Here is a 66,292-nt window from a genome sequence, read left to right as displayed (position 1 = left end):
GACATAGTGAGAAGTCAGCCATCTGGAAGCCTGGAATAAAGCTTTTACCAGGAACTGAATCTTGCTGGTTCCTTGATCTTGGACTTTCCAGCCCCCAGAACTGTGAGAAAATAAATTTCTGTTGTTTAAGCCACCCAGTCTGTGGTATCCCAAGATGACTAATACAGCAGGTGTGAGTTGTTATCAATCAATACAGTTGGGGTGTGTGCACACCAATAGATTCTCGGCAGTCCACCCCTTGTACCAGTCATCTCCGATCTCTTCTCACATTAAATTCACTCCATCTAGGCATGGCTGCTCCAGGATCCTGACTGGCCACAATTTTTGATAAGACTTGCAAGAGAAGGGTTAGGGGAATGAACTTTGGCCCCTGTTGTTGCATTTGGTTCATTAGCTGTAACTGATGCTCATCATCTCCTTCTGCTACTACCCATTTTAGATTTCCTTCCCTTTTGGCTTGCCTGGTGAGTTGACCCATACTGTCATTTCTTTTCTCCCCAGCTTTATTGAGATATAATTGACATATAACATCATGTAAGTTTAAGGTGCACAATGTGATGATCTGATATATATTTACACTCTTATTTCTTTTTTAACATGTTTTATTTTATTATGTTTTTTTAAGAGAGAGAGAGAATACGTGTGCATATGCACACTAGTGGGTGGGAGAGGGGCAGAGAGGGAAAGAGAATCCTCAAGCAGACTCCATGCTGAACACAGAGCCTGACATGGGGCTCAATCCGCGGACCTTGAGATCATAACCTGAGCTGAAATCAACAGTCAGCCACTTAACCAACCGACCCACCTAGGTGCTCCACTCTTATTTCTAAGGAGTAAGTCCTCCTGGTCACCAGACACTTTTCAGGCTATGGTGGCTGTAATTGCACATTTACAATTCAACTGAGCATAAGTGTATCAAAAGATGCCCCAGTGGATCACCTGAGGGCCAAAAACATTCCTCTATGCCTTTGTTATGTAGCAGCAGTCCTAGCTCCTCATAATGATTAGGATTAATTACCTCTGACAGATTGTGCAGTTTACTTGTACTCTCTGGATTTGCTCAGACTTGATTCTAAATGTACCACTTCAGGGCGCCTGGTTGGCTCGGTCGTTAAGTGTCTGCCTTCGGCTCAGGTCATGATCCCAGCGTCCTGGGATCGAGCCCTGCGGCTGGCTCTCTGCTCCGCAGGGGGCCTGCTTCCCCCTCTCCCACTCCCCCACTGCTTGTGTTCCTGCTCTCGCTGTCTCTCTCTCTGTCAAATAAATAAATAAAATCTTTTAAAAAAAAATAAATGTACCACTTCTTTATTTATTTGAGAGAGAGAGAAAGCACAAACGGCGGGGGGGGGGGGGGTAGGAGCAGAGGGAGAAGGGGAGAGAGAAGCAGGCTCCCCTGCTGAGCAGGGAGTCCCATGCGGGGCTCGATCTTGGAACTTCAGGATCATGACCTGAGCTGAAGGCAGACGCTTAACCTACTGAACTACCCAGACACCCCAATTTTGTACCACTTCTATTTTATGATATATTACTGCTGAGCCCACATGACCTTATAACCTGTTGGGTTTGACAGAACCCAGCTTATAATGGGAGGTTCAAGCTATATGGTCATCTGATAACCTATGGTCAGACACTAATTTTCTACCAAGACGGTATGCCCCTGTTATAGATTTCTAGAGATCTGAGTTACAGCTCTTCCACTGTGGATTACCAGAAGATCCATATGGCATATTCCTTAACCAAAGACACCTCAGTAACATGCAATCAGCTGGGTCGAATGGCCCAAGTGGCAGGGATGCATATATTGTAGCCTAATGCTCTTCCAGAGTCCTTTCTTGTTCTTGGCCCACTCACCACTTCCATATGTCAATAGATGAGACCACCATTCAATATCTAAAACCAAAAATACAAAGCTTAGTTATTGCTTACTTAAATATAGACTGACCAGGAACAGTTTCTCTAAGAGGAGCAGACTGCTGATCTTGAGTTTTGGGAAAGCATAAAATGCAAAGATTGGTAGTTTTTTCAGAAGTATGAATGGGTTGACATAATCTTCAGAAGTCTGGTTATTTGGGTGGACTGTTCATTGGTTAGCATTCAGAAGTATGTTCGTTAGATTAAATCCAATCTTGGCTGATTACTAGAAACAAGGTGTTGTCGGATTGCAAAAGCATGTTCACTGATGTAATTGATTGATTATATCAATCAATGTTGATTGGTTAAAAGGGTTTAAAGGGGCACCTGGGTGGCTCAGTCAGTTAAGTGTCTAACTCTTGATCTCAGCTCAGGTCTTCATCTCAGGGTCGTGAGTTCAAGCCCTGAGCTCCATGTTGGGCGTGGAGCCTACTTTTGAAAAAAGGGTTTAAAACCCATTCTGATGATTATTTGTTACCAAGGGTATAGAACTCTTAATTATTGATTAGACAGGTTTAAAACATATTCTTTCTTGATACAATGGCTGCAGAAAACAGTCAATCTTTTCATAAGAATATGAGAACTTCAAAATTCTGTTTTCCCTTTTAGTCTTCACTCAGTCAAAACTACAGGAGAGACCAACAAGATTTATCTAGCTATTTACCATGATGGTTGATTTTCCTTGAAGATGAAGCTTCATTTGGGAGGGACCAATTTTTTAGTTTAAGTGTTAATCAACATGACTTTATCCTGTTTTGTCTTTGAGTTGTATACTAAATATATTGAATTGGGGCAGTGGCTGTGTAGATGCATTTAAGACCCTAAACAACAGCTATCAAGCAACTGTGAGAAAAATAAGAATAACTGGAAATATAAAAAGAGTCTGGAAGGCACTCTGGAAATGTAACTCAGGATTTCTCAGGCCTGACCAAGAAAATACATTCAGATAACTCTTTGAGTATACTTCAGATCACTAGGTTGTGTATTCTTTTTTTTAAAATTTTTATTGTTATGTTAATCACTATACATTACATCATTAGTTTTTGATGTAGTTTTCCATGATTCGTTGTGCATAACACCCAGTGCTCCATGCAGAACGTGCCCTATTTAATACCCATCACTAGGCTAACCCATTCCCCCACCTCCTTCCCCTCTAGAACCCTCAGTTTGTTTTTCAGAGTCCATCGTCTCTCATGGTTCGTCTCCTCCTCTGATTTACTCCCCTTCATTCTTCCCCTCCTGCTATCTTCTTCTTCTTCTTCTTTTTTTTCTTAACATATATTGCATTCTTTGTTTCAGCGGTACAGATCTGTGATTCAACAGTCTTGCACAATTCACAGCGCTCACCATAGCACATACCCTCCCCAGTGTCTATCACCCAGCCACCCATAGGTTGTGTATTCTTTTAGCTTAGATGTAAATTGGTCCATTTCCCTGTGGTGCTAATTGATATAAAATATGAAGTTGAGGGCCAGATTTTTGTGTACCTTATGATGTAATCTTTGAACCTCTCCATGAATGTGTTTTTTTTTTAAGATTTTATTTATTTATTTATTTGAGAGAGATAGATAGAATGAGATAGAGAGAGCATGAGAGGGGGGAGGGTCAGAGGGAGAAGCAGACTCCCTACTCAGCAGGGAGCCCAATGCGGGACTCAATCCCGGGACTCCAGGATCATGACCTGAGCCGAAGGCAGTCGTTTAACCAACTGAGCCACCCAGGCACCCTCCATGAATGTGTTTTTCTTTTCTACAAGTGGTTATTGCCTTTAGACACAGCAGTTTGTTAGCATGAAGATCTGCTGAAGATTTCCCTTTTGCTTCTGTAATACCTCTTTCACTGTGGCTCTCTCTCTTCTTTCATGACAGAGATTTCTTTGGGTAGCACCAAGGCATTAGTCATATTACCTATCAGTGCATATATTAACTCTTTTATTTTTAGCAGTTTGACAAGCATAGAGATGATCGCATTTTTGTCATTTGAGTTGATTTGGCTTCTAGTCAAGAAATTGGAATCTAAAAGAGACTTGTCTTTTGAGTTGATTTGGCTTCTAGTCAAGAAATTGGAATCTATAAGAGACTTGTCATTTGGGTTGATTTGGCTTCTAGTCAAGAAATTGGAATCTATAAGAGACTTGTCATTTGGGTTGATTTGGCTTCTAGTCAAGAAATTGGAATCTATAAGAGACTTGTCATTTGGGTTGATTTGGCTTCTAGTCAAGAAATTGGAATCTATAAGAATCTAGTCAAGAAATTGGAATCTATAAGAGACTGTAAGCTCAATACTGTAAGAGACTGAGCTAGTGTAGGAGAAGGAATATAACCCAAAGACAATACTATGAATGTTATTTCATGTAAATGCAAATTGCTTTTGAGTCTCCTTCTTGAATGATATGGAAAGAATCCATAGCTGCAAACCATGCACCCAAAGTTGTATTATTCTGCTCTAGTAAAGTTACCAAATCCAACACAGCAGAAGCAATGAAAGCTATTACTTGGTTAAGTATGTAGTGATCCACTCTCATCTGTGGTAGTCCCTCCAGTCTTTGCAAGAGCCAGATTGGCGAATTAAATAGAGTTATGATGAGATGACCACCACAGCATCAGTGAAATATTTGAGGGTCACACCAACTTCTGCCACACATAATAATATTTTAGAATAGCTTTCTCAAGATATAATTACCATATATTAAAACGAACAAACAGGGGCGCCTGGCTGGCTTGGTCGGTGGAGTGTGCGACTCTTGATCTTGGGGTTGTGGGTTCAAGCCCCATATTGGGTATAGAGATTACTTAAAAATATAATCTTTTAAAAAAATAAAATAAAAGGCGCATACTATCTAATGAGTTTTGACATATGTATACACCTGTGAAACTCTAGTTTTACCACATTTTATTGTACTTCGCTTGATGGTGCTTTGCAGATTATTTCATTTTTTTACAAACTGAAGGGTCGTTGGTGGCAACCCTGTGTCAGGCAAGTCTATCGGCGCCATTTTCTTTTCTTTTTTAATATTTTATTTATTTATTTGATAGGGAGAGAGCACAAGTGGGGGGAGGGACAGAGAGAGAGGGAGAAGAAGACCCCCCCCACCCCGCTGAGCTGGGAGCCCTAAGCAGGGCTCCACTCAGGCCTTGATCCCAGCACACCAGGATCATGACCTGAGCTGAAGGCGGACGCTTAACTGACTGAGCCACCCAGGCGCCCCTTTCAGCAGCATTTTCTAACAGCATTTGCTCACTTCGTGTCTCTCTGTCACATTTTGGTAATTCTCCTAATATTTCGAACATCTCATTATTATTGTATTGGTTATGGTGGTCTGTGATCAATGATTACAATTCACTGAAAGCTTAGATGATAGGTTTTTTAGCGGTATTTTTAAAAAAGATTTATTTATTTATGTTAGAGCGAGAGAGAGAGAGAGAGAGACAGAAAGAGTGGGGGGAGAGGCAGGGAGAGAATCTTAAAGTAGACTCCATGCCAAGTGCAGAGCCTGTTGTAGGGCTCAATCTCAGGACCCTGAGATCAGGACCTGAGCTAAAGCCGAGAGTCCATGGCTTAACAGACTGCACCACCCAGGTGCCCCTTAGCAACAAAGTATTTTTTTTAAAGATTTTATTATTTTATTTATTTATTTGAGAGAGAGAGAGGCGGCAGGTGGGAGGAGCAGAGGGAGAAGGACAAGGAGAGTCCATGCTGAGCGCTGAGCCAGACGTGGGGCTCGAGCTCACAGCCCCAGTATCATGACTTGAGCCGAAACCAAGACTTGGATGCTTAACAAATTGAGCCATCCAGGCACTCCAGCAACTAAGTATTTTTAAATTAAAGCATGTACATCGGGATGCCTGGGTGGCTCAGTTAGTTAAGCATCTGATTTCAGCTCAGGTCATGATCCCAGAGTCCTGGAATCGAGCCCCGCATCAAGCTCCTTGCTCAGCAGGGAGCCTGCTTCTCCATCTGCTTGTGCTCTCTCTCTCTCTGACAAATAAGTAAATTCTTTTTAAAAAAGTGTGTACATCAATTTTTAGAGATAATACTATTGCACACTTAATAAACTATAGTATAGTGTAAACATAACTCTTAATGCACTGGGAAACCAAACAATTCATTTGACTTGCTTTATTGTGACTTTCGCTTTACTGCAGTGGTCTAGAACTGAACCCTCAATATCTCTGCTGTATGCTTGCATAACCACAATCAAGATAATTACCATATCCATAACCCTCTAAAATTTTCTCATACCCATTGCACACCTTCATCCCATCCCTCCCTAGCCTCTCCATCTCCAGGCAACCACATATAGCTTTTCTGTCACTATCAGTTAGTTTGTGTTTCTGGAACTTTATATAAATGAAATCATAGTGTGTACTCTTTTTGTCTGTCTTTTTCCCCACTCAGCATAATTCTTTTGAGGTTTTTCTATGTTGTTGTGTGCATCAACAGTTCATTTTTTTTCCTGAGTAGTATTCCACTGTATGGATAGACAACATGTTACTCATTCATCTGTTGATGAGCATGACTCCCTCCAGCTTTTCCAGTTTTGGGCTATTACAAATAAACCTGTTATGAGCATTCATGTACAAGTCTTTGTGTGTCTTTAAATTTAAAGTGGGTGGGGTGCCTGGCTGCCTCAGTTGGTAGAGCATGTGACTCTTAATCTTTGGGTTGTAAGTTTGAGCCCCACACTGGGTGTAGAGATTACTTGAAAATAAAATCTTTAAAAAAATTTAAGTGGGCATTTGTAGACAGCATATAGTTGGGTCTTGCTTTATCTAATCTGACAATTCTGGCTTTCATTTGGAGTTTTTGGATCATTATATTTACATGATAATTTATATCATCAGATTTGAATCTACCATCTTGCTATTTGTTTTCTGTTTATCCCATATGCTTTTTGTTGCTTTTTTATTTTTTTTAAAGATTTATTTATTTATTTATTTATTTATTTATTTGACAGAGAGAGACACAGCGAGAGAAGGAACACAAGCAGGGGGAATGGGAGAAGGAGAAGCAGGCCTCCTGCTGAGCAGGGAGCCCGATACAGGGCTTGATCCCAAGACCAGTGGGATCATGACCTGAGCTGAAGGCAGATGCTTAATGACTGAGCCACCCATATGCCCCGTTTTTGTTCCTTTTTTCTTATTCTATTTTGTCTCCTTTTTTGATTGAGTATTTTATTCCATTTTATGTCTTTTGTTGACTTATTAACTATAACCCTGTCTTATTTTAGTGTTTGTTTGGGGTTTATTGCATACATCTTTTACTTATCATTGTCTAACTTCAAGCAATATACTACCTTGTGTATAATATAAGAACCTTAGGGCAATACATTCCAATTTCCTCTCTCCTGGCTTTTGTGCTTTTTTCTTTTCTTTTTTTTTTTTTGCCCTACATTTTACCTCCAAATATGCCACAAACCCCATAATATATTGTTATATTTTTCCTTTAAATAGTGAATTATTTCTTTATTTTTATTTTATTTTATTTTTTAGAGAGGGAGGAGGGGTAGGGGCAGAGGGAGAGAGAAAATCCCAAGCCGACTCCACGCCCAGCACTGAGACCGATGCGAAGCTCAATCTCACAACCCTGAGATCATGACCTGAGCTGAGATCAAGAGTCAGACGCTTAACTGACTGAGCCACCCAGGCGTCCCAACAGATGATTCTTTTTCTTTCTTTCTTTCTTTTTCTTTCTTCTTTCTTTCTCTTTCTTTCCCTTTCTTTCTTTCTTTCTTTTTCTTTCTTTCTTTCTTTCTTTCTTTCTTTCTTTCTTTCTTTCTTTCTTTCTTTCTTTCTTTCTTTCTTTCTTTCTTTCTTTCTTTCTTCCTTCCTTCCTTCCTTCCTTCCTTCCTTCCTTCCTTCCTTCCTTCCTTCCTTCCTTCCTTCCTTCCTTCCTTCCTTCCTTCTTCCTTCCTTCCTTCCTTCCTTTCTTTCTCTTTCTTTCTTCCTTTCAACTTAATTTATTTGGGATACCTGGGTGGCTAGTTGGTTAAGCAACAGCCTTTGGTTCAGGTCATGATCCCAGGATCCTGGATCGAACCCCGCATCAGGCTCCTTGCTCAGCGGGAAGCCTGCTTCTCCCTCTGCCTGCTACTCCCCCTGCTTGTGCTCTCTCTCTGTCAAATAAATAAATAAAATGTTTGCTGCTTCTGCTGCTTGTGCTCTCTCTTTCTCTCTGTCAAATAAATAAAATCTCTTTAAAAAATATTTTAATTTAGTTTTACTTTTTAAAGATTTATTTATTTGAGAGAGAGAGAGAGAAAGAGAGAGAGCACACACAGCACAGAGGGGCAGAGGGAGAGGGAGAAATAATCTTAGGCAGACTCCGGGCCCAGTGCAGAGCTCGACACAAGGCTCCATTTCACCACCCTGAGATCACCACCTGAGCAGAGATCAAGACTTGGATGCCTAACCAGCTGAGCCCCCCAGGCACCCACCATCAATTATTTCTTAAAGACATTTAAATCATAAGAAACAAAGCCTTTTAATTTGTCCACAGAGTTACCATTTCTAGAGCTCTTCATTCCTTAGTGGAGATCTGGGTTTTTTCCTGGTATAATCTCATTTTCACTTGAAGGACTGCCTTTAATATTTCTTGTAATGCAGGTCTTCTGGTGATGGATTTTTCCAGCTTGTCTATGACTGAAAATATCTTTGACATAGCCCATTCCACTTCAACACAGGTGAAAGTCTTAGGAATTGCAGAGTTACAGGTTTGAGACTGAATATGCCTTCTACCACCACCATTGGTGTCCTCATTGTCATCTACCTGGTGAGTGTTCTTACTCCAGAACCCCTTGGAGACTGCTTTCTAGGATCACTTTTGGCACCAAATATTTTAGTTTGAATTCCTAGACACAGAACCAGAGTGAGGATGTTTATTCAAGTCATTTATTGGGAAACTGCTCTCAGGAGGAAGGAAGTAACAGAGGCAAGACAGGGCTGGGGCAGGGTGGTGGGGAACCTCAGCAAGAATGTGGTCTTGACTGGAGATTAGCTTTAGACTGATCCATGGGGGAACTGTGGGGACAAACTATATCCCACTTTCATTTATTTTTTTAAAAAAGGTTTTATTTATTTGACAGAGAGACACAGCGAGAGAGGGAATACAAGCAGGGGGAGAGGGAGAAGAGGGCTTCCCGCGGAGCAGGGAGCCCGATGTGGGGCTCGATCCCAGGACCCTGGGATCATGACCTGAGCCGAAGGCCGACACTTAATGACTGAGCCACGCAGGCACCCCAAACTATATCCCACTTTTAGTTAAGAGAATTGACTTATTCTCCTTGTGTCCGTCAGTCATTAGCCAGGGGGTGAGTATGGGTGCATAGCCTCCCAGGCAAGGATGCCTCCCATATGGCTGAGGGAAATCTCTGAAGAAAGGGACAGTTGTTGAGTTGTTATGAACATTTATAGCAGCTGAGGAGTAGCAGCTACCACAGGTAGGCAAAAGGGAGATGGGTGGGGCATCAACAGCATTAAATACTTTAACATTCCTGAATATTTAGGGTTAGGCCCCTGATCTCCAGTCTACCATTGTCCCAACTCTATCGTCTAAGCTCACAAGGTCTTTTGAGTGTGGGCTTCCACATCAAACTTGGACTTGGGATTGCTGCAAAACTGGTAGCCTCCCATATTACAGTCATGTTCTCTAGGTACACTGCAGTCATTCCTCTTTAAGGTGCTGCCAGACTCCCCAGGCTTCATGAAGGGACCAGATATAGTTCCTTATACTCATGGAACCAACCAAACCTGCATCTCCTTCTCATCTCAAGAGAAATACAAAGCAAATCTCTCTTCTAATTGTCCCTTTATAAATAGGGAAATTGAGGCTCAATGAATTTTGCAGCAAAGTCTGAAGATGTAGAGCTGGGGCCAAGTCAGGGGTCGATTTATAAGCCACTCACTACATCAGGGGTCTGTAAACTATAGCCCATGGGCCAATCCACTTCTCCCCCTCCCCCTCATCTTTTTCTTTTTTTTTGCTAAATAAAGTTTTATTGGATTATAACCATGTTTGCTCATTTATGTATTGGCTATGGCTGCTTTCTCACTACAATGGCATCATTGAGTAGTTGTGACAGATACAATTTCACCTACAAATTCAAAAATATTTACTGTCTGGCCCTTTATAGAAAGAGTTGGCCACATCATGCTTTTTCTGGAACTTCCACAGACACTTTTGCTAAGACTCAGTTATTCTAAGACTTATTTTTTTTAAGATTCTTATTTATTATTTATTGGAGAGAGTGAGAGAGTACAAGCAGGGGGAGCTGCAGAGGGAGACGGACAAGCAGGCTCCTCGTTGAGCAGGGTTCCCTGCTGAGCAGGGAGCCTGACTTGGGGCTCCATCCCAGGACCCTGGGATCATGACCTGAGCCAAAGGCAGAGGCTTAACTGACTGAGCCATCCAGGCGTTCCTAGTCTAAGACTTTATTTTTTTCTTTTAAGATTTTTATTTATTTATTTGACAGAGAGAGAGACCGCGAGAGAGGGAACACAAGCAGGGGGAGTGTGAGAAGGAGAAGCGGGCTTCCCATTGAGCAGGGAGCCTGATGTGGGGCTTGATCCCCGGACCCCGGGACTATGACCTGAGCTGAAGGCAGACACTTAACGACTGAGCCACCCAGGCGCCCCTATTTTAAGACTTCAAGTAGAGAAAGGATTCTCCCTGATTCTTGGTGAGATAGCACAAGCTAGGTCTTGAAAATCTACATTCTTTTACACTAACAAGAAGTTAGAGAATCTCTAGTATTACTTAACTAGAGGGGATTTCCTGGGAGGAAGAGGGAAGATACAGCTTAAAAGATCCTTGGGTCTTTTTTGGGGGGAGGAGGGGAAGAGGGTCCATTTTTAAAATTGGATTTTCCAATTCAGAATGCTGCAGCTTTTGTGAATTAATGAATATTGGTATGTACAAAGGAAAAAAAAAGTTCTGGAAGGATAGAGATATCTGATGGGTAGTTACTGCTGGTGGGAGGAGGAGAGATATTTAACTCTGTATGATTTGTGTGTATAGTACAACTATGTGCTTTTTGCAATTAAAAAATATACAAACACACACAAAGAGAGAGGGAGGTGGGAAAGAGACTCAAGAGACTTCCTCCACAGTGGCATTTAAGAAAAGAATCTTTCTAGGATGATGGATGTATCTGTGTTCTTAGTGGTATGGTTGACTTAATGACCTCACTTGCCCCTGGCATCCATCCTATGATAGATGGGCTGCCCCTAACTCCTCAGGCTCTATATTCCTTCACAGGCAGAAAGCTGTTAGAAACATTCTGAAGGGAGTGAGGACTACAGATTTCTGCAGAAGCAAATGAATTGCACAGTTGTGTTGGAAATAGAATTGCAACTGTACTGCCATTTCTCAGGAAGCTAGCATGTAAGTAAGGCTGGCATGAAGACCAAATTGTGAATGTCAGAAACTAATCATGTAATATTTTGGATTTTTCGAGAATGGCTGCAAGATATAGAGATGGCCAAGCTTGTTCCTCTTTAAAAGAAATGGGTAATACATGAGCATTGCAAAACATTCAAACAATACAGATGTGTATAAAATAAAAAGTGAGAGTCCTCCCTTCAAGTCGCTCTTACCAGAAGTAACAATTGAATATAATTTAAAATTGGAACACCTATAGAGATCTTTTATAATTAGTCTTCATGCTTAGATCTTTAACTCAACCATATTTTATTTTTGTGAAACATGTAAATAGGGCTCCCGTCAAGTCTATTTTTCTGTAATCTGGCTTTCAAGGGAGTTTCTGGAGATACTTTACCGAGCAAAAGGAAACAGCCATTTAGGAACGTGCACGCCTTTTCGGCACCAGCACGTGCTCGGCACTTTATATGTAGTGTGTCATTTTACCCCCACGCGAGTTTTAAACTCAATTTATAAGTAAAGAAACCGGGCGTTACCTAAGGAATATAGCTTGCAAACCAGACTTGCAGGAGACCCGGGAGGGAAAAAGGCGGGCGTAAGGCTCACGACACCCAAAGCCTCGCCCACTTTCCAACCTCTCGCGACAATTGTGCGTCATCCGAAAGCGCCGGTGGCCCGGACGGTCGCGCGGCCCGTGTCGCGCGAAATCTTCGCTCGGCGGTGCTGTCTCACCGGTGAGGCCGTGAAGCCGGCGAGTCCCACACTCTGTCCTCTCGGCCTCCCGCCACAATGGAATACCTCATCGGCATCCAGGGCCCCGATTATGTCCTTGTCGCCTCCGACCAGGTGGCCGCTAGCAGTATTGTCCAGATGAAGGACGGTGAGAGGAAGCAGGGGAGGCCCGGCCGGGCCTGGGTGTAAGGGCAGTCGGACGGAGTTCGGGATGGGGGCGGGGGGGTGGGTGAGAACCGGGGAGGTCTGAGAGGTGGAATCCCGCGTGTCCTGCTCTGCACTTGCTTATTTTTTGGAACGAGGAGACGGGCAGCCTAGCTTAGGGCCTTGGCATTCGCTCCTCCTAGGGCTCCGAGCTCAGGGCTCTACTCTGGCCTTCGCTAAATGCTTCCTAGGCGCGAGTTGCCTGTGGAAATTCAGTTTTTAAGTGTTTAAGCGCCTGCCGGGCACCAAGCTCCCTAGATCCCCAAATCTTTGATTAAGTTTTCCTGTTGTTGTCGCTACTAATGAGGTAAGTTTGCTGGCGGTGTAGGATGGCATTCTGGGGAGACTGAGACTGTGGGACTAGAAACTTGGCATTTCCCTTCCGCTGCCTGTACTTTCCCCTTTCTCAGCTCTGATCCTCCTTTTCCAGTTTTCCGGGACACTGGTTGCCAAGTGTTCCTTGTATTTAAGTAGTTAGTGGAGTTCTCAAATTGGAGCCTTAGGACTTATTTGCTTTGTGACTTTGTACAAGTTATTTCACAGTGGCCAGATTTGCTCATCTGTTAAGTCAGGTTACTAATACCAACCTCACAAGCTTGTTGGGAGGATGGAGTGAAAAAGTTTGGTGCAAATGCTTAGTGCAGTGACAAATAGGCAGTAGTAATAATACTAAGGACTTATGTAACAGGTGCTGTTTTAAGCGATTTACATTATTTCATTTAACCTTTTAAGATAGGCATTATCATATTGCCATTTTACAGATGTTAGTTCTGGGGCCTAGAGTTAAGAAACTTGCCTAAGACTACAAGAGACAGAACCCAGGTTCAAACCCATGCAGTTTGACTCCGATCTTTTGCCCATAACTGCTATACTATACTGGCTCCCCATAGTCAGTACTTAATAATTTTTTAAAGATTTTGCTTGTTGATCTGTGGAATCTAAGACTGTGTTTTCATGATTGATCATAGACATGCTACTGTTGAAAAAGTATTATGCTTTGGCTCAGATGGCTTCATGTTTATTTGACAAGATAGGTTTTGAGCACCTGTGTTGCCCATTATAGTGCTAGGTTCTGAAGGGATGCAAGAGTAAGATGTGGCCTGCATCTTCCGAGATCAGATGAGATCGGGCGTGCTCAGGGTGGGATGGCCGTAGATTGATGTGGCCTGTATCTTAAAAGAAGTTACAGTTTGATGTAGACTCAGATGTGTGTACAAATAATTATAGTACAAGTTAGAAAATTATGACACATATAAAAAAAACTCAGGTAATGCAGAGGAAGAAGAGATTATTTTTGGGTAATTCAGAGGAAGAAAAGATTCTTTCTGGTTGTAGAGATTAGGGAACGCTTTGAAGGCAGGTTATAGTTCATCTCTGGTTTAAGGAAAGAAAAATTATTGAATCTGGGATTTTCTGAAGTTAAGCGATAGGCATCTGATTGTCAGGCGACATCACTTAGAGAGATGGAAAGAACTCTGAGGGACTTTGCTTGAGTTCTTTCTTTTCTTTCTTTTCTTTCTTTCTTTCTTTCTTTCTTTCTTTCTTTCTTTCTTTCTTTCTTTCTTTCTCTCTTTCTCTCTTTCTCTCTTTCTCTCTTTCTCTCTTTCTTTTTGAAGATTTTATTTATTTATTTGAGATAGAGCGAGCAAGAGAGCAGGAGTGGGGGGGAGCAGAGGGAGAGGGAGAAGCAGGCTTCCCGCTGAGCATGGAGCCCAATGTGGTGCTTAATCCCAGGACCCTGGGATCATGACCTGAGCCGAAGGCAGCCACTTAACTAACTGAGCCACCCAGGTGCCCCTAGAAGTTTTATTTGTAAATCATGCTTTCCAAAGGAGTCAGTTTGTTTTGAGGGTAAATCTGTCCTTTATTTTGAATACTAAGACCTTTGATATACAGGTGATTTTAGCATGAAGTCTGGGTAGAACAAACCAAGTCAATACCTTTACAGGTACTCTGTATAATCCACACAGGGGTGTAAGACATTAAGAAAACAAGGAAATAAGTACTACAAGATGATTTTGTATGACAAAAGAAGTATCACTTGTCAGTATTAGTTTTTATTTTTATTTTTTTTTAAGATTTTATTTATTTATTCATGAGAGACAGAGAGAGGCAGAGGGAGAAGCAGGCTCCCTACTGAGCAGGGAGCCTGATGCGGGACTCGATCCCAGGACCCTGGGATCATGACCTGAGCCGAAGGCAGATGCTTAACCATCTGAGCCACCCAGGCGCCCCAGTATTAGTTTTTAAATTAATGATTTCGGGAGTAAAGCCTAAGGGTATTCAGAGAAAAGAAAGATCACTGTGGTATGGAAAGAAGATGAATTTGAGTTAGTTCTTGAAAAATGGTAGGAAATAATTGCACTCAACTTTAATTTTCCGTATAGTCTTTTCTGGTATAAAATGTTTTATGATAGGAGCTTTGGAATTCTATGAGGACTTTTTCCTACCTTTCATTTCATGAAGGAACTTAGTAGGGTAAGCAGGAATGTTGAAAATGAGTAACCTTTTGGGATTTATTTCTCCAAGTATAAAGTAAGAATGATAATTCCAATCAGTTTTTTTCATTTGTCACTTTGTAAGATATTTTGATATAGAGAAGTTTGCTTATGATATTGCCCCAAGTCTTTGGTTTGATTGTATGCAACATTTCATGTCTCTTGTCTCCTGGTCTGTATAGAATTGCTTTTAAATTACTCAGAGCAGGGCGCCTGGGTGGCTCAGCCAGTTAAGCGTCTGCCTTCAGCTCAGGTCATGATCCTAGGGTCCTGGGATGGAGTTCCATGTCAGGCTCCTTGCTCAGCAGGGAGTCTGCTTCTTCCTCCCTCTGCCCCTCCCCCAGTTTGTGCTCTTTCTCTCTTGCTCTCTCTCAACTGAATAAAAAGTCTTTTTTTTTTTAAAGATTTTATTTATTTCAGAGAGAGAGAGAATGAGAGACAGAAAGCACGAGAGGGAAGAGGGTCAGAGGGAGAAGCAGACTCCCCACTGAGCAGGAAGCCCGATGTGGGACTCGATCCCGGGACTCTAGGATCATGACCTGAGCTGAAGGCAGTCGCTTAACCAACTGAGCCACCCAGGCACCCTAAAAATAGTCTTTAAAAAAAAATTACTGGGAGCACTTAAACCCACACAGAATGCTTTTTTTCCTGAATTCATATAGCATGTGTAATCTGAACTACATTGACTAATACTGAGTATAATGATATTGTTCATATATAGTTTTCCCTATGTATGAGTTCGATAGGGGTAAGTGATAGTATAACCATTTTATACACTTGAAAATTAGGGCCCAAGTTCAGAGTGCTGAGCCCAGATTATAACAAATTGGGGCACCTGGCTGGCTCAGTCAGTGGAGCATGCAACTTTTGATCTCGGGGTTGTGAGTTCAAGCCTCACCTTGGTTGCAGAGCCTACTTTAAAAAAATAAAAATAACCAAGGTCTGTTGGGTTCTAGTACAGTTGGCCTTTCACAGTATTGTATACTGATGTTCATTTTGTTTTCTGTTTTGCTTCATCTATGTGGATCTTGTAAGTTCTTTGTCAAGGATAAGAAATTCCCTAGTGCTATGCAGGCTGTTCCCTCAGAGAGCCGTTAGCATCTATAACATCTCCCTTTACTACTCATTGGACACACAATAAATGTTTAAAAAACACTTTTGGTCTTGTATAAAGTTCTTTTCAAATTTGAACAGTTTACTGCCTAGAATTTTAGCATTTCTTCTAAATGTGACATTAATTCTTTGTAAACAAGCTTTTTTCTTTCCAAAATAAAAACAGCTTTTTTGGAGGGCACCCGGGTGGCTCAGTCAGTTAAGCGTCTGCCTTCAGCTCAGGTTGTGATCTCAGGGTCCTGGGATCGAGCCCCGAGTTGGGCCCTCCGCTCAGCAGGGAGTCTGCTTCTCCCTCTCACTCTCCCTCTGTGCTTCCCCCCCAATAAATAAATAAATAAAATATTTTAAAAACCAAAAATCCCAGCTTTTTTTTCTCATTATGGAAATAATGCAAACTTATTAAGTAAGGTGTTCTTATAAAAATGATACAAGTTTAGTATAGGCATTTTAGGAAATGCTAATAAGCAAAAAGAAATAAAAATTGCCCAGTGGCATCTAATACTCTTCTGGTCTTTTTTTCTTTGCATAGATAACATATGCATAAGTGAATTTTTTCCTTTTTTTTTTTAAGATTTTATTTATTTTGGGGGCACCTGGGTTACTCAGTCGGTTAAGCATCTGTCTGCAGCTCAGGTCATGATCCCAGGGTGCTGGGATCAAGCCCTGTGTTAGGTTCCCTGCTCCGCGGGGGTGAGGGGGATCTGATTCTCCCTCTCCCTCTGCCCTCCCCCCCGACTCGTGCTCTCTCTCTGTCAAATAAATAAAATCTTTAAAAAAAAAAAAAGATTTTCTGACAGAGCAAACAGCGGCGGGGCAGGGGGCAGAGGGAGAAGCAGACTCTCTGCTCAGCAGGGAGCCTGATGCAGGACTCAGTCCCAGGACCCTGGGATCATGACCTGAGCCAAAGGCAGACGCTTAACCCACTGAGCCACGTAGACGCCCTGAATTTTTTTCTTTTATGACCAAGTTTGCAAACTAACAGTCTTTAAATCTGTAGCCTATAACAAATAAAAGTGTGTTTGTTCAGGAGTTTCAAGGCAGTTTGATAATATCTGCAGGTACAATTTGTGTGGTTTTTTTCCAAGTCTAAGAAGCTGTATTGTGGTTCTACAACTCTCGAACATTTGTAGAATATTTGACTGTAGCATTTTGTTCTTTAAATCCTATTAAGGGATTTTGACATTTCAGAATCTTTCAGACAGGAAACATGTCTCCCAGGGAAGATTATTCAGCAGTATTTGAGAAATGAAAAGTGAAAGTGAGAGTGAGATAGGGAGATTTAGGCTTTTTCTGAAGCTACAGACTGAATATGGAGTTTTCTTCCTTAGGCACTAATTGCTATCTGAATATTTATTTATCTGTGTAATCTGAATGAGTGAGTCTGGTTCAACTAGATAAGATTAGACTATTGGGATTTTTGAGGTATTTTTAAATAGTGTTAAAATATTCGTTAGAATTTTTGCTCTGGCAATCATTTTAATTTTCTCTTTGCTTTGGAAATGGTGTTGATTTACTTTTTGAGGTGATTTATAGTCTCAATTATTTTTTTTTTGTTCTTTCTCGAGATGACTCCTTAATTTTCATTGTAGCATTGGTCCTTCATATATGCTTTTGTGTATGTATAAATAAAATAACTAACATTTGTATTTATAGAGACATTTCAAGGCTTTGAAAATCATGAACCTAAAGATAGTGGCCATTGGCTTGATTCCTTCAGTTTCTTTGAAGGTTCAGTTTTTGCATTTCTGGTGCTTTCAAATGTATTTAACTGTGTTTTCAATTGTCAGCACTCAAATATATTCTCCAACTGAGATTGACCTTAATAAAATACACCAATGGGTTTAACACGGAGAGTGAAAGAGAATAATTAATATAGTTGCCCATTAAAGTCTTCTAAAAACAGTAATTGGTAAAAGTATTCAATATAGTGATTGTTAAACCTGTTTATGACTATATAAGAGCAGTAAATTTCTGATGTAATTTTTAACACTTTTTTTCTTTGAGCAGATCATGACAAGATGTTTAAGATGAGTGAAAAAATCTTACTCCTATGTGTTGGAGAGGCTGGAGACACTGTACAGTTTGCAGAATATATTCAGAAAAATGTGCAACTTTATAAGATGAGAAATGGTGGGTAATACTTGGAATGTAACTGTGGTTGATTTGTCTTTAAATTTGAACTAAAAAAGAACCTACTGGCAATTCTACACATGAGCAGACCAGTGTGGTCATATTTTTATTTGAATCTTCCTACTTTTAAAACTTTATCTAGACCCTCCTGATCCTAAAGATCTTCTGCAAAAATCCCAGAGCCGAAAAGAGAACCGTTGTAACACTGATACTTGAGGGCCACCTTGGAGATGAACATGGTAGTATCAGACTTTTTTTTAAGTGTTAGGTATTTCAGAGGATGTTATTTGAGCTAAAGTATATCTGAACCTCAGAGCTAAAAGACCTCAGTTAAACTTGGTTTTACTATTTTTTTAATGTGACAAGTCACTTAGCCTCTTTGGTCTTTATTTTCCTCACTTCTAAAATGAGATAATAATATTAATGAATAATATGTAAAATGTTTATAAGCTTAATGCTCTTTGTCACTGTGGGAGATTTACTGTCATAGAAGAGTTCTGCCTTGCCTTACTGGTAGATTCTTGTCTAGGAAGATAATTAGGATTTTTGTGAGTTCCCTCTGGGGCTAATGCGCTCTAATCCTCATTAGAGGATTCCTCACTAGGATTTCCTCATTAGAGGAAGCCTCACTATCAGATAATACTAGCCACTAGCTTTATGACCCAGGAAAGTTTATAGTGACACCCTAGCAGAAAGGACCTTACTTCAGTTATTTACTTCACAGTTTAATACACTTATACACAGCACTGATATAATGTGGAACTGTGAAAGAACTTAAATTGAATGTAATTGTATAAAATGGCTAGATATGGCCCATTTATATAGATTTTTTTTTTTTTTACTTTGAAAACTGCATCTCAAAGCAACCTTTATTTGTTCAATTATTTTTAACAACAGCGTTTTACGACCAATACACTGATTTTTTCAAGAAGGAAAGTCATTTTAAAAACATTTTTATTTTAAGAATAGGCCTGCGTTCAGCTGTAGATTCCCCCCCCCCCAAGCTCTGATCAGGTTTATTTTGATTTGGGGAAAAAAATACCATTTTGATGGCATGAAAAGCAAAATTTAAGTCTTTTTTTTAAACATCTCAGTACAGAATTTTAAAAACTATTAATGGAAAGTAGATTAAGGACATTAATTCACAACAGTAATTACCATTGGCCAGTTCCTGGTATTCGGCTTCACCCCTAGTTCTCCAGAGGAAAACTTAAGTTGAATCTTCAGCAGAATGATCTTTAAATATACTTTATAAGCAAAATGAGAGCTTTTGTTTAGATAGTTTTTATTTTTTTATTTTTTTATTTTTTTTTTAAAGATTTTATTTATTTGCGAGAGAGAGAATGAGAGATAGAGAGCACAAGAGGGAAGAGGGTCAGAGGGAGAAGCCGACTCCCTGCTGAGCAGGGAGCCCGATGTGGGACTCGATCCGGGGACTCCAGGATCATGACCTGAGCCGAAGGCAGTCGCTTAACCAACTGAGCCACCCAGGCGCCCCGAGTTTACATAGTTTTTAGATTTTGCTGTTCCTAATTTTATTCTGAAACTCAGGTTTTACCCCAAACCATAATTACCGCATGAACTTTGTAATGCACAGTTTTGTATGCAATTCAGCAAGCAGTAGTACACCATCGGGCCTGTCTACCCAGAGCTTAGGAGAAACAGGGCCGGTCACACCCATTTAAAAACAAATCTCACACTATTTGTCAATGTGTAGTTTCCGTATAAGTTCGGACAATGAAATATATGGATATATATCTATATATCTCATCTTAATTTTCAAAGGTAGGCAAAGGGAGTTCTTCACAGCTTAGCTTTGCCTGGCTGAAGCTGAAGATTTTGTAACTTCATAGCCAGACCCATGTTGCCAGTAATTTTCAATTTGCCTTGAAAGAAGGCCGACTGAGGATTCATTTTACCAGTCATTAACGCCAGTAAGTCCGAGTCAGCCATTGTGATTGTGCAGTCAGCCTTCTTATCTGAGTTAGGAAGCACTGATCCTTTGCCATTCTTCACATCCACCACCCAGGTGGCTTCTTTACCCTCAGGGCCGTCCTTCACCTTGAAGGCAAAAATACCACCAATTTTCTTCACAAATTGTTCCCCTTCCTCTTCAAGCTTCTTCTCAATCTCCTTAAAGACAACATTTGCCTTAAATCCATCAACTGCAGAGCTGGTTGGAACAGCCTCAATGTGATGAGTTCTAAAAGAACTGGCAGCTTCAGGAAAACCCATCTTGTAGATCGTCACAACCACAGCTCCTCCAATGCCTAAATTATGCTCCCCATTTATATAGATTTTAGGCAGCAAATTTAGCATCATGCATTCAGTTCCACGAATACTTTTTTTTTTAAGATTTTATTTATTTGACAGAGAGATACAGTGAGGGAGGGAACACAAGCAGGGGGAGTGGGAGAGGGAGAAGCAGGCTCCCCGCTGAGCAAGGAGCCCAACTCCGGGCTCCCTGGGATCATGACCTGAGCTGAAGGCAGACACTTAACGACTGAGCCACCCAGGTGCCCCAGTTCCATGAATACTTTTGAGGGCCTCCTCTATCTTAAGCACTCTGGCTAGTACCACAGAGAATTCAAAGATGAAAAAAGAACGTAAAGCACGTGGCACTCAGGTTTAAGCAAGTTGAGAATATTTCAAGAATTATTTTTTAGTGGTTCTCTATTTTGTGCCTACATGGCAGGTGAGGGATGCTAATAATGTTTCTCAAGTACAGTAACTACAGCAATATTTCACTGTCCTGTCCTGGGAGAGGGAGGGAGAGTAAACGAGTTGAGAGGGTTGCTTGTTGTGTGGGTATTAGGGTTTAAAGTCAGTGCACAAAACAAAAATCATGTATGATTAAAATGGCCTTTAAAATCTTTTAAATTACCTGTCAAGTGTAGTTTTGTGTATGTAACTCTACACAGTAATTCTTATGCATATTAAAGGTCAAGAACTGAGCTAAAATAAGGGAAAGGAGAAAAATCTAAATGTAAATAGGCATTAGACCTTTCTGCCTTTAAGATAACTGTCAAATCCTTAGTGGTGTTTAGGGGATTAGGTGAAGAATTGAAAAGTATTCCTGCTTGTTTACAGTTGCTTGCATTATAATTTAATATGCACTAATAGATTGGTTGTGAGGATGAAGTTCAATAAACTGTGAAAGCACCTGGCACAGACTCTGAAACATAGCTGCTGTTCAATAAATATTTGTTAGAATTTTAATCTAAATCTTACCTGCTGTAATACTGGTTTTTGATAATAACTTAACCACCTGCTGTCTCTCTTTCCAAAGTTACATTTTCTGCATGGGTCTGCTCAGTTGCAGGTCATTCGTGGCTTTTGGGGATGGGGGAGGGGGTTTCCAGAGTGAGTGCATTATTAAACACACACCTGATGACATTCCTCTGGGCTGTAGTTTTGTTGACATTACAACCTTTCTTGAGATACTGTATTTTTAAAATGTTGTAGATAGTGATGGAAACATTTTTTTTCTGTTGCTTGTACTTTTGAAAATCATATTTAATAAAGTTATTTATTTTTTAAAAGAAAACCTTGTAAAGTGTGACCCTGAGGCCATCCTAACTTCTAGCCTCTCTTTTCCCAATATTCTTTTTAAATAAGCTTTAAAAATCAGTATCTCGAGACCTCTTTCTTTTTTCCCCAATACCTATGTATTTGTACCCCCTTCTTTCTATAGAGGAAACCACAGTTTGCTGATGAATGAACAGCTTAAGCAAGGCTTGGTTCTGTGTTGTGGCCAGGAATTACTGTCGGTGCTGACCAGCTATTTCACAACTGTTGAATGGGGAAAGGGACAAGGAATACAACTGTACTCCTCATTCTGTGTACTTTATGTACTCTGGGCGTACAGAGAGTGGAAGGATGTAAAAACAGGGGTAGTGGAATGATTTGGGGTGCTGTTATTCCTTTTGCTTCACTTTAAGTATGACTGTTTATCTCTTGTTCCAGGTTATGAATTGTCTCCCACAGCAGCAGCTAATTTCACACGCCGAAACCTGGCTGATTGTCTTCGGAGTCGGGTAAGCAATATAGCAAGCAGCCTTACATGAGAGTAGAAATATCTTCTGTGCTGCTTCTATATTATTATACATGGGTAGCATTTTTGCCCTTTTTTGGACTTCCTAAGCCCTTCTCCTTGGTACTTATTCATTCTTCAGTCTCTTTGGACTTGTTTTCTTTTTCTGCAGAGTTGCTATTTAAAGCCTGAAGGGCAGCTATACACTCCCAGAGAATTTGGATGGGGCACACCAATAGGAAGGCCTATGAAGGCCTTTTAAAAATTTTTCAAAGTGTTTTCATAGCAAACCATGTTCCTTAATTCCTATGGCTGAAGGTTCTTACGTGGTAGTGGAGGCGAAACTTTGAAAATTTCATCTTTTTTTTTTTCTTTAAGATTTTATTTATTTATTTGAGAGAGAGAGTGTGAGAGAGAGATCACACGCAGGTGAGTAGAGGGAGAACCAGACTCCCCGCTGATCAGGGAGCTCAATGCAGGACTTGATCCCACGACCCCTGGATCATGACCTGAGCCATAGGCAGACGCCTAACCAACTGAGCCACCCAGGCGCTGCAGATTTCATCTTAAGATTATGTGTCTTTCTATGATTATTCTTGCTAAAGCACAGAGATTTATTCATCTTCGCTTACTTAGGCCTTGTTCTATCTTAGAGCTGTTTTTGTTCCATTGACAGCATGTTGAAAGATGGCAACATTAAGTTAAGGATTGAATGTATTAAAGATTGTGTAGGATGTGCCAAGAAAGTTTGTATGATTGCTAAAGGTGTGTATTATTCCCTTCCCACAGGGACTAAGTAAATGGAGACTTATCGTGTGACCTTACCCCCTGTGCCTGTTTACTCATCTATGAAATCGAGATAACTTCCTAACCCCACAGGAGTGCTAGGAAAATGAATGCTTGTAAATCCTAATATTTAACATTCATACGACTTTTGCCCAAAGCATTTTGCTTAATAATTTAATCTACTCACTGTTCCACTGAGATATATAGTAGTTAATTCTCTCTCACTGATACAGAATGAATGGCATAAAGTGGCAAAGGGACTAGCTCCAGGTCACACAGCAAGTCAGACAAAGCTACACTGATGGTGCCGTAATTACTTGACTGTTGAACCTCCCATCAGCTCCTTGGTTTTTCAGTAGTGTTTCTAGAACATCGGTGCTATTCATATTTTTATTATGGTTTTAGTTTCATCTGCAGTTGCTTAAGCTGAATTATGACAGAAATCTGAACAAGTACAGGTGTTGTGTTTTTTTTTAACGCTACCTCAGAATGTCTCAATAAATAGAACCTCTTTTTTTCAGTGCTACCTTTAGCCCAGGGCCTTATGCGATGTAAGGATCATGAGGTTTGAAGAGAAGCTAGAGATACTTTGGTAGGAAGGAGGAGAAAGATTTACGTACCTTGTTTTGATCTGGGTAAAGGGTCAGTGGCCTTTTCTTGTTCACTGCTCTGTGAGAGAGGAAAATGGGTCAGATATGACCCTTCCTGCCACTCAGAAATTCCTGTGGTATTTGGTAAAGAGTATGCTGTGGCTTGCTGTGTAAAATATTCCTTTGACTTGTCAGGCAGAACTGGAATAAGAATTCCAGCTTTGGGGGGCGCCTGGGTGGCTCAGTCGTTGAGCGTCTGCCTTCGGCTCAGGTCATGATCCCAGGGTCCTGGGATCGAGCCCCGCATCGGGCTCTCCCTGCTAAGCAGGAAGCCTGCTTCTCCCTCTCCCACTCCCCCTGCTTGTGTTCCCTCTCTCGCTGTATCTCTCTCTGTCAAATAAATAAATAAAATCTTGAAAAAAAAAGTTCTAGCTTTGGGCACAATAAAGACTTCGTCATAAATACAGCGGACATTAAATGAATTAAGCTGCTTTTAGAATTGAGATAAGAGTGGCAGTGTGCTTCATGTAAATGCAGTGGATCTGGTTAATCTCCTAGCAGAAATGTTTGATGTCTTAAATAAATATCCCTTGTAGACAGTGACATAGGGGCTTTAGTAAATATTGACTACGTCTGCCTATGGTTCTGAGCCCAACCTCTGCTCCCCCAGCCTTCTATCAACTTAGATTGTTAGCTCTAAAATATGAGTTTATATTTTAGTCATTTTATTCTGGGGAGAAAGGTGTTGGTATTTTTTCAGTCTTTCTAATAAATGTGAAGTCACTAGATTTGGTACATTTATACAGTCACACCAGTTGGCACATGAGACTTATTTCAGGTCAGCCAGTTACCATGTATAACTTTGTGTCTGTAGCTCAAATTGTCTGATTTCTAATTTGGTGTGTGTTTGTGTGTGTGTGTGTGTGTGTGTGTGTGTGTGTGTGTGTGTGTGTGTTTGGGGGTGGTATTTGGTTGGGAGGACATTTATTTATTGCAGAGTATATAATGAATTTTTTGTAAACTGGTTCTTTTAAGATGCAAGCATGTTTAGCATTGTGGTTAAGCACTGTCTCTGGAATTAGACTGCCTGAGGTTTTGTTTTGTTTTGTTTTTTAAAGAATTTTATTTATTTATTTGAGAAAGAGAGAAAGAGCAGGGGGATGGCCAGTGGGGAGAGGGAGAGGGACAAGCACATTCCGGGTGAGCATGGAGTGGATGCGGGGCTCAATCTCATGACCCCCCCACCCCGAGATCATGACTTGAGCCGAAGTCAGGAGTCAGAGTCAGAGTTGGATGCTTAACCAAGAGTAGGATGCTTAACCAACTGAGCCACTCAGGCACCCCCTAGACTGCTTGAGTTTAAATCTTTGCTCACTGACTTACTGGCTCTTTGTCTTTGGACAGATTCTAAGCTTAATTTCTCTACTTAGAAGATAATAGCACTTACTTTACAAAGTTATTATAAATTAAATGAAGCAGTCATGCAAAGCTGTTAGTACAGTGTGTGGCACATACGACTAATAAATCACTTGTTTCTGTGCTGCCATTGCTGCTTGATTGAAGAAGCAACTTAATAGCTATAAGTTAGTTTGTTTTTGTTTTTTTAAAGATTTTATTTATTTATTTGAGAGAGAGAGAGCACAAGTGGGGTAGAGATAGAAGCAGGCTCCCCGCCGAGCAAGGAGCCTGATGTGGGGCTCGATCCCAGGACCCCGGGATCATGACCTGAGCTGGAGGCAGCCACTCAACCGACTGAGCCACCCAGATGCCCCTATAAGTTAGTTTTTTTATGGGAGATTCTTTATTGTGCTTTTTTAGTTGAACTTACTTGCTGGTTTAGAGGATATAAGAAAGTATTGCTGTGGATAAGGAAGATGGGAGTAAAGCTACATTGATCATTTGTTATGTACAAGGCTTTGTTCTAGATCACCAGAGTCTAGTGTGGTAGCCACTAGTCATAAATGGCAATTAAAATTTTAAATAATAAAAGTTAAATAAAATTTAAAGTTTGGTTCCTAGGTGAGAGTCTCTTGGAGTTTGAATGAAAAATAAACTTTTATTTCTATAAAAAATTTGGTTCCTCAGTCACATTAGCCACTTTTCAGTGCTCAGTAGCCACTTTTCAGTGCTCAGTAGCCACATGTGGCGAATGGCTACCATATTGGACATTGCAGATATAGAACATTTTCATCATCGTAGGAGGTTCTCTTGAACGGTGCTATTCTAGATAGTTACATGACACCGTAAGATGAATGTTATCCCCGTTTTACTTACAAGCCTACTTAGACTGGTTAATAATAAAGAGTATTTCTGTTATGTGTCCAAGTATACCAAAGACACAGGAATAGCCTGTAAAAGTCTGAGGTAAGATTCTAAATTCAAATACTGTACTCTTTCATACTGTCTCCTTAGTTAGTTACCCGACTAATGTACAAGTATGTTTGTGCATTTGGGGAAGTATAAAATTTCTAGTTCTATTAAAGTGTCAAGATCTCCGTATCAGGGGGCACCTGGGTGGCTCAGTGGTTGAGTGTCTGACTATTGATTTTGGCTCAGGTTGTGATGTTGGGGTCATGAGGTCCAGCCCCACTTCCAGCTCCATGCTCGGCATGGAGTCTACTTGGGCTTCTCTCTCTCCTCTCCCTTTGCCCCTCCCTCAGCTCCAGTGCACACATGCACATGCGTTCTCTCTCTCAAGTCATAAAATCTTAAAGAAAAAAAAGATCTCTAGGTAGGATTATATAGATAAGGTATAAATATGTGCCCATTGTAGGCGTTGAGTAAATATTTGCTGAATAGGGGTGCCTGGGTGGCTGATTAGGTTAAGCATCTGCCTTTGTCTCAGGTCCTGATCCAAGGGTCCTGGGATTGAGCCCCGCATTTCCCTCTCTCTCTGCAACTCCCACTGCTTTTGCTCTCTCTTGCTCTCTCTCTCAAATATATAAATAAAATCTTAAAAAATATATATATATTTGCTGAATAAATATCATCCAGTTGGTACTCAGATACCACTGAAAATGTTACTGTTCATTTATATATTGGAAGGGAATTTTATTAACATTTTCTTTAAAGATTTTATTTATTTATTTGAGAGAGCGAGAGAGAGCACGAGTGGAGGGAGGGGCAGAGGGAAAGGGAGTGCAGACTCCCCACTGAGCAGGGAGCATTGCAGGGCTCAATCCCAGGACCCCAGGATCATGACCTGAGCCAAAGTCAGATGCTTAACTGACTTAGCCACCCAGTCAGTTACTTCACCAGGTACTATGAAATTAAAGATGAAATCAGCAGGAAGAGATGGAAAAAAAACACAGAGTGGGGGAAAAATCAAGAGGCTTCATTCCAGTTTTATTTAAATGCATGTGTACATTTAAGTTGATCTCCCCCTCATTATACCCCAAGGAGCAGGAAAAGGGCTTATTAGGCTTTTTGCTATGGGTTTGACTCCCCAGTTTTGATTATTTATGAGGCTTCTTCGAGCATGGGTTTTGGAGTCACATATATCAGAGTCCTAATCTTTTCTCTCATATGTACTAGTTTCTGTGATCTTCACTAAGTCACTTATGTTTGCTGAGCCTCACTTTCTTCATCTGTTATGACGGAAGGAGTGATCAAATGTGGCAAATTACAAGAACTGAGAATTAACCATTGGTTTAATAAAATATATTTTGAATAAGTGAATGATACCTCCCTGAAAATAGTATTTAATAATGACTTCATCATTAAGAACATGCTATTTGGATTTTTAATAGGATTATTTTGAAAATTTTGTAATGGCTTATAGGCGTAGTTTGCATGATGCTTATTTAAATTATCCTTATGATTTGATTAATGGGCTGTAGAAGAGAAAGTGATAATAATCGGGCTATTTCTTGCTTGAAATGAATTAGGTGGCATATTTGGTATAGTATGTAAATACCCTAAAATTATCTGTTGTTATCTGCCCAGATCTCTATTTTGCATATGTGGAGACTGAGGTATGAGCCAGCCAGACCTGATACCCTTGGGGAATGTGGCATGGCAAGGCTTAGAGTAGAACGCTGCCCTCCACGGTATGTAATCTTCAGTAGCTTTACTGCTGCTACTCACTGGCCAGAGTATTCTTATAGAACCTTTTCTGCCAAGTACTTGATGAGCCTCTGGTAATTTATTTTTTTATAAGGCTATACTTGTTATTGCTTAGCACCTAAAAAATGGAAATAATGAGTTGGAAAAATAATCAGCCAGCCTGGTGTGGTGGTTTTCAAACTCTCTTCCATGAATCTGCCTTCAGGAAAGTCACCAAGGAAGACCAGTGTGGTGAAACTTTAGCTTCATATAGATCAGCACAACTTTTATCTATTTTGTATATTGGGATTCCATATGAGATTTTATTTGAAAAATGCAGCTTCATGGTCCCCTGCCCACCGAAGTTTGGAAACCTGTGGTGTAATTCAAAGAGCCCTGCTTCAGGAGGTTTAGCACCACCTCTCTTGTGAGGTAGTTGAAAAAACCTTGGGAGAAAGAATTTGATTGGATAATATTTATGGTTTCTTCTAGCCCCCAAATAGTATAATTTAAAGATCTGATGTCAAGACCATAACCAGACTTGAATTTATTTTTTTCAGGGAAAGGTAAAGAACGTGTTGGAAAGAATTTCAGGTATTAGTAATTTTTGGAAGTGACCATGACTTATCCCAACTCTCTGACCTGACATTGAGTGTGTTTCATCTGGCTTACAGTAGGCATGGATAGTGTGGTCTTGTCCTAGAAGAATCCTGGTAGCTTTGACCTTCTAATCTGACCACGAGAGTCATTGTCCTCTTGCCTTTGGTCGCTGGCACAAAGACATCATCTGTTTATTGTTACCAGTGAGGTCATGTGATGTGTGAGCAGATGGCCCTGGTGAAACCTTGACTTTGCAGGTCTTGTCCTCTAAACACGACCAACCATTTGTTACATATGATTAAAATATCACTAACAAGGGTAATTTCACATGCTTTTTGGCGAATGTGGTTAGCAGGATGTGACATGACACAGCACTACCTTCTTCCTCCATGTGCCATCTCCCTTGAGGCCTTGTCTCCCCTGCTCACCCCCTTCTCACTGATGCCCAGGCTTGCCTTCCAGCTCACCTGCTCCAGATGGGCGGCACAGTGGGAGGACACTGGCAAAGGCAGATGTGTTTATTTTCCGGAGACAAAATGTTTTGCTGCCACAGATGGCAGTGCCTTGGAGCAAATGGCAGCCTTTGACACCACTGCCACACAGCCTGGGCATCTTGACAGACAGAGCTGGCTTACTTTTGGTGATGGGGAAATTGGGGGAAAAAAAAATCAAGATGTTCATCATGAAACTCACGGAATTTCAGTGCAAGCAGCAGTTCTTTTAGACCTGGAGAGCAGTTCTTTCGCACCAGACCTTAGTCAGCTAGTCAGCTAACTAGATGGGTCAAGAGTTAATGTCTGTTAATTATTTTGTTTCCTAGCCTGAATAGGACATACAGTAAAAACTGAAAACATATGGCTACATGTCAATGGATATTCAGTGGTACACATGTGCATCCCAGGTCACATCTCACAGGAGTCTCTTAGGATTGGGGGTGGCTTATGTCTGCCCCATTGGAGATAACACTGTTCTATTTTTAGTGGTCATTTTGATTATCCTACGGCCCAGCGACAGATATGCCTTCAAGTTGAGATGCCTTAATTAATAGGACAACACTTTGTGCTTATAGTGTTTTCCTACTAAGAGGAATAAGAATTCTGACAGCTGCCCTTTAAAGCAGGTCGCTTATACAGTCATTAGGGCTTGACTAAGTCCATTAGAAAGACAAAGACTTGGTTGTTGAATCATTATACTTACTCATCTTCTAAGAAAAAATGGCTTAAGAAGATCCTTCTTTGAAAGTTACTGGCTTTATCAGGAATCCTTTTTTTTTTTTTTAAATATGTGCTATTTTTCCCAGCCCTAGTGCTGATCGAGTTAGGAGTTTGCAGGTGTAAAGTCCTCCTCCCTCCCCTCCCCATCTCTCTCCAGGGGGTTGTATGTGAGAAGGTGTTGCTTTCTCACTCAGAGAGCATGTATGTGCTACCCTGTTGGATGCCTGCTCTGAGCAGAGAGAACCCCTGTTCTGGTTGGATGGAATGAGCTTATTGGATAGCTGGGATTGTGCAACCCCATAATGCCAACTTTTCACTTAAAGCATCTTTCCTACCCACAATGGGGTTGAAGGTAACTGGTCTAAATTGATACTGTTTTGAAACTTGTGTACTGAAAATCATGCGATTTCCTATTAAGGCTTGGTTTAAGCCAGAAGCAGCAGACTACTGTGTCTGCTTAGTAAAAACATGCTTTTATTTTGAAAATGTTTTACCATTAGAAGTACAGGTTTACTGTACCTTTTAGGATTGCTTTAAACCTGGCCTGTGTGGGCATTCCCTCACACATACTCACAGATACAAATACACATATACTATGACATCTTGATGCCTCTTCCCGTGTCCCCCCAACCACCCATAGTCCCTAATGCCTTTATTTTTATTTTTTTAATTTTAATTCCAGTATAGTTAACATACAGTGTTATAGTAGTTTCAGGTATACAATATGTGGTTCAGCTTGATGTCTTGTTTTGGCCTGGCCCAGGATCATGCAGGCATATGAATTCAGGGGCTGATCCCAAAAATTCTGTGGGGTTTTCCTATACTCTCCCCAAAAACAGTTATTTAAAGTGAAGGACAGTGGGAAGTTTTGGGTTTTTTTTAAGATTTTATTTAGTTGAGAGAGAGAGCAGGCATGAGTGGGGATAGGGGCAGAGGGAGAAGCAGACTCCCCACTGAGCTGGGAGCCCCATGTGGGGCTTGATCCCAGGACCCTGAAATCATGACCTGAGCCAAAGGCAGACGCTTAACTGACTGAGCTACCCAGGCGCCCTGGACAGTGGGAAGTTTTTGAAGGGGGAAGGAGTTCACTGTTCTGCTTCTTAGCGTAGGAGGTAGTTACATGTATACTCATTCATTAAGCTGTGTGTGTATATTTTATGCAACTTTATATGTATGTGTTACTTCAAAAAAGGTTTAAGCAAATAAAAAGAATGGTAAAAAGGGAAGAAAGCATAAAACATTTTTTGAAAAGTTGAAGAAAGTAAGTTCAGATTTGCCATTGCTTTTGAGTGTAGACCATAGAGCAAATAGGATTAATTAGTTTGGAAAGAAAAAAGGCAGGGAGAGGAAATAATGATCTCTGAATCTTTATAAACTCAAGTAACCTGCCAAAACTCTGCATTGCCTTTCTGATGCCTGCTACCAGGGAGAGGAAATAATGATCTCTGAATCTTTATAAACTCAAGTAACCTGCCAAAACTCTGCATTGCCTTTCTGATGCCTCCTAATGTGTGCAGTTTTTTATAGCTGAGAAGTTCCACAGGGACTGATAGTCATTCATTCAGTAAATCTACAGCCTGCATTGTCCTTGGGGCTGGGGAAACAGGTGCAGAGCTCAGTGAGTGCCTTAAATGGAGGAATTGCACTGCAGAGTGACAAGTGCCACAATGGCCATACAGATAGATAGGTGCTCTGGGAACAGAACCTAACCAGAGCCTAAAAAGAACCAGCTGTCATTAAGGCAAAGGTGAAGCAAAAAGGAAAACCAGAAGCACAGACCAAAGAGGTATGTGAGAGTGTGTTAAGTCAGGCACAGGGGTTTGCTAATGATGTTTGGGGTGGGGACAAATAGTTGTCTGAGCCGCCTCCTAATTTTTTAGCTGTTTTAACCATTTGGGTACTGTATGTAAATTAGGGCTCTACTGATTGAAAAACAAATATAAATACATATCTCTACGTGTTCTACATATATAAAATCCACACTCTAAATAGTTTGTTAAATATGGCTGAGATTTTTAGGGGAATGGAAGAGATTGAAATTAGAGGGGTAGTCCATGTTATGAAGACTTTGATGAAAAAGCTTTATGCTAAAGCAGTGGAGCTCTCTGGAAGCTTGTTGACTAGGAGGGGGTTAGTATGATCAGATGAGATTTGGTTAGACCATTGGCTCCTCTTTGGTGAACTGTTTGGGGAAAGAAAAGAGAAGCACGGAGACCAATGAGGAGCTTCCATATCAATTGAAGAGGTAAGAGTAACTTGTGTTGAACTTAGGCTGCTAATGGGGAGCACTGTGTTCTAATAGAAGGACTCCTAAACTCTCTTTTCCCCAGAATTTCCTTAGTATTCTATATCTGGTTGCTGTGGACATCCAGAAACATATACAATCATATATGTAGTCCTAAATAGTCTTTCCCAGCAGACTTATTTATTAACTCAGGAAGGTGAATCAGCTCTGATGTTCAATATCCATAGATGTTCATGGGCATGTTTAGCATGTACAACCTAATATTTGCCTTGTAGTGTATGAAGCATGGCTTCTGCACTTAAATTTTTGAGAACTTGACTTAAAGGTATATGGAATCTTAAATTTTCCCTGGAAACTGCCAGCTCATGAAAAAATTCAAGTGGCCTTGTTGCAGACATGGTGTTGTTGGTTTTACCATTGCATAATCAGCAATTTTATTTTGATGTTATTTGGGAGAAAGCAGTATTTTTGATTAGCAAGTAAAATTAATGTAGAAAACAAATACCGTGTTAACTAGTTGGTATAATAAGGCATCTGTGCCATGTTGCATTTCAACTCATTAAATTTCTAAACTTCTAATTACGATAAGATTACGATAAGATCAAACTTGGGGTTAGTGATGGCTTTAGAGAAATAAAATTTACAGAAATTTTGGAATTATTGAAGGAGAACTTTAAAATCTGGTTTTGCTAAAAATTGATATATACACAATATTTAATTTTTTGCTCCTAAAATTCAGAGTCAGTTGACACTTATTGGGCACCTACTACTTACTAGGCCTTCTTTCAGAAACTTGAACACAGAATAGCACTCTATTCCTCACAGCTGTCAGGCAGGCAGTACCATCCCCGTATTCAGGTGGGGCACTTGCAGCTCCAGGGCCAAATGACTTATCTCAAGTAACAAATGTAAAGTGATAAAGCCGCATTTGATCTCAGTCCGTCACTGCTTTTTTCACAAAAATACATCTCTATCTTCTGACTTACAGCATTTAAAATCATAGTTTATTCAAATAATAATTTAAAAGGTGTTTGCTTTTAAAGTTTAACATGTTGGTTGTAATTGCAGTAACATTGCTGAACAAGAATTGTTGCCAGTGTGTTAAGCAAAACATTTGACATGAGCAAATCATTATAAAGGAAAGTGAGGACGGTTCTTATATTATGATGATTTCACATCTGCCGGCGTCAAACAGGTACACCAAATAGACTTTCAGAGAAGGACCTACAGCGGAGAAAAGAAAAAGGAAAATCTTGGTTAGACAGTCTCATTTTCAGGGTAATGCTTTTATTTTGTCTTGGGCCTCTAAAAATCAAAGGTTTACTTGCTTCTGTATTTCTCAAGTCATTGTGAGAATCTATAAATGTGGGCTGCTTTGTTTTTTAGTGCTACAAAGATAAATGTATCTGAAACAGCAGAAAAGGCAAATCAGGCGGTTAGTTTCCTTGTTGCGAAGCTCAATATAGTATTCTGATCAGCTTAAACTCCTAGTTTTTTCAGTCAGAGGATTAGGAGGAAACGCCAACTTCCAACTTTATACCTCCTTTTTTTTCCCCCTGTAAGTGGAAACAGTGGGTAACAGAGCTGGTCCCAGCTTGTGATCATAAAAGAAAGTCCAGTTTCTTCTCAGCTCCCCAGAACGTCTCTCTTAAACTTAGCAGTGCACAGTCTTCGAGATCAGCCTTTGCTTCATCTGTCCCCTTCCACTATTGAGCTACCTCACTCTTGTCACACTGGCTTTCTGCACTTCATGCCCAGTCACTCGCACTCCCCAGCCTGCTGTATGTTCTTTCTTGTCTCTCTGCTTTTGCTGACCCTGCCACTTTACCAGTCATTCATGCCTGAATGTACTTTCCTGTGTCCAAATGGCTAACTTTTAATTGCCAGTTAAGACCGAGTTCAGCATTTTCCAGGCAAAGTTTCTCTGTACTACTCCCACCCCACCCCCCCGCCCTAAACACATACACACACACGTCACCCTCAACTTCTCTGTGGTCTCGTGGCAAGGAATAGCTCTGCCGGTGTCCTGTTGTAATTGTTCACTATCTTTCTTCCACATGTGAACACAGGAATGAGTGTTTGTGGAAATGAAACCTCCTAACTGGCTGGCTCTTCATTCAGGCTCCTAACTTGGGTTGTACACTCTTTTCTCTTTCCAGCTGCCTCTGGACAGCTCAGCTTAAGCTCATGGGATCCAAATTGCGTTTTTTATGTTTGCTCTACCATCTTTCCCCTTACTCCTCTTTCTCTCTCAGCTTCTATTCTACTAGTTATTAATTCCTGTTAATTCTACCTTCTAAATATATCTCATATTCCATTTCTCCCCTGCCATCCCTACTGCTTCTGCAGTGTCCTGTGACATGAGAAAGGCTTGGCTCAGCAGGGGAATAGGAGTGGTTTTCACTGGCTCCTCTTTGGTTACATGGTGAAGTTCATATTCTTTAGGAAGCCAGTGACAGTATCATTCCAGTTCCTCTGCTTCCTGCTGAAATCACCTAATTCACTAGGTATACATGTTCCCATATCCACCAGCACCCATAGTAAATGCTAAGTAACATCTATTGAATGTAAAATAAAGGGGCACCTGGCTGGCTTAGTCGGTAGAGCATGCAACTCTTGATCTTGGTGTTGTGAGTTTGAGCCTCATATTGGGCATAGAGATTACTTTAAAAAGTAAAATCTTGGGGCGCCTGGGTGGCTTAGTCGGTTAAGCAGCCGCCTTTGGCTTAGGTCATGATCCCAGGGTGCTGGGATCGAGTCCTGCATCAGGCTCCCTGCTTAGCGGAGAACCTGCTTCTCCCTCTCTCTCTGCCTGCCTCTCTGCCTACTTATGCTCTCTCTCTATCTCTCTGTCAAATAAATAAAATCTTAAAAAAAATAAAATCTTTCAAAAATAATAAAAATATAGTCACATTTTAAGTGCAAAAGTGGAGTGATAATTATTTCATAATTATCCTATGTTCTGGTCTCAGCTCTTGCAGGATTTGGTTGAAGCCCTTTATAAATTGTGTACATTTATATACTTAAGGCATAATTACCATTGTTATTAGAAAAAGAGATTGATGGGTTTCCTTAAAAAGGACTGTGTTGGAGAGGATTAATGTCAGAATACACATGACCTATATTGTTTAGGTGCTAGGGATAGCTGTTCTTCCCCAGCCCCATCCATAGAGCCACAGTCTTTTAGAGCTTAGAAAAGGTACATAGGTTGTGAAGACAGGTGGAAGTTCCTGAAATCTCTGAGATTTTTTTTAATAAAGTGTTTAATAAAGTGTTTGATATAGTAAACATTGCAATTCCAGTATAGGTACAAAGTCCTTTAATTAAAATGGCAAAATTGACATTGAAATTTTAAATTTATTTATTTATAGAGAGAGAGAGAGCACAAGCATGCTGGCGGGGGCAGGGAGGGGCAGAGGGAGAGAGAGAAAATCTCAAGCAGACTCCCCACTGAGCACGGAGCCTGACGCAGGAACCCTAAGATCATGACTGGAGCTGAAATCAAGAGTCAGACACTCAATCAACTGAGCTACCCAAGTGCCCCAACATTGAAATTTTAAAATTATGCCATCAAAACCCATGCAAAGCAGGTAGCTAGTGAATTCTATTGATTATTGGAAACAAGCTCCTGATTCAGAGTTCAGAGCATCAGTATAAGGAAATGATAACTGATCCATTTTGTTTATTAATGAATTTGTAAAATTGGGGATTGGCAAAGCAGTTATGGTATTGGTATCTGCTTATCACAGGTATTTATTGAGTACTTACTACATGTTTTATATAGTTTTATACCCTTTGGGGGAGTCATGTGGTCTGACATTATACCTGCCCTTTTAAAACTTAAAATACTATTGGTCATGTAAGATGTGATACATGAAATAGAGAACAGTAGATATTGGTATGCAAAATAGTATATCCTGAAATATTTGAGTGTGAAACTGACATTTACATATTGAATCATATTTTCACACTAATTTCCATTTTGTGGAGGCAGCATGGTTTCCTAGAAAAGCACACAAGACTTGGAATCAGAAGCCTAAAATTCTGGTCCTGACACTAATTAGCTGTGTGGCTTAGGGCACATCACTGTCCCTTCTTTGAACTTGAGTCCCCACATTTGTAAAAGGGATGCTGGACAAACTAGTTGAGCTTTCTTCTATTCTGTAAACTGCATTTTTGTGAAATACTCTCAGTGCCAAAGATGGGATTTTAGGAAGCTTTGACAGTCAACTGGGGTGAAAGAAATAGCACGTGGGGCGCCTGGGTGGCTCAGTTGGTTAAGTGCTTTCGGCTCAGGTCATGATCCTGGAGTCTCAGGATCGAGTCCCGCATCAGGCTCCCTGCTCAGCAGGGAGTCTGCTTCTCCCTCTGACCCTTCCCCCTCTCATGTGCTCTCTCTCTCTCTCTTTCTCATTCTCTCTCTCTCAAATAAAAAAATAAAATCTAAAAAAAAAAAAAGAAAGAAATAGCACGCACTGTCCCTCCAAAGCCCAGTCTCTGTTTAGTGTATTTAGAAGTCTATTTACTAAGACACTGTCATCACTAGACAAACTCCTCTGTCCTGTTGGTGGTTCTGCATCTCCTTCCACATTACTTCAGGAATGGAAGTATGCTTCACACACTGCTTAATGTTCCAAGGTACAGCACAGTGCAAAAGAAACTGCACCTCCAAAGCACCTCACTCCTAGCGACATCGTCCTATTCAATTAGAGGTGGCAAAGGCTGGCCTGGCTCCAAAGGAAGACTGTCAATTCCTCTCTTTTTCTGTGTCCACGCTCGGCGGGATGCTTCCTCACGCCCACCTCTCTCCCCCTTGCTGTGACTTTGGCTTCCGCCAGATGTCACACCGCTGCTTGTCACCGCCCAGACTCTCGTTGCTGATTTTGTTGTTTCCGTGTATTTATCACAACTGTTCTCTTTAGCTGTAAAATTTATGGAATTTCACACTCTTCTTAATCACTGCAGTGTTTCTTTTTCATGAGAGAGGGAATATACAAGGAGTTGTATATACAGGAGTTGGAAGGGGGGAAATGTTCCACCTAACTTGAGGAAAGTTTGTATGTGTGTACCATCCCACGCCCAAATACACAAAGTGGAACCGAGCTCAGTTCTACAGGGCACAGATATTAGGAAGTCCATTTCAATCCCAGGGAGAAGTACACAAGAGATGTGCTTACTGGCTAATTTCCCTGGTTTAAATTTTATCCCTTTTTGCAACCAAAAAAGGGGGTGATTTGATTGGTTCTTAGTGGGATATCTTGATATTATCATCTAGTCAGATCTGTTTTTTTTAAAGATTTTATTTATATGAGAGAGAGAAAGAGAGCACATGAGAGGGAGGAGGGTCAGAGGGCGAAGCGGACTCCCTGCTGAGCAGGGAGCCTGATGCGGGACTGGATCCTGGGACTCCAGGATCATGACCTGAGCCAAAGGCAGTCGCTTAACTAACTGACCACCCAGGCACCCCTCTAGTCAGATCTGTTAATAATGCAGTCAGATCCTAAAAGTGCCAGTCGTGGTGATTATGGTGATAATAACTAATCTGTATTATTAACTGCCTAAGAGGCATTTGCATTGGACACTTTACATTTACTGTTATTATCCCTGTTGTATAGATGAAGAAATCTCAAAATGACTTAAAGCTCTCCACTTTAAAATAACCTTACGTCATGTATGGGGGCGGGGGGCAGAAGGGGGAGAGAATAAATCTTAAGCAGGCTCCTCGCCCAGTGTGGAGCCTGTCGCTAGGCTCGATCTCACAACCCTGAGATCATGACCTAAGCTGAAATCAAGAGTCAGACACTTAACCGACTGAGCCACCCAGGCACCTCTTGTGTATTTTTTTTTTTTAAGATTTTATTTATTTGAGAGAGAGAGAGAGAGCACAAGCAGGGGGAGGGATGGAGGGAAAACAACAAGTCAACTTCCCGCTGAGCAGGGAGCCTGATGCCAGGCTAGATCCCCGGACCCTGGGATCATGAACTGAGCTGAAATCAAAAGTCGGACACTTAGCTGACTGAACCACCCAGGCGCCCCATCGTGTGTTTTTTTTTTAAGGGAGGAAAAGGTAGCACATTTGTCACTGTCTAGCATTGCCCACCCCCCACTTGTAAAAAGAGGCAAAATTTTGGTGGTACCTTGTTTTAGAAGCTAAAATTCATATTGTTACCAGGATGGTTCATTTAAATTTTTTCTTTGTTTATCAATTAGATATACAACTTTAAAACTAAGCATTTTGGTGTTAGCACTGCAAACCATTAATGGTGATCCTTAAGGCTATTGGGCAGAGAGTGTCTCATCTAAATGTTTGGATTCATTTATTGGTCATCTGGATGCTTAGGTTAGTTCAAAATTGTATATAATATTCAGTCCTAGCCTTTGTTGTGAAGGATGCCTTGACATAGAAGATACAGTTCCTTGCCTTGGGGACCTCATAACTGTTTCATTACTTAGACTTGCTATCTAAATAATTAGAATGATGGTGACAACCAAAGACTAGATTCTATCATGCACAAAACAAGGATTACTTTGTAAAGGATAGAGGTTTCCTAGCAAATCTGTCATGATTGATTAGTATTCCTATTTCGCCGGAATAATTGGCAGATTCTCACAGGGAATACTGATTATGGGATAGAGTGGAACTGATGAAAAAGTAGCTAGAAAGTGAGACCTGGCACTGAGGTGGACATATCTATAGTGGCAGAAACTGCATGAAAGTACTTAATAAATAAGTACATGGTACTTACTCTCCAAGTCTGCATGTAGGGTTTGTTTTTGTTTTTATTTTTTCAGGCTTCCAGAAGATCTCTAGGTCTCCAGGCCTGTGATCAGTTTCAAGATAGGTTAGGGTAGGTTGGCTGTGAAGTGGATATGCTTTAAGTTAAGATGCTTGTGAATGTCTTTGACAGTGAATACAATCACCTTGGGGCCCTTGAAAAGAGTCTGGGAAGGGGAGAGGAGGAAACTGTCATTTACTGCATTTTTCCCATGTGTCAGGCAATGTGCTAGGCACTTGTTAATTAACATCCTTCCAGGTCCCTTTATGAAGCCGTATATGAGGAATTATATTTCAGTGCTAGGAGTAGGTGGGCTTCTCCTGAGTACTTGCCCGGTGTATTTCATGGGCACTGTGAACTTCATAGGTGATTGTGTTTCTCTGGTGATAATTTTAGCATTTATCGAGTCTTTATTATGTCTTAGGCACTGTGCTTATTGTTTATATGCATTATCTCTTTCAGTCTTTACTCTAGCTCTTTTGTGTATGTCTTAGCCTGTTTTTAATGAGAACACTAAAATTCAGAGAAGTTGAATGACTAGCTTTTCTAAGGCCACACATTGGTAAGACAGCCAGATTTCGAACTCCAGTCTAACTATATAGTGTAACCCAGCTATTTTTTCCTAAAATACTTATTTATGCTATCATTCCCCCTTCGTTCAATTCTAAATACCTGACCTGTATCCTCGATTTTTCTTAGTTAGCAACCCATGTCTGAAGGGAGGTAGAAAGAGAAGGACCTAGGAGTCTAGCAAAAAGCAGCAATGTGTAGGCATTCAGAGAGATGCTGGCAGTCTGTTTGTTTGTTTATTTATTTATTTATTTAAGATCTTATGTATTTTACAGAGAGAGAGAGAGACAGTGAGAGAGGGAACACAAGCAGGGGAATTGGGAGAGGGAGAAGCAGGCTCCCCGCTGAGCAAGGAGCCCAACTCCGGGCTCTCTGGGATCATGACCTGAGCCGAAGGCAGGTCTTGACTTAACGACTGAGCCACCCAGGCGCCCCTGGCAGTCTATTTAGACTTGAGTGAATTCTTGGAAGTATGACCTATCACTTTCTGATATTTGTTTAGTGATTTTCCTCATCTTGTGATACTAGGCATTAGCCACATATAAATTAAAATGTGTAATGCTTTCTGGTATGATTATTACTCAATCAGCAAATATTTATTGAGCATGTACTATATGCTTGTATATCATTGAACAAACCATACATAATCCTGCCTTCATGGTACTTAAAATTGGCATAAATATTTGAATAGGTGGGTTGTAGTTTACACATAAGTATTTCCCTAAACACACCACCAGCAGTCACACATGTGTATGTGGTCAGAATAGCACAAAATTGAAAGGCTTGGAATTTGTTTCATTCCAGGAAAGTGATAAGGAATCAAGAATATGAGGGACTGTAACAGTCAAGAAACCCATAACTATGGCTTTATCACTTTGAACATGATTCTGAGAGGAGCAGGAGTGACAGTATACAAGACTTTATTTGAAATTTTAAAAAACTAGTGTGAGCCAGAGATCTTTGATGGAGCATTGTCAGAAGAATTTCAGAAACTGCAAGTTGTTACACAGATGTATTGATTTAATTAGTCTAGATAACACCATTTATTTATGCTTGAGTATCTCACACTTGCAAAAGTTGGTAATTCAAAGTCACACAATAATTTGTGAGTTATCTTCTCTGCCACGTGTTGTGGCTTCTGAATACCGACTTTGATGAGTGCGTGTATCAGATGCTTCAGCATAAATAAATGATATTATATGGACCAGTTAAGCAATACAGTTTGTTTTTGAAATTCCATTGATAAAGTTTCATGTAAAATCTTTTGGTGGTGGTTTTTAAAATCACGTGTTTTAAACACAGGATAGCGTAATGTCAGAGTACAGGCCAGACCCTCACTGGACAGAACATATCTGGGTTCTGGTGCTTAGACTTCTCGGGGTAGCTGAATAGATCCTTAACTTACCATTGCAACGTGATAAAATTGTTCTGGTTGACCATACGGTGGGTATTTTGGCCTGTGAACAAAGAATAGTACAGTTAACATCTTAGCAGAAAGATGAACTTTTTTTGTGATAGCTAAGAGACTTCATTATGAAATTTCTTGGGGAGGAGAACCAGCTAGAATCCCCATCTCTGCCATCTCTGTCTCCCTCCGCCCCTTGTTCTTCTCTCTGTTTCCTCTTGGCTATTCCACTTTTAACCATAACAACACGAAGGTATTCTATGTCTGCCTGATTTTACAGTACTGTTTTCACACTCAGAAAAAAAATTCTATTAGATAAATATTCTTATCTTTAGCTAATTTAAAGTTTTGTCTTTGTTTAAAGTAGTAAGCTATTGAAAGGAGACTGGGGTATGGCTAATATACTAGGAAATTTAGGTAGCATATTTTCTTCCAGAGTTTGGGATGCTCACCTCTATTATTTTTTCTCACCATACTCCCTGGAAAATAGAAAGCGAAGGATTAATTAACCCAGTTTTACACATAAGGAAACAGAAGCTCATAGGGGTTAAGTGTCTTGCCTAAGGTCAGACTTACTAAAAACATAGCTGCAGAATGTGGCAAAGAGTTCCGGAGCCTGGCAGAGTATAGCACACTGCTCACCAGGAAATGTGACAGGCAGGTAATTATTTTCTCAGAAGACTTGACTACTGCTAGTCAGTTCTTCCTCTTCTCAGACCTCCACCATCTTATCCCCAAGGCAGAAACTTGTTTGCAGTTTAGGGCTACTCTGTATCTTTAGGAACTGAAGTGTTACTAGGAAAACTGGCTTGGAGTTCCAAGTAAGTGTATAATATTTTCAGGTGTTCTTCTCACCTGAGTTTCTTCAAGCTTCCGAGTGCCCATGTTAATCATTGTTCAAAGAATGTGAGATGTCATTTTTAAGACCACTAGCTGTTATTACTTTAGGCTCTATAAAAGGGCGTGTAAATATATTCAGTTTCATTAATATGCATTTAATTGAATATATGGGCACATAACCTTGAGCAAGGCCTGCTCACTACCCACTGAGGCAAATGTAAGATGAAAAACACATTTTGCAGTGAAAAAGGAAGCCCTGTAAAATGGGAGTCTCCCCACTGATGCCTAGGGGCCTAGACAGGCTCAGTTTAACATGGTGAACAGCCCAGCTGGTGTCGAAAAAAAAAAATAAGCATCCGTTTAGAGATGAAGAGCAAGGCAGATATAGTCAAGGTTCTTTGCATTTCACTTAAAACTATAGTTCTTCTAGTATTACTATGTTTCCACAGTTCTAGCGTATTTATGGACTTCCATTATTACTATCTGCACTAAAAGTTTAGGGATTTGAGGGGTGCTTGGCTGGCTCAGTTGGGTAGAGCATGCAGCTCTTGATCTAGGGGTTGTGAGTTTGAGCCCCACGTTGGGCGTGGAGCCTACTTAAAAATAAAAAAAAAAGTTTAGTGATTGGACTTCAATTTTTGAGACCTACTATCCTTCTGCACCCCAAGAGTTGTTTCTTTAATACTGGGGCATACGGTCTACCACTTGAGATTTTGGTCCAAGTGCCCAGACTGAACCTGTTCATTCTGGAAGATGTGGTTGGGGCTGCTGCTTTCTTTAGTCTATGGCCTGATGCTCTCAGAACTGTGTTTGTTGGTTTCAGCAATTAGGAAAGACAGGAACACCAATGCTTTCTTTGCCTTTGAAATGCTTTTGTAAAAAGTTCTTGTCCATAGGCTTTAAGAAGAAAGCAGGGTTTTTTTTTAATACCTTAAAGTGCTCCCAATGCTCTTCCGTTCAGAGAAAAGAAGCCAACCTCCCTTTACCTCTTACCATACTCTCGGACCTTTAGATTTATTTCAGTTTTACTTTCATCATGATTTACTTAGCTGCTGCTATTTTCTTACTCATCAAGAATTGGAATGTTCCCATTTGTCATGGAAGGAGATGTTGGTGTTACTGCTTTGACCGTGTCTTTCTTTTACAGACCCCGTATCATGTCAACCTCCTCCTGGCTGGCTATGATGAGCATGAGGGTCCAGCGCTCTACTACATGGACTACCTGGCAGCCTTGGCCAAGGCCCCTTTTGCAGCCCATGGCTATGGTGCCTTCCTGACTCTCAGTATCCTGGACCGATACTATACACCAAGTAAGTTCTAGCACACTAGGTAGTAGCAGAGTCCCGTCCTAAGCTGCTTCCTGGTTTTGTACACTACCCCTTCGTGGTCAGGGCTTGAATAGAGGATGGATCCTAGGAAGCACATCCAGGTACCTTGTGGAAGCTGCTCTCCCCTGCAGGTCAGTAGGGTTATTGAAAGGCTAATAAAAGTCCCTTTTTTGCCAGACAAAAGGAGATACTGCCTATGTCCAGAGCTGGGTTTTGTTTTGTTTTGTTTTGTTTTAAAGGGTGTTGGAGTAGTGAGTAAAACTAATTTTTCAGTTTTTTAACTCATTTTGCCCTGCCTGGATGCTTATTAGCATCTCAGCTATAAAGAATGAGCAAGTAAACCAAGTGGTTTATGTGTTTGTTTTGACAAAGGATGAAGAGGTCCCCAGCATGACAACTGAGGATTTCTTTGCTTAAATGTTAAAGCTTTTGAAGGCCACAAGCCTGGGCCCTTCCCTTGGTTCTTTTCACCTCATGGCTGCCCCTCCTGTAAGAAGCAGCTGGCTCTCTACTTGTCAGACTGTTAGCTTGGCAGAGCTTCCAGCACAGTAGTGCTTTTGTGCTAAGTTCTGTCTTCTGACTCCAATCTCAACCTTGATTTTCGCCACTGTGATCGATAAGCACTTGGAATTTGTCACTTTTACAGGCTGTAGATGCAACACACATAGCCACTTCTCTCCTTAAATTCCATTCTTCCCTGTCAGTACAGGAAAAAATCTGGCTTCTCCACTCTTTTTGGTGCTGCCCTCTCACTCAGCCTTAGCCATGCCAGCGTTCTAGGCCACATCCTGAGAAGAATCAGCCTGGCCTCCTAGTGACTGTTTCTTGATTTGGCATCTGTCGGGAGTACAGCTGACTTGCCCACCAAAATCACCACCCACCAGCCCTGAAGCCTGACTGCAGAATACGCCACCCCAGTGTGCCGTGCTTGTGGGCGGTTCCTTTGGCTCCGGGTTTATGAGAGTCTCAGCCCTATCCCATGAGTTCTCTTTCCATTGTTAAACGGAGACCCAGCTGGGAAAGTGAGGCTAAAACTCAGGCCCTGTCCTCCCTTTCCCTGATTTGCAGCTGGCTAGGGCAGATGGAACTGATTTAAGCCCTGGTCTAAAAGGGGGGGGCTGGGGTGTGTGTAGGGGTGAGGGGGATGGGCTATAAAAAAAGAGGCAAGCCGCTGGACTTGTCTAGAGGCAGGCCCTGGCCATGGGAGGCAGAATTCCGTCATGCTTACCCTTCTCTGTAGCAAATCAATTTGCAATGGCTTGTGGCTGTCAGAGCACTGGGTCTGGGGCACCTTCCACTGCATATGGAATAAGTTTATTGCAAACTAGAAGGCTAGGCATTTTTTTGCCGTTTCCGTTTGTGTGGCATACTGACCTGAAGAAGTTTGAAAGGTAAAACTTGTGGCTGAGAGTTGGACTTAATGGCAAAACCTTGAGTGAGTGGCCTCTGTGTTCTCTTTCAGCTATCTCTCGTGAGAGGGCAGTGGAGCTTCTTAGGAAATGTCTAGAGGAGGTGAGTAGCTCCCACAGGATCCTGAAAGGAATGTGTGTCTCTGTTTGCCAATACTGTTCCATTCCTCGGTTGCATTTTTTCTGCTCTTTGCCAGAAGGTGTAATAAATACCCACTAACCAGATGTGAAGTTGCTACCAGGGATAGAGTTTCGTGGGTAACAAGCTTATTTTTTTTCTCTCATGGGTTTCCTCCTCATCAATGTCAATTTTACAATTTAGTTACTTTCGGGGAGAGGGGGTTCATCCAGACTAGTGGTTCTCAGGTTTTGGTGTGTATAATCTAGGGAACTGTGGGGCTTTTTTTTTTTTTTTTTGGCTTATTTATTTTTGCTTTTGTTTTTAAGCAGATTCTTGACTATCCCACTCCCACTTCCACCAGATTCTGATTCATTTGTCCTGGTGTAGAGCCTGAGTATGTAATTAGCAGCGCCAGGTGATTCTGCTGCAGTGGTAACTGGGCCATACTTTCAGAACTACTACTGCCCTAGACTTGATACCTGCTCTGTTCCTGTGCCGCCTGGAGTTGCCATACCGTCTGCTCCCTCGTAGTGCATTAGTCCTGCAGAGAAAGCCTTCCCTGAGAATTCAGGAGGCAATAGAAAGCAACTAGGAAGCTTTATGCAGAAGAGGAGAGTAGCCTTTAGTTTACGAGGCCAGGAGCACGGACCGTACTACTCCTCTAAGAGCCTTTGGGGTCCGTATGGAGGATGAGGAGGAAGAGAAAGCAGCTCCCTTAGGCTTTGTAATTCTTTTGCTGTTTTTGTGGCCTAGGGATGAACTTGAATTTGTGGTCTAGTGAGAGAGTAGGAGGGTGGAAAGCAGGTGGGAGCATTGGGCATAATGTCAGTTTGCCTCTTATACAGTCCTGTCGTTTTCAGTCCACAGTGCCCCCTTCTTTCTCTTGTTTGCAAATCCTCTTTCCAGAGCAGAAGCTGAGAATAAACTCATGTGCTTTCCTTAACCATTCAGCTAAGAGGCCATATTAGTCCAGCAGTCCTAAGTGTTACAAGGGGCCACTAGGGAGAAGCCACTGGCATATCAAGTGCTTTGAGACTTTACTCACCATGGATCCTAAGGATGATCATTTTACAAACCCTTCCTTATTGTCACCTTTTCTTGATTTTGGAGCTTGTTTCTGAACATAGGAGTCATCAGCTAGAAGAGACTCAGGAAATGGAATAGGTTGTTGATGCCTAGTCCTCAGCTATAAAGGAGATGGGAAATATGGGAGGGCAGGCTTAGGCCTGGGCAGGTGGACATCTCTAGGATATGCTCCTAAGGGAGCCAGTAGAGAGCTTTATGCCTTCTGTCTGAAGACTAAGTGAGGTATCCAGGACGGGTGGCCACAGAAACATAGATTTCCTCCAACTGTGTTCCTCAGTAATCTCTAGCCAGGTTAGTGGGGGCTGTCTGCTTCCATGCATGTAGACCACAGCTCCTTTGGAACAGCCTCTCAAGCAGAGAATCTTAAGAGAGTGCAGAGATGTTATTTTAATCACAGGTAGGCTTGGATTGCAGGAGTCAGAAGTAGGGGTTGTTCCAAGAGCAGTTCTGCCAAAATCCTTCCCACCATTCCACTAGCTACATACACCTGGGCCTTATATAATGTCAGGGGGTGGGGGGGGGGGCGGTGGTGGTGACTGGAGCAAATTCTTGGGAAGTAGGAGTACATTGCTTTGGTCCAAAGCTTATTCCTAGGGCAATCACTCCTTTGTTGGCTTACTACTTTGAGACATTTTAAAAAAGAAGTCTTGTGTTTGCCAGACTGGTTGGTAGCAGGCTGTGGGGAATAGAGCCTAGACTGGTCTTATTCTTTCATCAGCTGACTGACCAGAGACAAGCTGCAAGCTGCATCTCCCAGTTCTTGCTCACTGCCCCCCGGCCTCCAGCTGCAGTCTGAGGACTGACTGGCCTCAGTAGAATATAAGCTCCACAAAAGCAGGGATTTTTATCTGCTTATATGCCCAGTGCCTCAAAGAGAGCCTGGCCCATAGTTAGTGCTCAATAAATATTTTTTGACTGATTGTCTTCATGTCTCTCTGCAGCTCCAGAAACGCTTCATCCTGAATCTGCCAACCTTCAGTGTTCGAATCATTGACAAAAATGGCATCCATGACCTGGACAACATTTCCTTCCCTAAACAGGGCTCCTAACCTTATGCCGACCCTTCCACTTGCCAGGGAACTTTTTTGACGGGCTCCTTCATCTTTTTCTACGCTTTTGACGCATTCTTGACAGATGGTTAATTCAGAATAAAGCTGAATCTGGATAAATTGAGCTCTCTGGTTTGAGTCTCAGTTTACCTAATATCACCTCAGGACAGAAATGTCAAGAGAGGATTATCTGCTTTGGACTTTTTGCCAAGACTTTTTCCTTCTGCCCCTTTCCCTTCATTAATGCTCTAATTGCCCTTTAGCAGCTGACAGCCCCACATTTGTTTCACTGCCCGGCTTCCTTCCCGTCTGGCTTTTCATGTATCTTTGCTTGCTAATGTCTCATTCCTCTAAAGCAGTGGTTCTTTTTGCCCCTAAGCTCAACATTTTAAAAATTAATTAATTTGAGTAGGTGATACAAACCGTAAAAAATGCAAATGATACAAAGTAAAATATTACATAGTAAAGAAATTTACAAAGTAAAAGAAATTACAAGGTAGTTACACAGTAAAAAATACTTCCCCTTTCCCTGTAATTTGATCACCTGCTTCCCTTCCCAGGGGAAACTTAAGCTACTAATTTCTTATCTATCCTTTAAGATCTAAGTTGTTCCTATATGAAGCATGCAGACGCATGCACGCACACACACACATATCCCCTCTTAAAAATATTTTTTTAAATGTTCGTATTGTTTTTCTCATTTAACACTATACTGGAGATTATGCTATATCAGTGTGTGTGTATATATATATATATATATAGCTACCTTATTCTTGTTGACAGATGTGTACTATTCTATTAAATTGATGTACTATAGGCAGTTAACCAGATACCTGTTTTACTTCCTAATCTAGCTTTTTGGGAATGAATAATGTAGATGTTTTTTGATTAGTGCCACTGAAACAGTGGTTCCTAACTGGATGTTTGTATCAGAATCACCTGGGGAGTTTTCTTTTTTTGGGTACAAGATTAGGCTGTACTCCCAGATTCTTTTTTTTTAAGATTTTATTCATTTATTTGAGAGAGAACACAAACAGAGGGGGAGGGGCAGAGGGAGAGGGAGAAGCAGACGCCCGGCTGAGCAAGGAGCCGACATGGGGCTTAATCCCAGGACCCCAAGATCATGACCTAAGCCGAAGGTAGATGCTTAACTGGCTGAGCGACCCAGACGCCCCTCACTCCCAGATTCTAAGTAAGTAGGATGGGCCTAGACATAGGAATAATTTTTAAAGCTTCCCAAGTAATTCTTATTTTCAACCATGATAGAGAACCACTGGGTGGAAGTTTCTTTAGAGAGTGGTCCTCAAACTTGAGCCTGGAGGGCTTATTGACACACAGCTTGCTGGATCCTACCCCTATAGCTTCTACATGTTTGGGTTGTGGCCTGAGATCTTGCATTTCTAACATTTCCAGTTGATGCTGCTGCTCCTAATCCAGCAACCAAACTTCAAACCCCATTTGGTCTTAAACTAAGATAAGGCCTACTTTATCCAGTTCTCTGCTACTCTTAATACCAGATACAGATAGGTTTTTTATTTATCTGAAGTAAAATAACATCTCTCTAAGATGCTATCTACAGATCAGAACGTTTGTACTAACAGTATTGTGTTAACATCAGATTAGAATGTCCTACACTTTTTGATACACCAGTGGTAGATGCTTTATACCATAAGAAGGAAATTAATCGTTGGATAAATGGGGGGAAAGAGATGATTCATATCACCACAGCTGGCTCAACCTCTAGTACCATGATGAATATGCATGGGTTTGGGCTTTTGGCTGGATTCCTGCATCTCTTTCTAGGGCATCTATTTTTAAAGCTCCACAGGTGATTCTGATGCTTGCCCCAATTGAGTACCACTATTAAAATATAGGCTGTCCTGCTTCCTGGTTTTCCCATCTGTGAAATGGTCAAAATTGCATTTATTCCATGGGGGATAGTTACGAGATTCCATGAGGTAATGTAAAGCATCTCGAACAGGGCCTGGCATGCGGTATGTGCTCAGTAAGTATATAATTGTTGGTAAACTTGGTATTTTGTATCCACACCTCATCAGGAATGAAATGGTTCTCTGCCTCTGAATGTTAAATGTCCCCAGGGCAGTCTAGGTAAGCCCACCAGGCCACGCTGATTACCAGTCTCTTTTCTCCAACCCACATCTCTTTCCTGAGCTCCAGATCAACTTATTCCTAAGTAGCTTACCCTCCAGCCATAGGGACATCAAATATCATGTCTAAAGCTGAGCTTTACCATCTGCCCCCTCCAGAACTCCTCTACAGCATTCCATCTTAGATAATAACAGTCACCTAGCTCCCAAGTACCCAAGCCAGAAACCTAGACATTTTTTTTTTTTTTTTTAAATAATCTCTATACACAGTGCAGGGCTTGAACTCATAACCCTGAGATCAAGCATCAGATGCTCTACCAACTGAGCCAGACAGATGCCCTGGCATCATTTATTTTTAATAAACTTAATTTAATGGGTGCCTGGGTGACTCAGTCAGTTAAACGTCTGCCTTCAGCTCAGGTCATGATCTCAGGGTCCTGGGATCCAGTCCCGCATCGGGCTCCCTGCTCCACGGGGAGCCTGCTTCTCCCTCTACCTCTCTCTCTCTTTGTGTCTCTCATAAATAAATAAATAAAAAATAAAATAAAATAGGGGCGCCTGGGTGGCTCAGTCATTAAGCGCTGCCTTTGGCTCAGGTCATGATCCCAGGATCCTGGGATCGAGCCCCACATCGGGCTCGCTGCTCAGCGGAAAGCCTGCTTCTCCCTCTCCCACTCCCCCTGCTTGTGTTCCCTCTCTCGCTGTCTCTCTCTGTCAAATAAATAAAATCTTTAAAAAAAAAAAAATACATTTGGTTTTACAGAAAAGTTGCAAAGATAATACAGAGTTTCCTTATATCTCTCACATGGTTTCCCCTTAGGTTAACATCTTACATAACCACTGTGCATTTGTCAAAGCTAAGAAACCATCATTGGTTGGTATATTAGTATTAACTAAACTCCAGGTTTTATTCAGATTTTGCCAGTTTTCCCACTAATGTCCTTTTTCTGTTCTGGAATATAGGCCAGGATACCACATAATACTCAGTCAGGCACCATTTTTGGTGCCTTCTTTTTCTCCTACCTTCACATAGTCACCAAGTTCTAACAGTTTTACTTCCTAAATCTCTTTTAGTAAAAGTCTCTATCCCCAGTATTCTGATTTATCCCCCATCATTCTTTCGTGGACTCTTGTAACAGCCTCCTACCTTCTCTACTTCTCATCTCTTTCCTCTCTAGCTCTTTCTCTGTACTCTACAAGTTTGATCATCTGTACCTCTTTTCACGTAAAACTTTCTGATGGTGCCCAATGATGCAGGGGCTTGATCTCACACCCATGAGATCACCACCTGAACTGAAACCAAGAGTCAGACACCCAATCGACTTGAGCCACCCAGGCACCCCCAGATTTTATCTTTTCTTAATGCCAACTGTGTCCCTCTTAAATTGATTTCCTGAAGTTTGAAAAACTCTGGGAATTTGCTGATTCTTTAACACTCCTGCCCAAACTGCTCAGAATGGTCTTCTGATTGGTTCCCATCTGCTTTTAGGTGATTAATAACACAGAAAACAGTCTATTCCTTCCCAGACCGGGGGTGACGGGGTAGGTTGCAGAAGAGAACAGCTGGTTTGCCTCAGGGTAGGGAAGCTCAGCCCCGACTAGTGACAAGTTTGGGGAAGCTGACGAGGAACCTCTGAGCGATGGAGGAGAGCGGTGGAATAGCTTGAGAAGAGTTCGGCCTCCCAGCTCTGGAGCAGTGGCTGAGCCTGCTCTGCCCGAATCCTGGCCAAGGCCTGAAGCCCGGTGTCCTTTCACTGTCTCCTCTCCGTGGCCCTGTGCCCAAAGCCGCAGCCGTGCAGAAGCAGAAGGAGGGACGTTCTTGGGATTCTAACTCTCTGCTGCTCCCTTAGCTCCGATGTGTGGGTTAGGAATATGTGTTTGACAGGAGAAAGGCCGGCCACTCAGCCTCACTCACCCGACTTCATGAGGTTTGAAAGTAGGAAGGTGTTCAAAGGCTACTGTTACTCCTCCTGGAGCCCCATGAGCCTTTAAAATAAAACAGGAAAGTCTTTTCTTTAAATGAATGTAAACTCCAAAAACTGGTGCCTACCCAGTCTAAACACTCCCCATTTATTTATTTATATTATTTTTTTACTTTTTTTTTTTAAGATTTTATTTTTTGACAGGGAGAGAGACAGCAAGAGAGGGAACACAAGCAGGGGGAGTGGGAGAGGGAGAAGCAGGCTTCCCTTGGAGCAGGGAGCCTGATGTGGGGCTCGATCCCAGGACCCTGGGATCATGACCTGAGCCGAAGGCAGATGCTTAACAACTGAGGCACCCAGGCGCCCCAACACTCTTCATTTAATTCACAGCTACTTGCTTTGCAATAAAGAAGCCATGTAATCCATCTGTATATACTTCTTCTTTAATCATCATCTACTTTTCCTCAGGGCTAGATCTAGTTGTTTGTTTTTTTTTTTTTGCTGCGGAATAACAAACCTTACTGGGAAGAATCAAATGCTGAGACCTCATTAGAAGCTTCTTAACACCACTTACGTTCTCCACACTGTACTCCTACCTCTGCACTGTTACCATCTTGACCATAGACTGGAGGACCAGAGCCTTAGAGCCCAAAGGGCTGCAGGACCTGCTTTCCCTCGCTGGACTCAGGCCTGGGAGCACCTCTGCAGAGGGCATGTGGAGCAGTGGGAATGGAGGGGTGGATCAGACAGACCTGCACGAGTCCCTCTTAATGGCTCTGTGACCTTGGTCAAGTTACTCTGAGCTAGAATTTTCTTACCTCTAAAATAGGACTTGGTGAGGGCTACATGGTTAACAGGGAAAGTTGTCCAGCCTGAATGGTTCATAATAAACCGGTTTCCTCCTTGTCCACCTTAGAGATATTTACAGCCTTTTATTGACGTGTTACTATGTGTTGGGCATTGTTTAAGTGCTATATGTGTTATTTAATCCCTTCAACTTCCCATGGTCTCAAACAACTTTAGTGGTTGAGTGTCTCTTGCCAGGCCCAGGGCTTTGGTTAAAGCAGAGCATACATACTAACTGCCTTCCCGCCATTCCTTCTTCCATATGGGTGGGATGAGGCAGTGAATCTTCTTGGGAAAAGAAATCACATCTTTGGACCTTTACCCTGGAGATGATGCGTAGACCTTAAATTCCCTTCACTTCTGCAAAACACTCAACATCTTGGACAACGCACCTGCAAAGAACCAGCTGAAGAGCGTTCCTGGCTAAGAGTTCAGTGAGTGCAGTGGCCCGGAGGCATAAGACTAAGTGGTAATTGCAGGAATAAGCAGGAAGCTAGTGTTTGCTCTCATCAGAGCAAAGGGAATGGTGAAGAGAATAGTTTTAAGATGAGGTTGGAGGTGGGCAAAGCTCGGGTCATGGCAGAGTTTAGTATGAAGGTGTATGGGTCAAAATAGGAAGAGCAGTTGGAAGGTTACTGCCTAGTCCTGAGGACCAGGGTCATGGCAGAGGAGAGAGAAGAGGATGGGTCTGCTGATGGACTGGGTATCGGGAAAGAATCAGATATGACTTCCCAGTTTCTGGCTCGAGCAGCTGGGGGGAGGGTGGTGCCATGTACTCCGAGGAGGAGTGTGGAGGAGGTCGAGATAAGAGAACCTGAGTCATGTACTCCATTTCGGACGTACATTTGAGATGCCTGTTAGTCCCGTGGAGATATTAGACAGGCTAATGTACACACAAGCCTGGAGATCAGGGAGGCACCCCCAAGGAAGGTCAATGCTTAGAGGTCAAGTAGAGAAGGACCCAGGGTTGGAACCAGGGAGGTCAGAGAAAACTGGATGTTGGGAGCCACAGAGAAGAGTGTTTCGGAAAAGAAAGTGGTCAGTCATGTCAGGTGCTGCTAAATCCAGAAAAGAGCCCTTCGGATTTGACACCGTGGCTGTTGGTGACCTTGCTGAGTGAATTTCAATAGACTGGTTGGGGATGGAAGCCAGACGAAGTGGGTTGAAGGGTGAATTGGGGGTGAGGAAGTGGAGGGAGAGGGGTATTGATCTTTCACGAACTTGAACTGCTAGGGAAATAAATGGGGGAAGGTTTATGTTTTGTCAGGTGACAGACCCTAGAATAGGAGTGCTTTGGGGAGTGATGTAGTAGACGATTGTATAGAGAGGGAGACACTGGATGAGGAAAGAATAGCTGCCTGAAGAATGAAATCCTCGACAGCTGGATTAGCACTGGCCACACACGTAGTCACCACCATCCACACGGACACAAACAGACCCACCACCAATGGTCATGGTAATACCACACAGACCCACAGCCAGACGGACACAGGCCCGCCCAGTCACGAGTACGCATACACACCTGGGATTCACCTCTCTCTCACACACACAAATGACAGCCACGCTGACGAAGCAGATGGACCCACTACCTGCAGCTCCCCGCAGACACCGTGGTGTCCACAGCCCCCTCCTATGATTCCCCCCAAGAGGCCCCTTGCCCACTTGAGAGGCAAATCTAGGCCTGGGCTGAAGAAGGACAGGGAAGTTTCATACCCAGTAAAAAGGTTTTATTAAGACAATGAGAAAGCAATTGGAGAGTTGAAGAGGTACATCGACTGTAAGTTCAAGAGAAACAATAGCAAATAAAAAAATCTCCGTGACAACCTCAGGATCCCCGACACAATCTTTCTTCACCCCCGCCCCCAGCCCACCCCCAGCCCTCTGTGAGCAAAAACACCCTCTCCATCCTGGTCCGGCTGGACATCTTGATGCGTAAGCAGAAAACAGTGAAACAAGAGTCCTCAACTCAGGATAAATAAGTTGCACTCGACATTTTTAAACTTTCAAATTTAATTACAACATACATCAATAAATAGGACAGACAGCCATAGGACTGTGACGTGCAGCCTGGATTCAGGTTCTTCCGTGTGTGCTTTATCTTTGCTCCTTGAGGGCTCCTCCTGCCCACTTCTTCCCAAGAGTGGGATGGCTCCAAAGAACCCACTGGGGCCTCCTGCCAGCACCCCGTTTCTGGGGGTAGGAGATTCTGGGACGAGGGATGCCAACTCCTCAACACCTCTGGTTTGTTAACAATTTTCCCCTCAGCCATGAGTAAAAACAGCAAGGCCTTGGCCTCTAGGAGAATCCACCGCTGCCCAGGCACTCTGATGCACGGGGCTCAGCCCCAAGACCAGGTTCCTCCATGCCAATTTCCTGTCCAAGCACATCTCAGCAATCAAGGAAAGTGGTCAGAAAATTGCACGCACACGGCAGACTTCTGGGCCCTTCTCGACAAACGGCCGCAGAGCAGCCATCACGCCGTCTCCAACCTCTCACTCAGGGGTCTCTGGATGAATGTTCACTTTCTGGCCTGACTCAAGCTCCACCTTTTAATCCTTTCGGGCTCACTCCCAGGAACTCAAGCCTCATTTCAGGCCTTGGGAACCCCTTTGGGATGAGGCAGGGGAGACAGTTATTTCCGGTGCTTGGCATCCTTCTCTGGAGCCCTGGTGTCCCCGTGCCCACTGCCCGCACCACTTAGAAACATCTTGTCCAGGCCCTTGAGTGACTCCAGCAAGTAGTTCTGGAAGGTAGTAAGGGCTGCACAGATGGCGGGCCCACCAAAGCCATGGGTGATGAGGCTAAAGTGTGTCAAGCAGCTCTGTACTCCGGGCTCCAGGATGAGTGCTGGGCGGCTATTGCCCAACGGTGAGCGGTCCTGAGCCATCAAGTCGGCAAACTCCTTGCAGATCTGCCTGGTGGGGGAAGGAGGGCTGGGGGTTAGAGGACAAAATCTGAGCCTAGAGAAGGATTATATATATAATATATTTATGATTGCTGACCCTGTCAATAGTCTGCAAATGACGATCATACCCATTTTACAGAAAAGGAAACTGGTTCAGAGACATCGACTGACTTGCCCAATATCACACAGCTAGTAAACGGCATATGCCAATACCCTACAGTCTCTTCCCGTGGATGTCCTGCCCATGTCCAAAGTCCAGCTCTACTACCTTAGCCAGGAAACTTTCCTTGATCCCCTCGCCCACTCCCATCCCAAACACCCAGTGCTTCACAGAGCTTTGTCTTTGACATAATTAGGGAACAATGAATAGCTGAACATGAAGTGAGGCTGGGCCAAGCACTGGATGCATCATCTCAATCCTCACAACAAATCTAGACAGTGATCATCCTCCTCATCACGGAAGAACGTTGGCTTCAGATAGGTTGGCTGACTTGTCCAAGTGATGAAGCTGGGATCTGAATCTTGCTCCAGTTTGTGGTCATTATTCCTTTCTTTGCATCCTGCATGTGGCTCAGGCAGGAGGATGTACTCCTGTCTCACCTCTGCATCGCCATGGAAGCCAGTCAGCATTTTACACATGACTGGGCCCCAGGAAGTTCTGATGAGTTAGCTGATTCATGGGTGAGGGGAGCCCTGCCCTGGATATGTTTCTCCGGCAACGATATGAACAGCTTCAAAGGTCCCATGAGCCGTGGAATTCCTTGAGTTTGTGATTCCACTTCTGCCTAGGGAACCTGAGGAAGCCCCAAAGGAGGAGGGTGCAGGTGGGATCTGACTGCATTGGGACCACATTAGATGGGGGACTGGATGGTGTTCTGAGCAGCAGGTGTGAGGGCAGGGGACAGCGAGGTCAGCTGCAGTGGGTGGGGTTTGTGCCGGCCAGATTGTGGGGCCCTCAAAGGAGTCTAGACTTACTCTCCTTCCCTCTCTCTGTCTGTCTCTCTCTGTGTGTCTTTTCTTGCAGTGGGACCCTTCTAAAAACTAAATCTGAACAGAATACCAGTTCATTAAACAGGCCCTAAAGCATCCCCATAGAACCTAGTTTGAAAATCAGGGCAGTAGCTGGGGAGCCATTGAAGGTTCTTGGGCAGGGGAGCAGTGCATGTGCAGGAACACTGAGGGAACAGTGGAGCACTGGGATGAGGTCCAGGAGTGAGATTAGGAGACCAAAGCTGAGGTGGCAGCATGTGAGTGGTGGTGGGGAGGCACCAACGGGACTTGCAGAGGGGTCAGGGGTGAAGTAAGGACAAGGGAGGGTCAACTTGTGGCTGGGTGGGCATCGGTGCCCTGATGGAAGTCACCGGAGCCAAAGGGCTCAGGCAGGGGGAGCAAGACCACCATGGTGGGACTGGGGCTGGTGATGCCATGGGGCAGTGACACCGGTTTTGCTGATGCATATGTTTGTGTGTCCACGTGCGCCCCGTGGCGTCCACGGCGTGCTGCCTCGCTGTGCCCGTGTGCAGCAGTGCCACGTGTACATCACGTGTGCACGTGAGTGGCGGCCACTGTGCCCCTGCATGGTGTTTGTGTCTGCATTGCACCTCCGTGTGCCTGTGCACAGTGCCCCAAAGCACCCACGCGAGGCGCCCTCACTCACTTGGCGGCCAGCAGCATGCGCCTCCGGCTGTGCAGTTCCCCGGGGTCAGCGTGCTGGCGGCACAGGTACTCGGCAGCTGCCTTGGCTGGGAACTCAGTCTCACAGACGTAGCCAAAGTCTCGGGCCAGGTGCACGGCCTCTCCTGGGGGTGGGGGGGGGGCAGGCAGAGCCATGAGCTGCCACTCCAGCCAGGTGTACCTTTGAGCGTGAAGCATGGCCTTGCACCTCCAATGCCCTGCCAGGAGCCGTTCTGCCCCATTCTGCCCCTGTAGATACCTTCCTCTGGTTTCCCTCCCGGCGCAGCCCCAGCCCCTCCCTTGGGGCCACAGGGGCTCTAAGCTCAGGGGTGGCAGCTGAGCCCACCGTGTATCCCAGAGCCTGGGCTCAAGATGACTGAGCCCAGAGTCCCCAGCCTCCAGGGAAGGGACTCTCAGCCCCTCATCCCTTCACCCCATCCAAACACCGGCCACTCTTCTCCAACCCTCCATGAGCCCACGCTCGTGCGGTTTATATACACATACACACGGATCACACACACCCCTTCCTGATACATGACACACCATCCTGCGTTAGGGACAGTCCCACAGTCACACTGGGTGACACACGTCCGCCCACGTGCCCTCAGGCCTCACTCACCCTCCACCAGCGAAGTTAGCAGTGTCACGTTGGCGGCCTTGCGACGGCCAGCTGGCAAGTTGAGCCCAATCTTCTCTAGCCGTTCCCGCAGGCAGCGGCCCCCGTTCTTGGACTTGGCCCTTGACGTGCACAGAGAGAGACAGACAAACACCATGAAGACAAGAAGTGTATGGCTAAGTGACCCCAACAGGGCCTTGCTGCCTCCACCCACCCTTGCTGAAGTTGGAGTCTGGCCCTGGGGATGCCCTGGGGCCTCCTTCAGCCCGGTCCCAACCTCTTTCTAACCTCACTGACTTTGCCGCCAAGGTGGGGCTGGAGGGGCCTAGCACCCAGCTCCCAGAGCCACTCACTTCTCCCTGATCCTCTCAACAGCAACAGGGACAGCCTGGGTGGGGAAGGACAGGCCAGAATCTTGGGGTGGTTTTCCCCCACCTCAGCACAACAGCTGAGCCATGCACAGCTACCCAGGGACACACAGCCTGATATGCAGAGATACACAGGGACACACACAGTCACCCAGGGACACAGAGAGAAACACGTATACAGATGAACACACACTGAGGGCGATAAGGACACACACACTGCAACAGTCAGACATACGCAGAGACACACAGACTCGGGCTCCCAGGGACACACAGGGCCGCAGAAACAGCTCATACCGACCCAGGATCCCAGGGACAGATGTACAGACACTCAGGGACACATACAAGCATGTCTGGGGTGCTCAAAGAGACCAGGTGCACCCCCCCACACACAAATGCAGCCTCCACACAGAGCTGCAAACACGTAGACACACATACATCTGTCTCTAGAAGCACACACAATCACACACAGAGGAGGGCACACTCTAGCCAGCGCAGCACAGGAAACTCACATTCGTGGAAACATATACTTCTGGGTGTCCCCTATGCCACACACACACACACACACACACACACACACACACACACACATTCACACACCGTCTTCAGACACATCAAAACTCCTAGCCCTGAAGCGCAAATACCCCACCCGGGCACAAGGACATACATGCACAGAGAGAGACAGACAACCAACTGTGAAGACAAACCATGGACCTCAAAACGCATACACACGAGAGAGGCCTGTGCCCCACAGAGAGTGGGCCTCGGGTCCTGGGGTCCCTTTCTTGGGGCAAAGGATGAAGATAGCACTCTCTCTTCACCAGCCCCAGCCTGTCCATTCTGCCCAACATGGGTCAGTCCTCCATCCCTTCTCTGCGATCAGGCTTCTTTGTCCACCCCCACCCCCAAGCCCACAGACCTGTGGGAGCTGCTGGAGACCTGGGCCTGCCCCCAGAACATGCACAGTTCCCTAAGGAGACAGAGATGGAGATGAGGCTGTGGCCTGGGGTGAGGCTGGCCCCTCTCTGCTCCCCTGAGAAGGTCTGAAATGACCACGGACTTTGGCAGGGAACCGTCGGCTGGCCGTCCTACCTGCGAAGGACACCGCCCAGGAGGGAGGCATTGAGGCACTCGGGAGGCGAGAGTCGCCGCTGGACCTCCCCCACCGTCACCTTGTACTTGGACGTCGAGCTGAGCAGGGAGAGCCGGCCTGGCACGGAGCAGAAGACCTCACTGGGGTTCGTGATGCCACCAACCAGGCTGTCTTTGGCCAGTGAGAGGGCTGAGAGGCTGCTGGCTTTGGAGGGGATGGGGACTGCAGAATGGAAGCAAGAGCAAGGGAGAGAGAGACAACACTGAGCCAGGGAGTGTAGGACACGGGCGCTAGCCAGCTGTGGAGTGGGAGCACTGAGGAAGCGCTGTGTCCTGGGCACCGTGCCACATGCTGGGCACACAGCCACATCGAAACAGCCTAGCGCCTCTCCAAGGGCAGTTCTAGTGTCCCTGCTTTAGAAAAGACCGAGGCACACTGAGGTTAACGTGACTCACCCAAGTCCACTCAGCTAATGGGTGGTGGAAACTGAACCCGGAGTCGTCTGGCTCCTGTACCCATGTTCCCTTTACTGAGCCAGGCTGGTGCCCTGTTAACTCAGCTTCTGCAGAGTCCTGGAGTCGGGGCAAGTGCAATCAAAGACAGAGCCACAAATACGGAGGCAGGAACCCTGGGTCACTGCAGCAGGGCCCAGCTAGGCCTGCACAAGGAGTCCTCAGCTCCCCCTACCTGCTTATGACCCCCACATGCCACCCCCCTGATCAGTGAAGGCCTGGGGACTTTGGGATCACACATCCTGGGGGCAGGAAGGTTATGACCCCATTAGGCCTCTGGCACTGGCCCTCTTCCTGCCAAGTCACTGTGGGATGCTCAAGGAGACAGGAATAAAGAGATACACCCGCAAAGGCCCCTGCCCCAAAAGCTCTCTATCCACTAATCTGTGTAGGGTAGGGAAGGGATTCTGAGAAGTTAATTTTCTAAAACCCACTTGGAGGGGCGCCTGGGTGGCTCAGTCGGTTAAATGTCTGACACTTGATCTCAGCTCCAGTCTTGATCTAAGGGTTGTGAGTTCAAGCCCCGCATTGGACTCCATGCTGGGTGTGGAGCCTACTTGGAAAAAGGAAAAGAAAACCCAAACAAAACAACCCCAACTTAGATACTCTTGGCTCTAAAAGAAAGTTCTTTCTGTGGTCTAACCTCCATCCTCCTGCTTAGCCTCAAAGGGAAGGGAGAATAATCGAGGTTCTTGCTTCCACCTGGGCTTCTCTTCGTCCAAGGAAGTGAGAGCCTTGGGAGAGCAGGAGAGAAAGCAGTCCTTGTGTGTGTGTATGGGGACAAAGTGGGAAGCCCGAGGCCAGCAGTTAATTGAGCACTCACTATGCTATGTCCTTACACAGATCATGTCACCGAAACCTCAGAACAACCCACGAGGGGGCTATGTTTACTATTCCCATTTTATAGATGGGGAGACTGAAGCCCAGAGAGGTGAAGTAGTGTTCCTGAGATCACACAGCTGCTAGCCTGAGAACCAGTAACAAGCCCTGGACTGTGGTCTCAAAGGCAGGAGCCCTCCAGCCATTCAGCAATGATTTGCTGAGCCCTGTGTGCCAGAGAATGCAGAGGTAAGTTAGGCTGACCAGTTCTCAGCCTGGCAGAGCCCCTCCAGCTTTTCCGTCTCTGGATGTGCATTCCCACCCTCCACCAGGACACCCGGCCAGAAACCTCAGTGATGCCCTCCATGCTGCCCTCTCCCACCACATCCCTTCTGTCACTGTGTCCTGCGGCTCTCCTTTTTCCACGCACCCCCCACCCCCCATGCAGCCACTTCTCTAGCACAGACGCTCGCTCACTTCCCGCCTGAAATTTGGTGCAGCTCTGCTCTGGTCTCCCTGCCCGCCCCCCCCCCAAAGGATCTTTCTGAAACACTTCGCTCTCCAGGCTAAAACCCATCACTGCCCATCACTTCCCCTCGAATCAGATCCCAGCTTCAGAGCAGGACAGGATGAGTTCGCCTATCCTTCAGCGAGTGCCAACTGTATACTAAGTGCTTTACCCAAACAACTCTATGAGGTAGATGCTATTTTCTATCCCCATTCCAAATTGGAGAAACTAAAAGTTCAGAGAGGTTCAGATGGGTGGCATAGCAAGCAGGGAGCAGAAATGGGTCTTGAACTCTGATCATGGACTCCAAAGTTCACATTCTTAACCATCCTAACACCTTCCATGTAATGCCCTCCTTCACCCACTTTGTGTTCCGGCTGCTGCCTACCCCTCTTGCCTGGTCCCCCATTTGTCCTTTAGGCTCTTGACCCCCACTGACCAACAGAAATATACTATTATATATATATGTAATATATTTATATTTATATATAACATATTTATATTTATATATATATTTCTGTTACATAGTATATTTATACATATAATATAGTTTATTTCTGCTATATAGTATATATATAAAATATATATATACAATTTATATATACATAGAACATAAATTTAAATTTTCTAGGAGCCCTATTTTTAAAAAAAGTAAAAAGAGGGACGTCTGGGTGGCTCAGTTGGTTGGTCGTCTGCTTTTGGCTCAGGTCATGATCCCAGGATCCCAGGATCAAGTCCCACATTGGGCTCCCTGCTCAGCAGGGAGCCTGCTTCTCCCTCTGCCTGCTCTGCCCACTGCTCCCCCTGCTTGTGCCCCCCTCCGACAAATAAATAAATAAAATCTTTAAAAAAAGTAAAAAGAAACGTGAGGTTAATTTTAATATATTTTATTTACCCCAGTGTGTCAAAAATACTATCAAAGAAATGTGTCATCAGTATTTTAAAGATTATTAATGAGCTATTTTACATTCTTCCCTTGTACTCAGCCTTCAAAATTCAATGCATATTTTACATTCCAGCCCATCTAAATTCCGACTAGCCACATTTCAGGTGCCCAACAGCCACATGTGCCCGGCAGCTCCCACAGTGGATAGCACAGCTCTGGACTTCAAAGAGGGACAGCACAATGGGTAACAAGGAAGCAAAGTGTGGGGGACAGGCGCCGCCCTATGGAAAGTCCCTCCGTGGCTGAGAGGTACCATGCAGGACACATCGACATTGCCAGAACTCCCGCTTCATTTGTTTGCTGATGAAACCAGGATTCTGCATTTCTCTGTGAAATCTCTGGATTTTTAAACCCTGGCAACCGATCCAAAAATTTAAAAACCCAGGGGCGCCTGGGTGGCTCAGTCGTTAAGTGTCTGCCACGGCTCAGGTCATGATCCCGGGGTCCTGGGATCGAGCCCCACATCGGGTCCCTGCTTGGAAAGCAGAAAGCCTGCTTCTCCCTCTCCCACTCCCCTTGCTTGTGCTCTCTCTCTGTGTCAAATAAATACATAAAATCTATAAAAAATAAATAAAAAGAAGGGCAGGATGACTGTCCTCCCTCCCATGACCCCTAGCCAGAGGCGGCAGAAGGAATAGAAAATTCTCTCCTCCAGCAGCCTCCTCCATCCCAACTTCTATTCAAACCAGGGGCTCCCTGAGGCCAGGCCCCGTATGAGGGGAGGGAGACCAAGCCTGCATGAGGCTGTTTGTGCACGTGCAGAGACCCATGTGAGCATTCATGTGCCACAAAAATGGTCACACACCCTGTGATGCCTGTCATGGACAGAGCAGTGAGGGCGAGAGTGCACATGCGCACTGGCTCACTGAACGAGGACTGATTCCCCAGCTCTACACACAGAGTTTCTGCCCTCCTGAGTGTTGCAGGGATGTGGCAGCTTGTATATGGATATCTGCAGGTGCTTTTGCTCCTGTCGATACAGTTAAACATGGAGTACACGCCAGCACCCGGGTGCTGCAGAGTGTAGGTGCATGACAGGTGGACATACGTTTGGGTATGGAATGACAGACTCTGCTGCCTCCCCCACTTGTCCTTCCCCTTCTCCTCAGAGCCTCTGCCCTCCGAAATGGCAAGAGGAATGGAACCCAAGGTTAGGGAAGTGGATGGCGTGAGAAAAGGACACTCATGGAGGTAGGAATTAAACTAGCACAGACTGCAAAGCAGGGACACTGGTGTTTATCTCCCACACCACAGTGACTCCTGAGGCTGAAGTGGTCTATTCATGGGGTTCTCCCTGCCTCCCCCGCCGCCCCTCCCCCCATCACCCAAGCAGAAGCCAAGATACCGCAGACACAAGATCTCCTAGTCGTCCAACCTGTCAGACAAGACGCACACACTTGTCTACACCCTCCATCCACAGGTGATAGATACTGTCTGACCACTGAATCTGGGGAGAGTGCAAAAGATTCTCCCAGAAAGCTGATTAAAATTTCAATTCTGTCTAGAAGAAAACGGGAGAAAAATCGCTGTGCTCTTGGGCTGGGGAATGAGTTTCTGGATTCAACCCTAAAAGCATGATCCATAAAAGAAAATAATGATAAAGTGGACTTCACGAAAATTAAAAACCTTTGCACTATTAAAAAAATTGGAAGGCAAATCATAAACTTGAAGAAAACATTTGGAAATCACACATCTGATCAAGGATGTATATCCAGAATATGTAAAGAATTCTTGTAACTCTATTAATAAGATAAACAACCCAATTGGAAAATGGTGAAAATATGTGAATAGATATCTCACTAAAAATGACATATGGATGGCTAATAAGCACATGAAAAAGTGCTCAACATCATTAGTCATTAGGGAAATGCAAATTAAAACTATACTGAGGTACTACCAGAATGGCTATCATAAAAAAGACAGACAATATTGGGGTGCCTGGGTGGCACAGTCGGTTAAGCATCCAACTCTTGGTTTTGGCTAGGGTCATGATCTCATGGGTCATGGGATAGAGCCCCAAGTCAGGCTCCGCACTCAGCAGCGAGTCTGCTTGAGATTCTCTCTCCCTCTCCCTCTGCCCCTCCCACTCGTCTCTCTTGCTCCCGTACTCTAAAATAAACAAATAAATCTTAAAAAAATAAGATAGACAATATCAAGTGTAGGTGAAGAACCCTCTTGCGCTGTTGCTAGTAGAAATGTAAAACAGAATAGCCCCGTTAGAAAACTGCATGCCAGTCTCCTAAGATATTAAACACAAACTTACCATAACATCAAGCAATTTCATTCCTAGGAATTTACCTAAGAGCCATGAAAACAAATATCCACACAAAGACATGTATGTGAATGATCAGAGCAGCATTGCTCATAGTAGCCAAAAAGTGGAAACATCCCAAGTGTCCATCAGCTGATGAATGGATACACAAAATGTGTTTCGCGCATGCAATGGAGTACTGCTACTCAGCAACACGAAGAAGGGGATTACTCACACCTGCTATGACACAGATGAACCTCAAAAGCATTATGCTAAGTAAAAGGAGCTAGATGCACCCTCAGCATATTTATTTATTCCGTTGATATAACATGTCCAGAATATGCAAATGTATAGAAAGAAAGCAGATCAGTGGTTGCCTAAGGCTTGGGGTGGGAATGAGAATTAACTACAAATGGGAATGAAGGAATTTTAGCAGGTGATGGAAATGTCTTAAGACTGTGGTAATGGCTACACAACTCTATAAATTTACTAAAAATCATCGAATTATACTCTTAAATGGGTGAATTTTAGGTCTGTACATTTTACTTCAACAAATCTGTTAAGAAATGCAAGTTCCAGGGCCATACTTCCAGGGACTCTTTTTCAGTAGATGTGGAGTGGTGCCCAGGAAATCTGCATTTTTAAAATAAGCACCTCGTGTGGCTTCTTAGCCCACACTTAGGGTACACCGGCCCAGAGGGGGGAGGGGAGCGGCTGGAGGAAGGCAGACAGGACAAGTGCCTGGAGTATCGAAAGTTTTACAACCAAGTTCTGGACCCTCGAGAACTCCCAGGCTTCCCTCCCCCGCCGGCGACACCCTGCGATAGACAGACTGCTTCTGGGGTAGGGCGGGGGCTGCCCGGATTTCGCACCCAGGGCCTCGGCTGCCCGGCCTCAACCTCAGCTGTCCCTCCCGCCAGGGCCAAAAATGATTTCCTATCATTCCAGGGCCCAGGTGGGCCGGTGGGTCCTCCACCACCTCCGGCAAGCGCCGAAGGTCTTCAGGATGTTACCGGGGCTCTCGATGTCATCGGAAGGGCCTGAAGCCGAAGAAGGACGCTAATCCACGGCCCCCTGGCGCCCCGCAGTGACGGCGGAAGTCCCCGGCGAAACTGCCCCCTGCGCGCTGCCCTCCAGCCCGGCCACCTGCTTAGCCACAGCGGCTCCGCGCCGTCGCCCGCCCATGCGGCCCCGAGGTGAGGACCTTCGGGGACCAGCTCTGCCTCGGCGTTTGCAAAGTTGGAAAGCGCCGGCACTGACCCGCTCTCCTCCCCCAAGGTGCGGCGCGCGGACGGAAGGCCGAGCTCGCGGCTAGAGAACCAGGCGCTTCCCTCCGCAGGGAGCCTCCGGCTTTCACCCCTCGCCCTTTGCCGCCGCGCTCCGGGTGGTGACTCGTCGTCCGGGATGGGGCGCCCAGGTCGCCGCGCTCCGTCTCCCTGCATTCGGCCACCGACGGGCTGGCACCGCGGTGCGGCGGGTGTGCGCGCCCACGGCCGGGACGCCCAGCGCCGCGCCAGCGCCCACATCCGCCCCGCGGGGCCCAGCCCGCCGCACTCCGGAGAACCCCAGCTGCCCCCCCTGTGGTCCTGGGACCGCTACTGGGGATTCCGGCGCACACCTAAGACCCGGAATTTATGACAGCTGATGTCCTTTGAGAGAAACCAACTCAGGGCAATTCCAGTGCCTCCTCGCAGCCAGCTTCCTGTCTTGGCTCTGGCCGGGGGGTTGAAATTTAAGGTACACAGAGCCCCAGCTGATCCTTCTACCCTTCCCCAGGGCAGAGGTTCCCAAGCTCCTACCCCAAATGCGGGGAGGCTGGCCTCCCCCAGGGAATCAGTGAGCCCAGCCGCTCCCCCCAACCCGCCCCAGCCCCGCGAGTCTGGGCGGAAGCCGGGAACTGGTGCCGCGACCATGATCGTATCTCCGGGCGGACGCAGCTCAGCGTCAGGCTCTTGCCAACTGCAGACCGAGCTCTTCCTTTCGACGAGTTCCCAAAAGTCCACTAAACCAAGGCAGCAGCACCCGCCACCTCAGCGACTACTCCAGGAAGCCGGTTCCAGCTTCCTCTCCACATCCCCATCTCCAGGTGACACAGCCCGACACCTGGAGGCTCTCCTCCCCTAAGTTCCGGGAAGCCTGTCCCTTCATCTTACCCCCCACACGCTCTACGTTGTCCAACTAACTTTCAGTCCCTGGTAACCCAGCTCCAGCTCCTGGAAGTCCAGCACCACCCCCCCCCCCCGCCCCCGCCCCCACCCCTACCCAGCCTCAGCCCGTGTTCTCCCGTGAGAATACGGGAAGTGCAAACAGTGCCTGGGCTTGAATTCATTCTTTTGAAAAACAACTGGAGCCAAATCCTGCGGAATCTGTGCCTGCTCCAGGCACCACAGGCTTGTGTGTGCCACCGAATTCCTCCTGGGGAACCCGCCCCAAATCTAAGGAGCCTGCCCAAAGCCTGGATCCCTCTGATTCTCTGTGTCTTGTTCTCTCTCTTTCTCACCTTTTCCTGGCAAGTCCAGAACTTGGTCCTCCAGCTGGAAAATCCACTGGAGGGCAGGTCTCAAACCCCTGGCTTTTACTAGTGCAGAGACACAAACACCCCCAAAAACACACAGGGCGTGATTCTCACATGCTTAGAGATCCTCAGTACCAAAGAACAAATTCCAGGACACAATAAAGACCCTCACACACACACAGAAACTCCCACTCAGAAATATACACCAACGTAGTGGACACGCATCACACACTCAGCAATAGAGACACACTTACACACCAAAAAATACCAGAAAGACACCTAGGAAAGGAACATACCAGACATGTACAGGACCCTGAACTCACATAGGACATCCAGGATCAGGTAGGTCCTGGCCCTCCTATACTCAGACTAACACACCACACACCCACTCCCATAACCCTAAATGCAGAAAGAGGCTCCTGCAAGGACAGAAAATTCCCCCTGGGAAAACTCAAGTTTCCCCTTCCCCTTAATCGACCCCAAGGCCCTGCTTGCTGGGAAGGAAAGCTTGCCTAGCTAGGAAATGGTAAGGCATTGTAATGTGGAAATCATTTAAGGAAACCCATGGGAACTGCACCCCCATTCCCACCTCTTAGGAAACAGGAAAGTAGTTTAACTCGTTCTGCAAATTAATTCCAGATCTACAAGAGCGCCCTCCACTCGGTAGGGAGAGGCCAAAACCCTCTGTGTGGCTTGGCTGGCCCAAGCAGCAGAGTGAGTCCGATGGGCTCAGCCGACCCCAGGCCACAGGCTCTGGGGTCCAGATGCCAACCAGCCCATCTGCTCAAGCTCTGGCCAGGACCACAGCCTCTGCTGCCCCTCTAATGGACTAGGAAGAGTGCCGGCTGGCCACTGAACCCAGCGACACACAGGAGACAAGCTCCACAGGGAAGAAAATGGGTCTGTGCGTGGGGAGCCTGAACCATCTCCCCCAGTTCTGCTCTAGCAGATGCATGCTGTTCCTTACCTTTCTTGATCACCGACTGGTCCAGAAGACTCATTCCGGTCTCATCCATGGTCTGAAAACAAGAGAGGTAGTGGTAAGGGCGCTTGTGGACCTAGTCCCCTGTCATTTCCCAAGCCCCTGCTGTCCCTGGTCCTGGTCCTGTCTGCTCTGCGAGATGCTCACCACCTATACTGGGGGCGCCAC

General features: G+C 44.0%; 3 protein-coding genes across 3 annotated transcripts in view; 1 reads left to right on the top strand and 2 right to left on the bottom strand.

Annotated features, from left to right (window-relative positions):
- Positions 1 to 11,932: 11,932 nt before the first annotated feature.
- On the top strand, positions 11,933 to 46,892 carry PSMB2 (proteasome 20S subunit beta 2). The gene is made up of 6 exons (XM_027624162.1): positions 11,933 to 12,169; positions 17,844 to 17,966; positions 21,933 to 22,003; positions 42,217 to 42,379; positions 43,860 to 43,909; positions 45,955 to 46,892. Exons 1-6 carry the CDS (start codon positions 12,079 to 12,081, stop codon positions 46,060 to 46,062), a joined length of 606 nt encoding a protein of 201 aa, XP_027479963.1. The 5' UTR covers positions 11,933 to 12,078; the 3' UTR covers positions 46,063 to 46,892.
- Positions 19,639 to 20,243, bottom strand: LOC113938658 (non-specific lipid-transfer protein-like). Its single transcript, XM_035727283.1, has one exon. The coding sequence runs from the start codon at positions 20,199 to 20,201 to the stop codon at positions 19,770 to 19,772; it is 432 nt and encodes a 143-aa protein (XP_035583176.1). The 5' UTR covers positions 20,202 to 20,243; the 3' UTR covers positions 19,639 to 19,769.
- A 5,898-nt stretch (positions 46,893 to 52,790) lies between the features above and the next one.
- Positions 52,791 to 66,292, bottom strand: part of TFAP2E (transcription factor AP-2 epsilon) — a 14,744-nt gene continuing 1,242 nt past the window's right edge. Inside the window, exons 3-7 of the mRNA XM_027619821.2 lie at positions 66,110 to 66,161; positions 57,591 to 57,813; positions 56,137 to 56,255; positions 55,501 to 55,642; positions 52,791 to 53,853 (exon numbers count right to left, since the gene is read on the bottom strand). Coding sequence (XP_027475622.2) covers positions 53,571 to 53,853; positions 55,501 to 55,642; positions 56,137 to 56,255; positions 57,591 to 57,813; positions 66,110 to 66,161 — 819 coding nt within the window. The 3' untranslated portion in view covers positions 52,791 to 53,570. The remainder of the gene's footprint in view (positions 53,854 to 55,500; positions 55,643 to 56,136; positions 56,256 to 57,590; positions 57,814 to 66,109; positions 66,162 to 66,292) is intronic.

The sequence above is a fragment of the Zalophus californianus genome, chromosome 4 (assembly GCF_009762305.2).
Source record: "Zalophus californianus isolate mZalCal1 chromosome 4, mZalCal1.pri.v2, whole genome shotgun sequence".
In the NCBI taxonomy this organism is placed as follows: Eukaryota; Metazoa; Chordata; class Mammalia; order Carnivora; family Otariidae; genus Zalophus; species Zalophus californianus.
The sequence above is the reverse complement of the archived record's forward strand: the minus strand, read 5'-3'. Positions and strand labels throughout refer to the sequence as shown.

Coding starts and splice junctions, on each gene's coding strand:
- PSMB2 (XM_027624162.1), top strand. CDS start 12,079: ATGGAATACCTCATCGGCATCCAGGGCCCCGATTATGTCCTTGTCGCC. Junction 17,967..21,932: donor ACTTTATAAGATGAGAAATG/GTGGGTAATACT, acceptor CTCTTGTTCCAG/GTTATGAATTGTCTCCCACA. Junction 42,380..43,859: donor GGACCGATACTATACACCAA/GTAAGTTCTAGC, acceptor GTTCTCTTTCAG/CTATCTCTCGTGAGAGGGCA.
- LOC113938658 (XM_035727283.1), bottom strand. CDS start 20,201: ATGGGTTTTCCTGAAGCTGCCAGTTCTTTTAGAACTCATCACATTGAG.